Source organism: Saccostrea echinata, unplaced genomic scaffold, assembly GCF_033153115.1.
Source record: "Saccostrea echinata isolate AGI-Se365-2 ecotype Australia unplaced genomic scaffold, CSIRO_AGI_Sech_v1 ptg000047l, whole genome shotgun sequence".
Lineage (NCBI taxonomy): Eukaryota > Metazoa > Mollusca > Bivalvia > Ostreida > Ostreidae > Saccostrea > Saccostrea echinata.
The window spans coordinates 4,032,267-4,093,214 of NW_026889796.1; the positions used below are offsets into that span (position 1 = coordinate 4,032,267).

At 33.1% G+C, this 60,948-nt stretch overlaps 2 protein-coding genes and 1 long non-coding RNA gene across 8 annotated transcripts in view; 2 read left to right on the forward strand and 1 right to left on the reverse strand.

Annotated features, from left to right (window-relative positions):
• The window catches only part of LOC133202900 (BTB/POZ domain-containing protein 6-like), a 2,376-nt gene extending 1,688 nt beyond the window's left edge, over positions 1–688 (forward strand). Inside the window, exon 2 of the mRNA XM_061338764.1 lies at positions 1–688. This exon is cut by the window's left edge and continues 348 nt beyond it. Coding sequence (XP_061194748.1) covers positions 1–688 — 688 coding nt within the window.
• Positions 689–7,918: 7,230 nt separating this feature from the next.
• Positions 7,919–36,423, forward strand: LOC133202686 (uncharacterized). Of its 2 annotated transcripts, none has more exons than XR_009723276.1 (6): positions 7,919–8,045; positions 10,858–10,953; positions 17,822–17,926; positions 18,140–18,237; positions 32,133–32,205; positions 34,123–36,423. It is a non-coding gene; the product is annotated as an uncharacterized LOC133202686 (long non-coding RNA). The 2 variants fall into 2 exon arrangements; XR_009723277.1 differs by having other exon boundaries at positions 8,005–8,038.
• Positions 36,424–53,065: 16,642 nt separating this feature from the next.
• Positions 53,066–60,065, reverse strand: LOC133202630 (uncharacterized). 5 transcript variants are annotated; one of them, XR_009723270.1, is made up of 5 exons: positions 59,876–60,065; positions 58,977–59,105; positions 57,153–57,262; positions 54,889–54,999; positions 53,066–53,260 (listed from the first exon to the last, which is right to left on the reverse strand). XR_009723270.1 is itself a non-coding variant. In XM_061338481.1 (4 exons), exons 2-4 carry the CDS (start codon positions 59,020–59,022, stop codon positions 53,157–53,159), a joined length of 261 nt encoding a protein of 86 aa, XP_061194465.1. In that variant the 5' UTR covers positions 59,023–59,040; positions 59,920–60,065; the 3' UTR covers positions 53,066–53,156. The 5 variants fall into 5 exon arrangements, 4 of the variants coding, with proteins under 4 accessions (XP_061194465.1, XP_061194464.1, XP_061194462.1 ...); XM_061338481.1 differs by lacking the exon at positions 57,153–57,262 and having other exon boundaries at positions 58,977–59,040; positions 59,920–60,065; XM_061338480.1 differs by lacking the exon at positions 57,153–57,262 and having other exon boundaries at positions 59,920–60,065.
• Positions 60,066–60,948: the final 883 nt, after the last annotated feature.

Here is a 60,948-nt window from a genome sequence, read left to right on the forward strand (position 1 = left end):
GTCACATAGAAACTGTGAAAAGGAAGGGAGGGATGTGAATAATCCAGAAAATATTCGAAGCATGATGGGAGATCTTTTGTATCATGTAAGATTTCCTCTCATGTCATTGGAAACATTTTGGATGGTAGCTGGAGACAACATTCTAACATATCAAGAGAAAAATCAAATATCAAAATTTATTTTCGGTTTGTCTGTTGAAAATAAACTGCTTTTCCCAGCAAATCAACGGAGAAAGAACATCTCTATCTATAGAGGCACAGATTATCAGCCCTTCTGGAGGTTCTATGGTAAAATAGATGCACTCAAGTTCAGAGTTAACAAGTCGGTGTACATGCGTGGATTGATTTTGCTTGGTAGTTGTGAAAAAGTTCCGTACACATATACAATAGAAGTCAAAGTAATAAATAGTGATAATAAAACTGTATGTTGGTTTCTAGAGCAACCTGTTACCAACAGTGACAAAGAATTTCAAGTTATCTTTGATGAACACTGTTTACTTGAAGCAAATCAGGATTATATAATTTGGTTAAGGATGTTTGGGTCCAAAAGTTACCGGATGAAGCAGTGTCGCTCCTTAGTTATCGAAGATGACGTTCAAGTTACTTTTAGCAATAGCGAATTGTGTACTAATGGTACGAATGGATCTCGAGGACAAATTCCTGGATTTCTGTGTTCAATACCGTTATGAAAGTAATATTTGTGCTGAATATCGGCATCACTTATTAATTTGATCATGATATATAAAGGACATTTTAAAACCATCTCGTATTGTCTTCTGATTTGTTAAGTTCCTGTTTCCCCTTTCAGACACCTAGTATTGGGGTGTGGGGGTATTGGGGTCACACACTTTCTTCGGAGATTAATCTTTTATGTAATAAAGTAAAAAAAAAAATCATTAGAAGGGCCCTCTTTTTGTTGCAGTTTAGTCAAACCCATGTTAAGGAAAAAGCCTTTTCAAACGTTTTGAAAAAGAGAAAGTTGGAAGGATATGTAACTAAAAATTCTCTTGTCGAAAAGAGAAAGTGGAACATCCTGTCCCTTCTCCACTTGAATTAGCTATTCTTTTTTCAGGCATCTTATCCCTTTCCTTAGAAAGAATTCTAAGTTACAGTGTTCACATCTGTTCATAGTAACAACAGAGTATAATTAAAAAGACACATATCAAAGAAAATGCTGCTGGTTTGTAGATAACAAATAAGATTTTTTCTTGAAATTCTTATCAGTTTCAAAAATTTTAACTTGGTAAGGATCTAAAATATGAATAATCTCAAAAATGCTGTCAAAGTTATTTATTTTATCATTAATTTTTATATCGGGATTGTTTTATGTAATTGTTTGAGATCTATAATATCTTTTTTACAAGAGTACTACAGTACTGTGCCTGGCATAAAGACATTCGTTGTGAATATTTGCAATGACATGTAAATGCAGTGCATTAATTACAAAATGCGGAATATTAAAAAAAAATTTAGAATTCAATCTCTTCAATCATAAGTTCAGCTTGACCAATCGTGAGATTCAAAAAAGTCCCTCTGTTAGATATAACCTAAACATATACATGTATTATATAAAGTACGGACATTGAAATATAAAAAAAAGTTATCGAGACTTTACATTTATTCCAAAATGAATTGATCAATTTGAAAATGTTTAATGATTGTATGCCTCTTACGGAATCACAATTTAACGCTGTAAATAGGCATAAAATTTCAAAATCAGAACATGTGTCATTTATAGGTTGCAACAGATCAAGAATCCAATAAGCAAGAGCGAACTTATTACATTTGTTGATGCTCTGGCTCACACTTGACAAGATATCTCGCTAACACGATTTCAATAGAGTTGAGATTTCAGAGGTGGGTCATATTGACCTTCATTTTGGGTTTTCCAAAAGATGAATCATAAGGCTGTGCTTAATATTTTAAACATCACACATCTACTGTATATTAGGATTTTGGAGGGTTAATTTTGGTGCAAAATTATATGTCCGACTAATATGTGAGTTAATTCTTAGCAAATCGGTAGTAAATTTTCTGGAAGACAAAATATAGTGCTTTCTTAACAACTTTTCTCAAAAGCTGACGAGTGATATACCCTAAGCTGTCATGTCGGAATGTTACTATATATTAACTGTGTGTTCTTAGGGTTTTTTAAATATTTCTACAACCAACAATTCCCAAAAACCGTTGTAAATGCCCTTTCGGGCTTTTTGTATGCAAATATCTATATTTATAAATTAATAAATTTTGCAAATAAACTCTGAAACGGGTGCACCAGAGTTCTTACTTACTCCTCTATGAATACACTAGATACAAGATGATGTCCAAAAACTATATATTTAGATTTCACTCCCATAGTACGTATTCCGCACTCTTCTTCTAAACGCTTGCAGATATTGAGCTGATTTTTGGTATGTGAGTGTATCTTGATGTACTATGGGAGTGAAATCTAAATATAGTTTATGGACATCATCTTGTATCTAGTGTATTCATAGAGGAGTAAGTAAGAACTCTGGTGCACCCGTTTCGGAGTTTATTTGCAAAATCTACTTTCATTTTCTATAAACAACCATGAAATAGCAAAAATGTGAGTACGGTGGCAGTTCCGGTTGGCGGATCTAAGTTATTGGCAATTTTTAATGAAACTAACAACAAGAAATCGTTTATTTATTTCATAAAACGTCATCAATGAATTATTCAATTAAAACTTGATTTAAATGATATAAAAGAAATAAGTTGTGATAACCGGTTAAAAAGGGAAATGTGCAAATTATTTTCGTCATTCATCGATCTTAATATTGACGGAAACTTCTAAAACACCATATAATAGAGCCCGATGTTAAAAAGAAAAACGAGGCGATTACAGCTGCATGAACATAAAAAAGATTTTGTGTAAATATTCATTGAAATAATGGTAAATCATTGATAAAACTATAAGTTGTGAATATATTTATAAAACGAAAGACTAATAGTAGGTTTTCCTTATAAATTTATCGGTAAAATTTGTATATTCCCCAGTCACTAAGAGCATCGTGGCAACGAACCCGAAGTACAATTTGTTATTCGTAATAAACTAGCTTACATGAAAAGAGAAAATTCAAATGCAATTAAAGCTGTTAAAATTTTGTGCATTAATCAATACATTTCAGTTTTTTTTTTCCTGAATACAGTCTTTTGTATCAAATACTCGGCCTATTCATAGGGCGTTAAAAGCTAATGTTTACAAAAAAAATCAATTTATCATTAAAATGTGCATATCCGCTGCTTTTATCCTTGACGGAAATGAAATAAGAGCATTCGAAGTACAATATCCATAACATAGTATAACAGATTTCACAATATACGTCAATTAATGAAATTATTATTTTTCAAGTTTTTACAAAGGGGTTGGGGGTTGAGGAGGGGGGTACATCTACTTCTGCTCGAAAACTAAATGCGGGATTTTGAACAAAGTATTTCTTCCTGCTATAAGCCTTAAGGCTGTCAGTAGAAACTACAATATATATTGTTGGAATTTTTCTGTCGGTAGTGGTATAAATTCAATTCTCCGCGCTTGTGCGGGATTTCATCTAGTATCATTAATGTGAACAGTGTGGTTAAATTGCGTTTCATTCGGGATTATCTCGCTTTCAATATTTGTAGCTAGCTATCAGAAAAAATCTTATAGTTAATTTTACTTGAGCTATAATCTACGCATTAAACATGCATTTGGTTAAGGCATAATGGCCCTTTGCTCTAAATTTCGACAAAAAAAAATTATTAGATTGAAATGATTTTATTGAGAATAAGGTATAAACGCTGGTAAGACAAGTTATCGGACATCTCATGATTATTTTGATAGGAAGTTATATCTCTCATCAGGGGTTCATTCCAATTTAAGGATGACGTTTATTCAATGTTTTAATTAAAGAATTGGATTGCTATAAAGTACAATTTCTTTAATCTAAATGGACAAAATATCCATATTACACACGTAAATCATATTAATGTCAATATCGAAATTTAGTGTTTTACTTTTTGTAAAAAATATCTAAGAACAAATTATGGGATGCTGAAGAAATTCGGACAAAATTTTAATTAAATTTACATTATTTTAGTTTGGGGTTTTTTCATGCGATATTATTCTGATTGTGGGTCAATCGCTCGCACAGTCTTCTGAGAAATAAATTGATGATAAAAGGATATTAAAAGTCCCGTTTAGAGCTTTAAACGTCAGAAAAAATATTATGATGAAAACCTTAAACAAAGGACATACAATAATGGTGATTTCGTTTGAAGAAGGTATCCACCTTGGGCAAAATGTGAACTGCAGGACACATTGAACATTGACATATCATGTTGTAAATTTTGAATTTACTAGGGGGAGGTAAATGCAAAATTTACAACATGATAGACATCTTGAATGCAAACCGTCACGGTAGCTCAGTCGGTAGGCGCTTGCTCCGTGATCGGAAGGTCGTGTGTTCGAATCACGGCCGCGACTGACCTAAGCCGATAAAAAATAGGTAGCAACTGTTCCTTCGCGAAGCGCTCGGCACTTTGAAGTGAAGGATGTGGGTCCTTCGGATGAGACCTTAAAAACCGAGGCCCCGTGTCACGGTAGGCGTTGGCACGATAAAGAACCCTCACTGCTAAATGACCCTGAGTGCCGAGTAAAGGTCTAAATTTGAAGCCCTTCACCAGTATATGGTGACGTCTCTATATAAGCGAAAAATTCTCGAACGGGACGTAAAACAACATACAATCAGTCAATCAATCTTGAACGCAAATGGCAGCCTCGGGTAACTCCCAAGGCTACGATTGTCTGAGGGTCGGTGAGAGTTAACATTTCGATACAATTACCTTGTTATCAAATACATAGGGTGGGGCCACTATAAGTGTTACAAAGGGGGGGGGGGGGGTCTGGTAAAGAACAGCAGGGCCAAAGTAACTTAGGTGAGCGTTATGCCCCATGGGCCTCTTTTTTTTCCCTCAGTTTCCCCAATATTATCTGTAGAATTTTTTGTGATAACACAAAGGAATATATGTATCTATCGTAAAATCGAATGTTAACTGAGGTTTTTATACAAATTAATAGGTCATTATTTTCACACTAAATTGTCTATGGATTTTTCCGTTTGCCCGATCATGACAAGCAGCACACGGCGGGGGTGTCCGGTCGACAGGGGATGCCTACTTCTCCTTGACACCTGATCCCATTTCTGATGCTTTAGAGGTCCTTGTTTGCTCTGCTTCCAATTTGCATTGTTTCGGTGTACTTTTGAGCTTGAATACTGTTCGTTTTCTTTATATTTTTTTTCAATTTTTACAGAGTACTCAGTACTTTGTTTATCTTAATACCTCAATTAAGCATGTTTATACATGTTCCTCATTCAAAAAAAATATTGAATTTTTTCAGACAGGATGGCCTGTGACGGTACCTATTGTCGTTTTGTACATAGTGTCGTCGGCGACAATATGTACCTACCCTCAATATGATTATGATATTGTGATATTATTATTATGATTATCATATCGTCGTACATCGGTACATATTTTCGCCGGCTGAAAAGTTACACATGTACATATTGTTGCCGGCGACAGTATGTGCCTACCCTCACTGTACATATTGTCGCCCAACAGTTCGAGTTGCTAAGGGATTTTTTTGGTAGTTTTGTGAATTCTTATAAGTGTTTAAATCAGAAGTGTCTCAGGCTATTTCATGCAGCGCGATCATGACGGTCTTGTCGTCCTATACATATTATCACCGGCTACATTGTGTACCTCCCATAACTGCACATATTGTCGTCCGTTGGTATATATTGTCGCAGGATATGTACATATTGTTGCCGGCGACAAGGAAGCTAGGTTTTATATATATATATATATATATATATATATATATATATATATATATATATATATATATATATATATATATATATATATATATATGACATATGGCTTTAGGAGACCAAGGAGGATATATTTTCTGGCTTAGGGAGACCACTGGATTAAGGCGACCTTTTTCGGTCTCCCTATTATTTTGACCTCATCAGTATTGCAAATGTCTTTTTATAGATAAATAAACAGTCTGCCATTAAATATTATTAATCTTTAACTCTGTTATTTAACATTCAAAAGTTGTCTAATTCCTATCATCTTCCCTAAAAAAGAAAAGAATGTATAACCTACGTATAATTTCAAAGGATAATTTTTCTGCATTTTGGAGACCATGAAAAACATGCAATTAAACAAAAAATCTAGCATATATATTTTTTCCGCTTTTGATATGTTCAAATGAGTGTTTCTTTAACTTAGTTTTCCACTTTTTATGTTAAAAACCTAAAAAGGAAAAATATTGTAAATTTATGGACCATGTTTTGAATTCTTAGCAAGTGCTTTCCGTCATTTGTTCCGAATGCCATCGGAATGCCTCTTCAGTTTTCAGAAAATGACCTCTGAACACCATGAATGTTGAGAAATTTGGGTAAGTAACTAAAATGATACAGTAATAAGTTGTAATTAAGAATACGCAAGACAAACATTCGTGTTTTTTTTTTTTGTTTTTGTTTTGTTTTTTTTGCCTAGTAATTTAGCTTTTAAGAGAAAAAGTATGATTTTAAATAATCATTAGACTATAGTTCGGTATATAAAATCCTGAAGGAAATTCGAAATAAAGTTAAATGATAGGCCCCTATATTTTTAATTCTTTTATGCAAGTCCACAAACAAATTGCAGAAAATATTTAAAGATTAGGCCGAACGTAGAAAAAAATAGTCTCGCAAGTTGACGCAGCTATGTCGAGCTTAAAAATTTAAATTAAACTTTCTGTAAACATCATGCAGGACATGATCATCATGATATAGTATAAATGAAACAGACCCTGTAAGAAAAAAATAGCTGTAATTTAATAATTATTTATTAATATAATGTGGTCCTCTGCTGTTAAAATACATATGCAGTAAAAAAAGGGTGAAGCAGATTTGATACAATACATGGCTGAAGGAACGTACGAAATGAAATTTAGGTATACTATAGAAAACATTGCTCCTTTATGTTTGGACCCCCTCAATAATAACCTCTGATGATCTATTTTTTACTTTTGCTTTTGGCCCCCCTAAATAATAACCTCTGGTAATGTATTTTTCTTTTGCTTATTAAGAAATTTTTAGTTTGTAGCCTCCCCCAACCTGAAACTGAAAAATGTTGTTTGGTTGTGCTCACCCCCCCCCCCCCCTCTCCAACTAAATTACGTACGGGCCTATTCTCCATCCCTGAGGTTTTCTTTCACCAAAGAAAGATTAATTGGTAACAGTTCAGATATATAGCAATATTTACGGAAGGGAATATTCTCGTTTAATTATGAAGATGTGACAGTAACTAAATGTTACACAGTGAGTGTAACATTTATTTAATATTATTGTAACAGTTAATGTTTACAAATAGTGAAATACTGATACTATGAAATTTTAATGGATATATAGAAAATATACAAGTACAACCATTATTGTAAACCACATACACGAAAAGCTTTTTTTTTCCAAGCAATTGGAAATTCTTTACAAATCATTATCGCAGCCTAGTTCCCTTCATTATTTTCAGCAGTTCAGTGACGGAGATAAAATGATCATTTGGGGTTTATACCCCCCCCCCCCCCACCAAATGAAACTAAAAAATGTTTGGTTTTGGTCCCCTTCAACTGATATTGATTCCTACTTACCATGCTTACAGGCTTAACTATGAAGATGTGACAGGGAGTGTAAAAACAATAATTGTTCAGACGGATACATAAGCTGATATAAATATCAAATTTTAATGGATAGATAGAAATTAATATACAATTACAACCATTTATTATAAACTACATAAAGATAATTTTTCAAGCAATTTGAAATTCTTCATTTTTTAAGATAATATTGTATTTCGTATATATATGTTTATAGGTTTATTCGTATCAACAAATCTGTGTACGAGTTAATAACGCACCCTGGGTTCCCTGCATTTTCAGTGACAGAGAACCAGGTATAAGAATGCAGGGAAACAAGCCTTGTTACAAGGTTTGAGGTTTGTTTATTTTATATTTTAATTTACACTTTTTTAAAATTATTATGCAAAACTCTGTGTGCAGATGAATATTTACATTTTAATGTTATAAGTCGTTTTGTGGTTCATTTATTTGCGGTGACTGTCCCACGTGTGTTTACCTGTTTACATTCACCTACTGACAAAATATACCTTCTGTAATCATGACTGTTGTAATCTTGTTTTTATGTTAGTTTACCATATGTAACTTGACTGTTGTATAGATTTATAGCGATCACTGCAAGCTTTTAATATTTATGTGAAGAGAAATTTCAGACTATCAATCACAGGCACTTGTTTCATATACGGTGCACCCCTACTTATTTTTACCACAAGGTATCTAACTCAATTTTAGGCACCCTGCTTCAAGCTCGTATTTTGTTCATATATCAATCATTAACCTCCTTTAAAATGACATTGTTCGCTTCATGAGACTTTTTTCTTGTCAAATAGATCGTTTCAGACGTCTCTGGTCGAGACTCTTTATTGTAGAGCACTTATTTATTCCTCGAAAATTACCTCGATACATTGTTAAATTTAAGACTTTAGATGGGATACAACTTCCAGTTGGGGTAGAATAAAACCAGAGACTTCCAAGTATTCCATTCCGAGGTCTCTGGTTTTATCCTTCATTTATAACCCTAACCGCAAATTTGTTTTGAAAATTACCTTGATACATCTTAAGACTTTAGATGATACAAATTTCATTTTTTTCACAGGTCACAGGGTTTCAACTTAAAAAATAAAAATTCTCACCGTTAAGATATGTTGGAAATTTTAGCGTGATATGTTGATAATTTGCCAAATTATTATGTAATAAAAGGGACTTTATATGATCACCCGGCGCTGTCACTTTAGTTCAGTCTTCACAACAATTCTTTTTCAGCACATGCCCTTCGGGCATGTAGACCTATCATTTTTACCCAGCGCATTCAAATTTGTACATGCCCTACTCAAAATTCTTACATTTACCAGTATTGTGCTACAAAAAAAAAACATTAGGTATAAAGGTTTTATATTAATTTTTTCAGCATTGTATTTCTCCGTGACTGTACCACGTGTGTTTATTCACCGTGATTGCCATTTTCTAAAGCGTTTTTGTTCATTAATAACTTTTGAGTTGCATGCTGGTCATTTGTTGGCAGGTTTAGCTGAACTGAATTTCAGAAATGGGATCATGACTGTAGTGCCACAGTATGTGGCATCGATGAACGTCTCGTAATTTAGCAAGAAACTTCGAGAAAACAAATAGGTTAAACTAAACACTTCAATGATTAGATTGACAATCATTTGACAGGTCGTATCGAGAATGTAGACAGGCAATCCATCTAAGACATTACATATAGCAACGTTTACGGGAATAATGGGGGTAGGACAGAATAAATGGCAAGTAAAGATCGTACAATGAAAGAAGATTCACATATGCCCTCTTCGGACATGTAATTTGACAATTTTTACATGCCCAGCTGCAAATTTAACAGGTCCCTGGCATTGGACTCCCGGGTTATTTGGAAGACTGTTAGTTTAGTTTCATGAGGTCCGACAACATTGTTTCTCAATGTCTGCTCCCTCTACCCCATACACTTATCTTGATAAAATTATATAAATTATATTATTAATTACCCTGGTATATAAATTGTATAAACCGGTCTTGTTATAAATTATATAAACTGGTCTTGTTTATATAATTTTACAATGTCATAAACAGCTGCTTAAGTGCATATAATATTGTATTAAATGGATTTATATATAGGATTAGGGAAAGATCCTCACTTGATTATGCCAGCATATTTTGCTCGTAGGAGTTTATTATCTACCACACATGATCAATGTCACTTTTGGACGTGAATGACTTTTGACACCCTAACTTCAGTTCAAATCAACGTTAACTTTATGTGACGTCTTTCTGAATCTTTTTTGGCATGTAACTTGGGTAAAAACAATTAAAGTACTCTCGATGCATTTGATTTCTCTTAGCCCGTTTAAACATTTCCTAGGTCTATACCAGTTTTTGCAGGGGCGAAACTATATAGAAGTTGGAAAAGAAACCTATCCCCTTTTTGACGTATTTGGTTTTCAAGGGGTGAAAATTTTCAATGTTACACTCAACTACATGCAACATTTATTATATTATACTGAATGTTTTATACAAATACAAATAATAGTGAACCTTGAGCGCATAAATCTGCGCAGTCACTATTTTTTGGAATATCACCCGTCGTCAAGCAATGTTGACTGTTGCGACACTGGAGGGCGTGGCTTCATTATTCAGTGGGTAATAGTGCTTTTTAACAAATGTTTCTTGACGAATCAGATTGATTCATTTAATATACCTGAAAGTACAATATTAATTAATTGTCATCATTTTCCTATATTAGCTTTTTACTGGTAATGGTTTTGAAATGATAGGAACATGCACTGTTCAAAAAGTCTTAAAATGTTGTTTTGGCTCAATTTCTTTGTTAGATTACTGTGTTGAACTAAGGCAGGTCAATTAAAGTAACATGATCCAATAGATTCCATGTACATTTAGTACTGTAAAGTAGACAAATTTATTGTTTTCACAAATATTTCTCAAATATTGATTTAAGTTGGTCTCCTGAAGGATGTATTAATGCAATTGGTCTGCTTAAGGTATAATATAGACATGCATATTTTATTTTGAATTTGTATTATGTCAATCATTAGAAATATATGGATCTTAATTAAAAAACATTGTTTTTATTAGAATTTAAGATATGTATAATAGGCATATATTCTTCATGTTTTTCCATAGTTAAGTCCTTTTTTACAGGGTCTCTGCTAGAATCATGTGGACCCCAGTGTAACACATCTATGGAAAGAGAGAAAATCTCAGCTCAAGGGTCAACATGTCTTTATTCCAAGAAAGGTAAATTGATAATTTTTTTCTGCTAAAATACTCTTTTATAAATTATATTATTATACTTTCATGTTAAATACTAAAATCTGATTGGTTTAGACACATTTAACAATCCGTAATATTACCCTCAGCGTTAGCAACACACTTGACAACGGGTAACATTACGAAAATATCACATGCGTTCAAATCATGCGCGTACGGTTCACCGTAGAATTCTCAAAACGTCGGTTGTGCGTTTGAAAGAAACCGAGTAAACGACGTCAATAAAAGCTTGCGTCCGATGTGGCTTACTTGAAAAAGACAAATGACAGACGAAACATCCTTGCGAGTGCTAACTTTAGATGATAAAGGACTTTTTGAGTAGCAAACAAACAATAAAGAGGTTGGTAAATCTTTTCCGAAGCTTTTTTATTGAGAAAAATAGACGCGGGGAGTTTGAAAGCTTTCTAAGCGTGAACTTAACGACGATCTCCGAATTTTTTAATGACATCCGAAATCAATAAGACATTCAGTATAATAAAATAAATAGTGCACGTTTTTGAGGGTAACAGTTGAAATTGACACCCCTCGGAAAACCATTGTCAACCTCCGCTGACGCGTCGGTTGACAATGGTTTTCCTTGGGGTGTCAATTTCAACTGTTACCCTCAAAAACGTGCACTATTTATATAATATCAATGCAAAAGAATGAACAAACAACATACCTAACAACATTTTGAAAATGAAAGTGCAATAACAGTTAATAATTATGATCAATTGAATGAATGTTAGGCCAACTTTTTTTTATATTCTGTTTTACGGGAGCGCCGACCCTAATTTGGGCTAAAATGAAATAAAAATAAAAGTCCCCAATTCAAGTTTTATTTTTATTTCTCCCGCCGATAGTTTATTTATAGTCTCTGAAAAAATGAAAGAAATATAAATAACCTTTTTACAAGCCTTTCAAAATGCGATTTGTCATTGGCTGAGGTAAATAGATTCATCCAATCACAGTATTCGTTGCGTGAAGAGTCACTGCACAGCATAGCGCCAAAATGTCAGAATCGGAGGGTTTCACGTGTTTTTAAATAGTCAGTTTAAAAAGTGACGTGTCAATGTTATATATTAGAAAAAGTATAAATTTTAATGAAAGATTGAATGAAAAAGACGAATCAGTGATCTTGATCAAATGTCATGCGGAGGGCCACGTGGAAATCGAGGTTCTGTCAACCGCTTGTTTTGAAAGGTTCTGAGTACGTATTATCTTTGACAATTGCTTCAATACATTGAAATACGTCTTGAAGATTTTTTAAACTTAATTTTAAGACAGAAATGTTTTCTTTTACAAGTAACGACAGAACACTAGAACTATGTAGAACTGGTAGAAAGTGGCGTGACTGAGGAAATTCGAGTCACAACTTTCACTCGTTTTATGACAAATATTGGAATTCAGAATTACCTACGAAGATATATCAGTATATATGCTTGATGCTTGATTGATACAAGACATTATCTCCTTTTTTATTGCTTTATGGAATTTTGCGTGCTATGTAACAAATTAATGTACATTGATTGTTCAGCGTATTCATATCAGCTGATGTAGTGTATATGTATAGCTCTTGTTTAGTAAAACAACTTTTTTTTTACCACTAGGGAAAAGTATTGTTGTAAATGATACGCCCTTACAAATATTATTTCAATTCAAGACCTGGTTTCTTTTTTCATTCAACAGTTGTGGATTAGAACCATTTTCAACAATTAAATTTTTAAATTCTGCAGTAAACAGAATATTGTCATGTGTATTTTACATGTGTATACTATGGGAAAGATGTGTATTTTCTACAATTATATTGAAAGTTAGCATGCTCAGAAAGAAAACATAAGGATAAAAAGATATATATACTACAGATTGAGGAAGTTTGAATATGTTTTCAATAGAGATATTGTGGTACGTTTTTTCAACCTACGTATATATTAATTGGAAGTGCGTTGAAAAAAAAAATATTATTCAACTTTTCTTTTTTTCATGTCTCATGTGCACTTCTGTGAATTAATTTATTTTAGCTGATCCATTGAATGTCTCACTGTATTTTCTACATAACTTTGCCAGAACTAGTCCAAAATCCTCAGATCTTGTAATTTGCTGAATACCGAAAAATAAAAGATTCTGAAAAGTTTATGAGGGGTGTGACAGAAGTCCTATAGGTTTACTGTGGTGACAATATGATATTTGACATTTGAGAGAAGACTATAGATTTGTATGTTTGATTTGCATTAATGTTAGAAACTGCAAGCTTTATACTAGAAATGCACCCCTGCTCCAAATATCTAAGAGAAAGTTAAATTTAAAATAGTTCATTGATCCATTAACAGTACCAATTCTGTGTTTTGTGTACATAAGTTTTTCAAATAGCACTGTTTTTCTAACAAATTAAGGTCATACAAATAAAATTCCAACCTTAATTAAAAATAAAAAATTTTATTGCATTTTTTCATTTTATTTTTATTTTTCTGACCGACTGCTTAAATTCCGAGCTTTTATTTTTATTTCGACCCCCCGACTCAAATTTTTGAAAAAAATTCCCGTAAAACAGAAAATAAAAAAATGTTGGCCTTAATAATCCAATCAAAGTCCTTGTTGTATATCATTTTTGCTAGGGCTGTGTATTGAGCAAAAAAAAAGAAGAAGACATTTTTTAATGCGATATGCAATATATTGGATTCTTTAACAATTCTGTCAAAAAAGTCTTATAAATCATTATGCATGAATTTTATAAAAATAATAATTGTTTTGCAACTCATTTTTAATTTTTTGTCTCACTGTCTTTAAAAATTACACTTCAAATTCAAACTTTTCTTGACTGTAAAATCAACATGCTAAGTAAAGTTGTCTATGTATTTTTATGATTTTGTAATAATCATCTAAGATGTGCTACCTCCTTAATGATTATATCATTTTTGATCAGTTTTAATTCAAAACAGTTAAATATAATCTTTGGTGATTGAAATTCCCAACTTTTTCACAGAATTACATAAAAAAACTGCCTGCCCAAAATGTATTGGAATTAAGTTATTTTTTGGATACGATATATTCATTAATCTAGATATGTATCAATATATTTGGTGCAGCCCTAATTATTGCTGGTTCATAAATAACTAAAAAATAAACAAATGCCAAATGTTGGCATGGTTGGCATTGCAACTGTATCTTACACATTCAAATCAGGCCATTCTTACAAGTTTTGAAACATGTTGGATTCTTCACTAGTGCCGCTACTACAGAGAAGACAGCTTGTTTATAAACTGTGTCATTCAAAGTTTCAGTATATATATGAGAAACACAACAAATCTGAATGCTTAGCCATTACACTAAATGATGAATCTACTTTATTGTGTTATTTATTGACATTTGACAATCATGATTTATAAATCATTTTGAAATTTTTAAAAACAAATTAAAGCAATTCCCATCAATTCCTCCCTAGACAAATATATTAATGATAATTTTTACAGCAATACCTTGCTGTAAATTTCAATTCAAGTGATTTGATTTTTGATTTTTTTTTGTTTGTTTGTTTGTACATTTATGGTTAATTTATCCTTAGAAAAAAATTAATAAGAAAGTAATTTTATTAAAATTTTATAACTTAAATAATGTCTAGATTCATGTATTGAATCATAAAATTGTTTTGAGAGATGTATCGTATCATAATGTCTGTGTATTATCCAAACCCAATATACCTACATATCACGATGTATCATTTCAGCATTTATTTGTTAGTGTTGTTTGATTTGTTTTGTATATGCCCTTTCCTGCTCAGAAAGCAGAAAGCAGAAGTTCTTGCTTCATAATTGTCACTCAAGACCTGAAACTGTATTAGAAATCTGTATGACGTGTGAAATTTCATATCTGTTTTGACATAGTTGTTAATTTGTATAACAAAATGCAATAATACAACACAATTGATTTAATAGCATTAATTTTTGTATCAGCAAAAAAAAAAAAAAAAATATTTTCCCTACCTACTGACCCAAGTGTTTAAAGACTCAATCGGCAATGCCAAACCAACAATTTTTTAATTGTGGCCTTATCCACTGATATTTCTTTTGTTCTGATTCTTAGTTTCTTTTGTTCTGATTTTTTGTTCATTGAAAAAAATTGACGCCTTTTCTTTAATTCCTTAATTTTCAAGTTGAAGAGTGCATCCCGACAATCAGTTATGATGTTACAGTGTCCACTGTCCAATCCGACAACTGTGCAATCCAGCACACTGGACTTTCCGACCATTAAAACTTAAATATTTTATTCCCAAAAATTTCTTTATAATATATATAGAATAAAACACTGTATATTCCGACCACTGTACATTCCGAATTCTGGTGCTTTTTGTCGACAAGACTAGATAATTACCTTATGATTTTACCTGGGTAATTCGACATAATTATACATTTGTACCATAATTAGTCGCTAGTTCCATTTGGGCACAAGCTTGGTCTACTTAGTAGTTAATTACATGTATTAGTTTGATGGTGTTTATATAAACAATAAATGAACTGTGTTTGAATTTAAAAATTAGGCAATCAGTACTCTTCGTTGTTATCAATTTTATTCTAGCATTGACAAAATAGCATCCACGCGATAGAAAATAAAAAGGAGTACCTGATATTTAGATTGCCTTTACCTAACAGAATAAATAAGATTTTTTGCTTGAAATTGAAATCAAACATGCAGTCAGAGTCCTTTAAAGTCATGTCTCCCTAAAAAATGAGTACAGCAAACTACTGTATAACATGTAGACAACACACAATTTGAAGACAGCATCTCGTCTAATAGAAAATGTTTCATTTCCGGGTTAATATACACTGAATTAAGTGAGACTGTGCACATAAAAGATTTGCAGGAAGCAAAAAACTTCCACTTTAAGTAGACCCATTAAATTTTAAAATGTTAATGTTGTTTGATAAAAATTAAATCGCAATAACAATGTTTTAGAGGTACGTCCCATTTGTTTGAAAAGTCACGAGAGGGTATTAATAGCACAGTCTATCTTGAGAAGTTAACAATGCAGAAAAAATCGGAGAGAAATGTAGTGTAGAAAAAAAAATAAAACCACTGTTTACAGAAGGTAGACAAAATATTTAATATCTACTGTTAGTGAGTAAAATGCTAAAAATTAAATTGCAACAACTCGAAGTGATTGGCAGTTCCATCTGTTTTGCACGTTTAAAAGAAATTATCGTATATTACTACAGAGTTTACTAGTGCTGTAACAAATGATGTGTCTCAAAGAAATGTTAATCAGCCGAAGGTATATTTTATACAACAAAGAAACACACACACACACACACTTTGACAATTAAATACACATGTACTCTTAACCTAACGAAAAATGTTTTTTTTTTCTGTATGAAGTCACCTGACATTTATCATAATGCTCAGAAATATTCAACACTGGGTAATCCGACTCACTGTCTAATCTGACATTGATTTTATTCCCCTTCAACATGTTGGATAAGACAGGTTTCACAGTATATCAATGACGTAATGTATGCAATATATAAATAACTGTCCCACCTGCCTGCTAATGTGGAAACAAAACTTCCCTCCATAACAAAAGAGTGCACCAATGGAGATCATTCGGCAAACCTCGGCTGATTCCGTCACCTTCATCAAACGTTTGATGAGGTACGAATCGGCCGAGGTGTGCCGAGTGCAATGGAGATAATCTCGAAACTTGTGTAGTAAGATCAACTCCTAACAATGCACCACTTTTCAGCATTTATATTCATTGCTTAAGGGTTTATTCTTACTAATGAAATAAGTTGTGGTGATGCCTATATTTACTGTAAGACATTTGTAATAATGAAGCATTTGTGAGATGTACCCTTTATCAGTTATTTACAAACAAGGCATTTGAAGAGGATGAGCACAGTGCATTTTTTTATCTGAAGTTAAGGTGATTTTAAGCAAAAAAAATTTCTTGTCCATATTTAGAAAGCAAAATATTTTGACTTAGTTTAAAGTTTTATAAACCCATTAAACTTGTTAAAAAATTAAGTATGTAAACTAAATTTTGAATAAAGAGTTGGTCCTCTGTGTAAAACTTGCTCTGTGAGCAAGTTGGAATTACAATGCCTTTCACGATTCCTTCACAAAAAATGGGGTGATGACCCACAATATTAATAAATGTAGATTAAACATCCTATTTATGTCAGTTATTGTATTAAATGAGCTTTCAACCATTTTATGCTTTATGGTTTTAAATAATATTTTATATTTCATAAATTAGACAGTGAAATTTGCAACAACAAAAAAAAAATTATTGATTTTTAAACTGTTGTTACATTTAGGAATGTGGGTATATGTACATATCCTGTTCAAGTCTTTGTGTATCACATTATATCACGATATACTTCAGACAAATTAGTACACCCGTAGTTTTGAATACAATTCATACATTGATTTCATTTGCCGCAATGGTCTCTTTAATATTGCAATAATGCATTTGGTCTTCCTAATGCATGTATAATGCAGGTACTGTATATACTCTATGTCCAACTTATAGGTGAGTCATAAAAAGATTAGTATTTTGAAACCAGGTTAAAACATCAGAGCATTGATTTGAAATTGTCAATTGATTCTGGCAAAAAGTTGTATCGATTTATAAGCGGGTCAATAGCAAATCCCTCCAAAATAACCTCAAAAAATACAACTGATTTATAGGCAGACCACCTTATAGGCGAGCATATACAGTATAGTTTTTGTTGAATTTTGCTAACAGCAAAACACTATGAATAATGAATTTTGGAAAAAAAGATTATTAAGTTTAATGATGCATGTATGTAGTATAGAAATATTGTTCATATGCCTGTACATGGTACAAATATGCATTTTACAGAGTGTACATATGCCAGAATCATATGGACCGCAGACTGGCCCTGGTGATTCCGTTAAGAAAAAAGAGGAAAAATCAGTGCTTGTGCTCATTGGTCATTGGACAAAGGTAAATAGATTTATTTCATGAAACTAAACATGTAAATTACTAGGATATTAAAATATCACAATTAAAATACATGTACTGATTTATATATATATGGATATCAGTTGGTCTCCTTGATGCAGTTATATGCATTTGTTATCCCTTTTAAGTGGATCTTTTAAATATTATGCAGTTTATTTAGAAGCTCTTTATTATCTGCACTGTTCACTTTTACAGGGTGTATGCCAGAATTTTTTGAAGAACAGTCTGAATCTGACATGGAAAAAATGAAGAAAAACAGCCTTCCTGTTTATAAATCTACATTCTGACAAAGGGTAATTTTGTTTAGTTCAATTAGAAGTGCACATTTAATTTCAGTTGCTTTCCTTAATGATATATTATAGCATTTTTATTCCCTTATGAACAATATGTATACTTGTAAAGCATGTATCACAAAATCTTCTGCAAACAAAGTTTTGGGTGTATATTGCTTGTTGCTTAACGTCCCTCTTGAGAATTTTTCACTCATATGGAGACGCCACCACTTGCTGGTGGAGAGCTGCAAATTTTTGTCCTATACTCAGCACTTACGGCCATTGAGCATTGAGGGATCTTTATCGAGCCAGCACCTACTGTGACACGGGACCTCAGTTAATACGTCTGTCTCATCTGAAGAACGGGTCTCCACATTCCACAGTGGGATTCAAACTCGCTATGTAAGGATCAGCTTCTTTCTCCGCGACTCTAGAGTAGACGCTCTAACCACTGCATCTGCTCTACTTTGGCAACTTTGGGTGTATATAAGCATGGTTGTATATATGCATAGGAATCATCATGTCCATCTGTCTGTTCATGTGTTTGGCCACTTGTGTGACTAGCTTTTTTGTTCCAATTCTGGCTGAGATAAATTGATTTAGGTCATCTAAATACAAACAAATTAAGGGAAATTACTATGGTATTGGGATGAACATTTTGGAATACTGTCTCATTGTTCCATTGTAGTTGGTCTCTTTAATGTTGTAATAATGCATCTGGTCTTCCTAATGTATGGCATACACTGTATGCATGTATAATGTTGTTAAAGTTGGATGAATGTAAAACAGTTCTTGCGTGATGACAAAGGTAAATAGATTTAGTTCATGTAACTAAACATGTAAATTACTAGGGTATTAAAATCTCTCGTTTTGAATACTGATTTACATGTGGAGAGTAGTTGGTCTCCTTAATGCAGTAATAATACATTTGATCTTCCTTATGCATACTGCATATTTATTTTTATATAAATTTAATGGCTGACATGTATGAGGGTTGATCCAAAAGTTTGTTGAATTTCTTCATATTTTATTTATTTATTAGTGAAAGAGGTTGAATACTGATTTAGATGTGGATAGTAGTTGGTCTCCTTAATGCAGTAATAATACATTTGGTCTTCCTTATGCATACTGTATATTATATAAATTTAATGACTGACATGTACGAGGGTTGATCCAAAAGTTCGAGGAATTTCTTCATATTTTTAGGTCACCTGAGTAACTCAGGTGACCTATTGCTATCCGTTTTCGTCCGTCGTCGTGCGACGTACATTAACATTTGAACATTTTTAGCTTCTTCTCTGAAACCGCTCAACCAATTTCAACCAAATTTGGTATATAGCATCTTTGGGTGAAGGGAGAGGGCAAACAAACATTATTTTAAAGATTGCCTTAGCATGTTGTTTATTCTGTGCATTTATGGCAATTAATATTAAAATCGTCCAGACCTGTTAAAACCCATGGATGTCCACAAAAATGTTACTCAAATCAAATTTCATGTTAAAATTCGAAGTAAATATAAATACCTGTGTAATTGTATAATGGTGTAACAAATGTTTAAGAATGCCATATTTAAATTTCAAAAATTGCTCTAAATGTGCATGAGATAAATATCTAAATGCTGTGAAGAAGCACTGTGCTACAATTACCATATTAAAGAAGTGATTTTAATGAAATCTTGTTTCTAAAAAACCTGTAGAAAATTTAAAGAAAATTAGAAATCACGATTCTTACCCCAAAACCATCAGATGGTATGAAAGCCTTCAAACAATGTGTTTTACATAATTCGCATTTCCAAAAACTGTGATCATTAATTTGCCGACCTATTATTGTATGTTCTAATGAAGGAGAATTCATGTGCAAACTTCTACATGAGAAGAATAAAAGTATTGCCGTGTCCTGCAAGAAAACAAAATCACATTATATTATCAATTGCAGATGGTGTCTACGTCTTTCAACTAATTTTGCAACGGCAAGAGTATCTTCTATGTAGTAACTGTTTTGAACCAAGACATCCTACTGACAACTAAGTCCATGATACAGAGCTTTCTACTGCCTTGTTTAGAATTTTACATGTCGAGAAATTTATGGTCAGTGTAATGACCTTGTTTGCAAATCTAAATCTTCATTACGTCGAGTTTAGACTTGCATGTGAATTTCATGGTCCCTGTCCCCCTGGGGCCTGAGGGGCGGGGCTAAAACCACCAAAAATAATGCAATCTTTAAAAATCTTCTTCTTTACTCCTGGACATCAAGCAGTCAAACTGTTCACATCATTGTAATAAGCATTGAGCCCTCTACCAAAATTTTGAAATTCATGGCCCCAGTATCAGGGGTTCTGGTGCTAGGATGGGGCAATATAGATCATATAGTGAAAGTGCATTATTTCTTTGAAAATCTTATTCTCTGCTCCTGGGTATTAAATAAAGTAACTAAGTACATAGTTATGAAAAGCAAGACTGCCTCTTCCAAAATTGTGAATTTCATGGCCCCAGGGTCAGGGGTTCTGGTGTTAGGGCGGGGCTCTATTGATTATATAGTGAAAATGCATTAATTCTTTGAAAATCTTCTTCTCTGCTCCTGGGTATTAAATAAAGTAACTAAGTACATAGTTATGATGAGGAAGAGGGCCTCTTCCAAAATTGTGAATTTCATGGCCCCAGGGTCAGGGGTTCTGGTGTTAGGGCGGGGCTATATTGATTATATAGTGAAAATGCATTAATTCTTTGAAAATCTTCTTCTCTGCCCCTGGGTATTATTTAAACAAACTAAGTACATTGTTTTGATATTCAAGATTGCCTCTTCCAAAATTGTGAATTTCATAGCCCCAGGGTCAAGGGTTATGGTGAAAAAGGAGGAGGGGCTCTATTGATTATATAGTGAAAAAGCAAAATTTCTTTGAAAATACTCTTTTCTGCTTCTGGTTAAAAAGCAAAGAAGCTAAGCATATAGTTATGATGAGCATGATTGCTTCTTCCAGAGTAGTGAATTGCATGACCCCTGGGTCAGATGTGCTGGTGTAATGGTGGGGCTCTTGATGATATAGTGAAAATGCATTAATTCTGTTAAATAATCCTGTCTGCTCCTTAGTGTTAATCAGATAAACAAAGTGATTACTTACATGTATGATGAGCAAACTTCTGGTCCCAGGGTGAGAGGCTCTGGTGTTTCTAGGTGTGTGTGTGGGGGGGGGGGGGGGGGGCTCTATTGATAATATAGTGAATCTGTAGTAAAAAATGCATTATTTCTTTGAAAATCTTCTCTGCACCTGGGCATATCAGAGGCAAAACAAGTAAAAGTTTTCATAAAGATTTTTGAACATCTGGCTTCGGGGCCACCAACGTATAAAATCTCAGCTCAAATCTCAACCTCAAATCTTAGATTTCTGCCTCAGCTGAGATTTTCCTAAAACATCATGCCACCAACATCTCTGAGATTCGATCATCTCACGTAAGCTGAGATTTGAGAAAAATCTTGGACTTATTCTCGTTGTTATATACGACCTTTTTTTCTGAAAATGCATGAATTTGTTGAATCAATGATTGAATTTACCTTTTAGTCAGTTATTTATGCAATATTTTAGTGAATATCACGAAAAAACACATCCCACACTTCCTTCGTCTTTTATTTGTTGTTTCAAGTCATTCAACAAAGAGGATTCCATTTCGACATTTGCGACAATTTTCATTGAACCCCCCGTAAAAAATCCCTACAGAAGAATAACACAAAAACATATCTAAACTTTGTAGTCTTGGTTCGTCTGTCGACATAAACACACAAAAACATACACCGAGGCGTCACTTCCACCATTGTGACGTTACATGTAGCAGGTAGGCGGATCAAGACTATATTCCCCAGACTGATTAAAAGAAATCATTTTTCTTTGTTTGTTATATATGTTAGATATATCTGTATAATTCTTAATTCTCCATAGCAAAAAAAAAAAAAAAATATGAGTCATAGGGACTATTTAAATTTAGAATAAACCTGAGTGAATTTTTTTTCTAGCAGATCCACAAAAAAAAAATGCTCAGTAGGCCTATATCATGTAAATTTCTCACATGCTGTAATAAATTTCGCGAGTATACCATAATTGTGGAAAAACAGCAAACATATCCAGGAGCAGGTAACATACGCATGCTTAGTTTTACAGGATTTAATTTATCAAGGAAATTTCTCGAGGAACTGTTTAATTGTCGGTGAATTTCAGCTCATATCCCCCCAGAAGGAAGAAAAACCGGCTGAAATTTGAACTAAGGGCATGTATAGGGAAGCGGCAAACTAACACATCGCATTTTTCTATGATCCCCTGTGACAAAATGTCTCGGAAAGTCTTCTTTTTTTTTTTTTAGATAAATAATAAACAACGAATATAGCACCACTTGACAAATAATCATCGTTACATTGAAAACCCAAATCAATCTTGCATACGCTCATTGAGTAATGAGAAACTGATTAATTTCTAATTGTATCGTAAATAAAAGTTTCACTGCGTAATGATGTAATTTTTTAAAAAAAAAAAGAACCTACGGATCATACTTTTTTGCTTCAAAATGTAAGTTGTCGTACTAAAAAATACTGTTTGTTAAAAAAGAATCTATTCTTGCAAGTACTATAGCTAGCAAGTACATTTGAATAGATGCAGTCCTTCTTGTGATTTATACATGTATTTCAGAATGGTCATAAGTCAAGTTTATTCTTATAAATAATATAAATGGTCAAGGATTTAAGTACGCACAATACATTGTGAGTATAAAGTCGATCCAAATTCTCAATCAAGAATTTTATAGATTTAATTAAGAACCAAATTAGACAGACTGCTATCATCTGTAATAAATAAATGGCGATTTACATATTATTTCGAAAGAACAGAAGAATTTGTACATGAAATTCTAGACAGATTTCTTTTAATATTTCGTATAATATTTACCTTAATAAATAGTAAAATATAACTTCCTGGGAAAAAAAATACGGGACCGAGGAGTTTTGATATTTTATCTAATCATATTTCCTTTTCTGATATACATGAACATTGTGAATTACATGTAATAAAAATGTCTTGTCACAAATAGCTCATTTAAATATGAATTAAATTAATTATATTAATTCCTGTACGAATGAAGATATAAATGTTATGTACGAACGTGCCACTAGAATATTCTATTCTTTATTTTTTTCTTTATTTATTTTTTTCTTTTGGTAAAGTTTAAAGTGCTTGATTCCATGCGTGGACAATATTAATATAATAAGAATATTTACATGCGCGTAATTAACCCCCCCCCCCCTTCACAGGATAATCAAGTTTTGGGAGAAATTAACATCCTTTCTGTGCTTGTATGTTAATTTCGTGTATTTATTGATTAAAATGTGCACTGTCACAACATTTGCGATCATTGTACCATAAAAAAAAAATTGTGAGATTTTGTTTGAGACTGGTATACATCAATCTCAAGATTTTCTGAGAAATCTCAGAATTTTTTCTCAGCTGAGTCGGAAAAAACGTTGGTGGCACGCATGTTTGAGAAAAATCTCAGACGTGAGAATCACTGTAAATAATGTACTTGAAAGGTTAATAGTATAAGAGAATTATGCAAGGTTTTTTATCGTATAATACAAAAAGTACTTTCATAGTTTTAATGATCAGGTAGACTTGTAAGTAATAGATGAATAAAATTGAGACAAAAATAACTTGTCTTATTCAATGTTCATCAAAGACCAAAAGAGTCCAATGTAAGAGATTTTCAACAAGGAATTAAAATACCGGGTAGTACAGAAGCACTAATAGTTTGTTAATAACTGTATGGTGATAGTGATAAATGGGGAACAGATTAGAACCTAATTTATGAACTGTTCATGAACACTAGACTAATTATTTTGTTGATCCTGATCACCCTATTTTTCTTGCTTTTGGGCAACAAAGCTTCACCTTTCAGTTCATTTTATACTCTGTGGATCCTCTTAATTGTTGTATTATAATCAGATGACCGTTAAGGCCCTTGGGCCTCTTGTATTTATTTATTAGTGAAATTGGTTGAATACTGATTTACATGTGGAGAGTAGTTGGTCTCCTTAATGCAGTAATAATACATTTGGTCTTCCTTATGCATACTGCATATTATATAAATTTAATGACTGACATGTATGAGGGTTGATCCAAAAGTTTGTTGAATTTCTTCATATTTTATTTATTTATTAGTGAAAGTGGTTAAATACTGATTTACATGTGGATAGTAGTTGGTCTCCTTAATGCAGTAATAATACATTTGGTCTCCCTTATGCATACTGTATATTAATATAAATTTAATGACTGACATGTACGAGGGTTGATTCGAAAGTTCATGGAATTTCTTCATTTTTTATTTATTTATTAGTGTAAGTGGTTGAAAATTACAAATAAGAATTATATAGACACTTGTTGAATTTTTTTAATAAACAATATTTTAAATATTTATGATAGTAACTCTATGGCAGTTGCCATAGCAAAGGATGTTTGAAAATGCAGGGGAGACATTTACTCGTTCATTATCATTTTAATTCTTAATACGTGAAATAAGAAAAATCCTGCACTAAGTGGCAAATAAAACGAAAATTTTGTCATAATTACGATTGCTTGACCACTAATATACCTTTCTGTGAGAGTTTTACTGATTTAACTTGATATTTAGATTATTAGTTGATGATTTCTTGTTCATATTTTAATTGTTAGAGAACATCACATTTTGGTCAAGTTATAAGTTTTGTTAAAATCTTGGGAACACTCTGACTTAAAGGGGTATACTACTGATACAGGCTGGAGAAAAATGCATTAAGCAACTGATTTACCAGTGGCATTAGAAATTTAAGAAAAACAGAACTTCCATGGAGGTTGATTAAAGGTGTGGCCGCCTTTTGGAGGGTCTGTTTTTCTCATAGACAAATTTTAAAAGCGTTGATGGACGTTGACCGCTGACGTACTGTGCTTGACTTTGCTTCTGAAATTGGAACACCATATGCAAAGATGGGGAGTATTTTTGAAATATGAGTGTAATATTAAGATAAGTTGATCCGTGTGAGAGGATACCAAGGCTTTTCTTGAGAGAGAAAAGGAGAAAAAGGCAGAATATTCTGTAGAATTACTTAGTCGAATTGAACATGAGGGTGAGATGCTCCTATAACGCTCCTATAATGTGACATGACATACTTAACTTGACGTTACGTAGAAGTCTCCCCCTGATTTTACAACTATCAATGTTCAGAAAGCTCGTGTGACCTTATTGGTAATTGGAACATGGTGAAAATATCCAGTATTGTTGCATAAAGACTCCATATTATAAATATGCCTATTGTTTGCTTTCATCAAATCACAATAAAATTTTAGAGATAATTAAATTTCACAAACTTTTGGATCAACCGTCGTATTAGAAAAAAGATGGATCTATTAGATTGAACAGGTTATAATTCACCTGAGTCATTTAAATTACTTATTGCTATCTGTGTTTGTTCAGTCATCATGTTTCAAGTGTTGTCTGTAAACTATTGAACATTTTCAGCTTCTTTTCTGGAACCAGTTTCAACTAATTTCTCAGTTGAAGTATACAGACATAATATAGAAGTGATTTTATTGACTTTCTCAATCTATCCTGAATTTAAAAATGTAAATATAAGCATTTGATTGTAAATATTGAACATTTAGCATCTCATAACCAGAGTTGGAAATTACTGACTGCCCGAGGTAGTCTGTTTTTCAGGTAGGCAGGGACAAACTTTAGATTAACCTCGGTGGTCGAGGTCATTTAAACAGCTAGTTCCTGTTTTCCATTTTTTTTTTCAGGGTATAGTAAGTCTATAGAAAATAAGTAAAATATAGTATATCAAAGGAACACTTCTAGTTAAAAATTTGAGTTGACCTTAGGACCAATATTGGTTTCAGTCTTTAGAAAAAGCTTATCGATGTATGTTCCGATCACTGACTTTAGGCCACATGTGTGTAGTTTCTTGTTTCTCATGTATTGCTTTAGTTCTACGTTAATGGTAATCTAACAACCAAGCTTTATGACAAATGAGATGGCTTTAACTTTTCAATTGTCAACTTCCCTTACTTATTTAGCAATATACCTTCATCACCTGCATACAGGGTTTATATCTCTCAGTTGATTTGATACGAAAGAGCATCCTCTATGTTTGAAATTTTTTTAAAACGAGGTAAGTTATTGACAAATAAGTTGCTGAAACAAGAATATCAGCAGTCTTGTTTAAAGTTATCATTTTGTAAATTCTATGGTCGATACAATGACTTTGTCAGCAAATACAATTTATCATTAAGTCAAATGCTGAGTGACGTTTTTCATACTTATTGTTAGGCCATTATTTACACACTGAATTATCGATGGATTTTTCCATTGTTTCCCAGTTGTGACAAGGAGCACATGGCGTGTGTGACCGGTCTGCAGGGGATGCTTACTCCTCCATGGCACCTGATCCCACCTCTGATGTTTTGGAGGTCCGTGTTTGCTCTGCTCCTATTTTGTATTTTTTGATGGGCTTTTGAGCTTGAATACTGTTTGTTATCTCGATATATTTCATTCTAGTCAACTGTGTGTTCATATGATCCTACCTCAGTATTTACAGAATTATACATCCTTTGTATGAGGGTCATTCTTGATGTCTGACTGAGTAATGGCAATGGGACATAAAACCTTAACTGACCTTACCACATTCTTTTCTAATCTGAAAACCCTCATGCATTTTTAGCATAACATATCGCCAATGCACACATTTTTCCCAAGGAATGAACTGCATCTACTCTGCATAGAACAGTATCTCTCCCACTGGCACAACAGTACTATTACATGTCATTATGTTCTTGAAAGGAAAACACAGCAGTTATTGCTCAGCAAGATTCTTTTTCCTGACACCTGCAGTATCGAGTAACACAAAGTGAATGATTAGTGTCCTCGAACAAAGTGTGCTTACAATGAGGTATAGTTCCGGTTGATTGCATTTAGTTAAAGAGAATTTATGATCTGCATTTCTGTAGATGTCTTTTATATCAACACCAAACATGCATTTAAGGAAGAAAATATAAGTAAAATGCAAAAGCCTGTATAAAAAAATCAAAGTGCAAGGACAAGTGCACTTAAGGAATGCTTAATGGGCCCTTTTTCAGTGCTGTATTACTTTAGAATATATTACCAAATTGTTCTCTTTTAGTAATAGTTAAACACAAGTGGACATTTCTAATTAAAATCACGCTAAAACATCAATCAGCATGGATTTGAAACAAATGAAGTTTTTTAAATGCCTATAGATCCGGAAAGTCATATCAAACCCATTTTGAGTTTCAATCGTTTATTTAAATCAAGGGGAGGAGGCATTTAAATCTTAAATCAGACACTTGAACAATCTGATGGTGGATCATTGACAGGCACATTTGCCGAATGATACTTCTTGCGCTATTTTACCCGAGAAAAAAATTGAATGAAGTTGTATAGATGCCTGTATCCATAGTGATCAAACTATGAAATTGGTATGCTTGCATTTGAAATAATGCAATAAGTATTAACATTAGTTCCTTTATATTTTAAAATGAAAAAAGGTGTATTTGGGTGGCTTTCAATACTGGTACCATTGTCTTGCTTGAATGTTAAAAATGTTTGACACTTTTATTTATGATGACATTTTAACGACACTAAACTCTCTTAACCCTTCTGTGTTCCTAACCCTCCCGTTTTCCTAAAACCAAATACATGTACATACAAACTTCTCTATGCGGCATGACTTTGATATAATGATACAAAACGTGGCTATGCTTTACAGTGAGCATCTTTGAGGAATGTTTACCTGGGTAGAACTCACGTGACTACCAGTATTTTAAATAATTTATTCCATGGGTGGGTTCAACATAGCTAGATCATACAGGTAAATCTAAGCTCTTACTTGCTATAGGAAAAACATTGAACTTTTCATACATTTTTTTAATATTTTAAGTACAAGCCTAATCTTGTACAAATTTCCTACTTTCACACAAGTTTTATAAATGTATAATGCATTTTTTGTCAATCACACAAGTTTGTACAACGTTAGGCTGACAATAAACAAAAGCTTTGAAATGAATGACTGTCCTCAATTTACTATAGAAAATCACGAATGTTGGCTGACCCCTACCACATTGTATGGCTTTGCTCTTTGTATATTCATGAATTTCAGCAATAAAATTTGTTGAATTTAGGGTTTAGATATCAATTAACGATCTGAGATGGAAAATTAAGCTTAATTTGATTCTTCATTATTTCACATTTTACCGGGGCCCATAAGTGCACTCGTTCTTTAGTGTTTATACAGGTAAAAAGTTTGAAAAAATAAAAATGTGCCAACAAATGGATTCGAACCAGGACACTAAAAATGTTCATGGGTCAATGTATTAGGTCAAAAGTAAAATGGATAGAAGAAGGAGAAAAACCTTCAAAATATTTTACCAGTCTAGAGTCAAGAAACTATCAGAGTAAAGTTATACCTAAAATTGAAAAGGAGGATAGAACAATTATTTTTAACCAATTTGATATTTTGAATGAAGTTAAAATGTTCTATGAAAATCTTTTTAAAAGTAGGGAGAATGTGGATTCTGGAAGTATTCATGACAAATTAAAAATATATGATGTCCCAAAATTAAATAAAAAAGAATCAGAAAGTCTTGAAGGCCCATTGACCAATTCTGAAGTCCTTAATTATTTGAAAAATATGAATAATGAGAAAAGTCCCGGACCAGATGGTTTTACTTGTGAATTCTTCAAATTCTTTTGGCAGGATATAGGTGCCTTTATTACAAGAGCAATAAACAACTCATATGAATTATCACACTTTACTGAATCAAATAAGTTAGGTATAATAACTTGCCTACCAAAACCAGGAAAACAAAAACAATTCTTAAAAAACTGGCGCCCAATCAGTTTGTTGAATGTGATTTATAAAATAGCCTCAGGCTGTATTGCTGAACGATTGAAAACCGTATTGAATAAAATAATAAATAAGGACCAAACTGGCTTTTTAAAGGGAAGATTCATAGGTGAAAATATTAGACTGGTTTATGATTTAATGCATTACACAGAACAAAAGCAGGTTCCAGGCTTATTAATGTTAATTGATTTTGAAAAAGCTTTTGACACTATATCATGGAAGTTTATATACCAAACATTAGACTTTTTTAATTTTGGGAAGTCAATTAAAAATTGGATTCAAACTTTTTATAATGGAATTAAATCATGTGTAATACAGAATGGAATTTCTTCTGACTACCTGTTCCCTCAGAGGGGATGTAGACAGGGGGACCCAATTTCCCCATATCTTTTTCTAATTTGTGCTGAAGTTCTTGGGATTCTGATTCGAAATAATAAAGACATAAAAGGAATTATAATTGATGGGGAGGAATATAAACTTTCACAATATGCTGATGATACTTCAATTATATCTGATGGATCACCACAGTCTATGGATGGTATATTAAGAGAACTTGACTATTTTGCACTTATATCTGGTCTGAAAATTAATTTCACTAAAACTAAAATGGTTTGGATTGGCAGTAAAAAATTTTCCAAAGAAGTTTTTCATCACTCGAGATGGAAGTTAGATTGGAATAATTCTACTTTTGATCTTCTTGGTGTAAAATTTTCTATTAATTTAGATGAAATGGTTGATCTGAATTACCCCTCAAAATTAAATGAAATAAAGCAGTTGATAAAACAATGGCAGTTAAGAAAACTTACTCCAGTTGGTAGATTAGCAGTGATTAAATCCCTGATTATACCAAAAATGAACCATTTGATATTGACTATTCCGAACCCTTATAAGGAACTCCTAGACGAATTTGAGAAAGACCTGTACTACTTTTTATGGGGAAGTAAAATTCATAAGGTTAAGAAAAATGTTATGATTCAAGATTATAGAAATGGGGGGTTGAAAATGATTGAATATGTAGATTTTCTATGTGCATTAAAATCAACATGGATCTGAAGACTAATTAACTCAGATACAAAATGGCTAAAACTTCTTGAATCAGAATTAGGAATAAAAGTTGAATCTCTATGGGTAAGAGGTTTAGACTTTACTGTTAATATGTGTAATAAAATAAGTAACAAGTTTTGGAAAGAGGTTTTACTTAATTGGGTAAAGATCATTGACTCTGGTCAAAATAATATGCAAATTCTTCATGAACATATATGGTTTAATTCAAGAATTAAAATGAACAACTCATCCATATTTTTGAAAAGTTATTTTGATGCAGGCTTTGTTTTTGTAAGAGATCTGTTTGACTCTGAAGGAAAATTTGTAAGCCTTGAGTACCTCACAAATCTTAACGTAAAAACAAATTTTGTAGAATATGCAGGTTTAAAAGTAGCTGTTTTAAAAACATTGAAAAGTATTGATATTGAAAAAAGAGAAACTGGACCTTTTATCCCTAATTCACTTTATATTTTTTATAAAAGTACAAAAGGCTGTAAAGACATGTATAGTTTACTCATTAAGAAGAAAAAGGAAGCAATTAAGGCACTAGAAAAGTGGGAAAATAATGGAATATTTTTTGGCGATATAGACTGGAATAAAATATTTGAACTTCCTTTTAAAGTAACAAAAGAAGCAAAATTTCAGTGGATGCAATTTCAAATTCTGCATAGGATTATTGCAACAAATAAATACCTTTACAATCTCAAACTAATTGATTCACCTGTATGTTCCTTTTGTAAACAAGATGTCGAAAGGATTGAACACTTATTTTTTGAGTGTTTCTGCGTTAAAAAAATATGGTGTCACATTGAGGAATGGTTTATAAATAAGTTTCATTTTACCATTAATTTTGATAGAAAGGATATACTTTTTGGCAAATTCAACAACAAAAACATGTTTAGACTACACAATATATTAATACTTACTGTTAAGCAATTTATTTTTGCTAGTAGGTTTAAAAATGTACCTAAACTAAGCATCTCAATGCTAGAAAAAAATATTGTGGATAGAATATTAGTCGAAAAAGTTATACTTTTAAGAAACTAAATTTTCAGAATATGAAAAATATTGGAAAACTATTTGTGATATGATATAATGTATTTATTTTTCTCAAGTTTATATACAAATGTACAAGTATGTTAAAATACTTAATACTGTTCCCCCCACCTCACTTTTTTGCACCCTTTCACCCCCTTTTTCCTCTCTTTAATTTTATCTCTGTATATAAAGCTTTCACAGTGAATATTCATTAAAATGTACAATATGTCATATACAATTTTAATGTGATTTTGAAATGCAACATATATTTACTACAAAGAAATTATATTTAATATGAAGTATCAGGCAGTAGAAATGAAAGAATGTATTGAATGTTAACTAATATATTGTATAGTCTGTATATGTGAAAGCACAAATAAAATCTATGAATTAAAAAAAAAAAAAAAAAAAAAAAAAAAAAATGTTCATGGTGAGAGTCTGCGGTCTACCATTCTGGGCTATGCTGACTATGAGGACATTTGTAATAAATATAAACCAGTAAGATAGAAATAGGTTTTCACGTTTTTTGTAGTTTTTTTTTTTTATATAAATCTAAAGCAGGGGTACGTGCCCCTAAAAAAACCTTGTTTTAAATAATTGCTTAAATCAAAATCTATCAAAATTTCATAATTTAATTTAGGGGCAGGCAAAGGGTGATTATATTGCATCTATCGGGTATAAATTTTCTTATCAGAAAATTGTAGAGATATGCAAGGTTAATTAATGACAACATTTATTTTTCATTTTTGCCTAATACTTTTATGATTTTCACTAATAAATTGATGATTGAAAAAAGCCTTTAATATGACTGCTGATTTTATCTCCAGCTGTTAATTTTTAACACCTTTTCTCGTGATTATAGGAGATAGAGAACAGATTATGATTTCTAACATTTACTGTTACAGATCATTTCCTTGAGATAGGTGGAACCAACAGTCAAATCCAGACACCTTTAAGAAAAGTAAAAATCTGACTCAGGTAAAAAAAAAATCATTTACAGTTTTATCAATTAGTAATTTTTACCTTAATTAACTGGACAAATCTCATTTGACGATATACAGGTCAAGAATGAAGAGTTTAAAGCCTAGTAGGGATTTTGGTCAATCATAACAGGTAATCTGCAGCCCCTATTGGGAATTTTACACTCATATGGAGACGCCACCACTTGCCAGTGGAAAGCTGCAAATTCTGTCCTATACTCTGCACTCACAGCCATTGAGCAGTGAGGGTCCTTTTTCCTGCCAGCACCTACTGCGACATGGGACCTCAGTTTATAAGGTCTCATCCGAAGGACTGGTGTCCACATCCCACAGTGGGATTCAAACCTGTGATGTAAGGATCAATTCCTTACTTCGTGACTCTAGAGCAGACGCTTTAACCATGGCGCCACGCTTGTGACTAGCTCAGTTTTAAAGAAATCATTCAAGATATTTTTTATCAAACTTAATATGCTGTAAGATTAGTAAGACCTATTCAACTATTTCAAAAATTTTTGACCTTTCCTGTGACCTTGACCTCACTTTTCTTTAATTTGCATCTTGCATGGTTTTAAACCATTTAAGATATTGTTATCTAAGGCTATGCATCTATACATAATTTGGTGAGAACTTATCATCTATTCATTTTTTTTTAAATTTTTATTTCAATTTTAAAGAAACTTTTCAAGATATTCTCATCAAACTTCATATACTAACACAAAATTTCATGTTGCATTACTATACACTCGGCGGGGCATTCATGGCCTATGGACATATTTCTAGTGTAATTTGCTATTTCTGTTGTTTACTTTCGGTCAGTAAGTGCCCCCAAAGGGCAAGCCCCAGTCCTATTTTCTTTTCCAGGGTTGCAACAGCGCCCCCTAGAAAAACAAGTTGCACCATCCAATCAAATCTTGTTTTGTGCTGCTTTATGCCAATGAAATTAAGGCTGGACAGCATATGTATTATATTCTGACCAATGGGGTTGCCGTATTTTCAAATAATTAGGATAGACTTACCACTTCAGCATTCCTTTCATCACTGAAGTGATATGCATGCTCAAAAATTGACTAAGTTTCATTTTTGTGTCAACTGCAGAGCAGAACGACACTTAGAGATCACTTTACCTGGTGTCTGTCTGTCCGTCTGTCACACCTTATATCTCCAAAATTTTTAGAGGCAGGGTTTTGATAATTAGCATTTATATATGTTTTTGAGCTCATGATACTATACTTTGAAACTGTATGAAATTCAGTTACCACAAACTTATTTAAATACTATGAAAATACATTGGGATCAGTATTCTACAATGAATCGTGTTGACTGACAAAGTGACAAAGTAAAGACAGTCTGAAATCTCTTTCCTCCGGGGATTGTTGGAAGCACCTGCATGTGTATTAATAAAATGATAAATAGTTATTCATCATAATTTCAATTTAATTATTCATTTGAGGACTGGGGAACTATATTTTTTGATTGCCAGATTCTATCCCAGTCTTTTACTTTTGGATCCTTTTTTTTCCTTGCAGGCAAATGCATGAACCTCCATGCTAATATTAAATTAATAGCTGACCACTCTTAGATTTATTTACCTCTTTAATGAAGATACCTAGCAGGCGACAAATACATTCCTTGAAGCACTCTAGTTCCTATTTTATTTTCACTAATATAATGATTATTGAAAAAAGACTAAGGTGCTCTATAGTGATCAGTCTATTCATTCATCTGTCTGTCAAATACACATATCCCTTGTTCAGAATACAGGTGACTCTAAATACTTCAAACTTTATATTTTTTAATAAGGTACATGTAGCTGCTTTGGAACATCTGAAAGGTCTATTACATTATCGCTAGTTTTACTAGTTTTCTTCATGTAAGTTGAATATATTTCAAACTTTTAAATTTTTATTTTTGCCAGGTAAGAAAGAAATTCAGGAGTTCTTAAATTGCCCTCAGAGTTCTTGGATTGCATCAAACTGCTAAAAGACCTCAACAAAAACAGTGTCTTGAAAAAAAAATGAAAATATTCAGTGAAAAAAAAATTATGAGAGAAAAAGCCACTAAAAATCTTCAAGCCTTTGAGCTGAAATCTGGAAGTCAATCTGTGGACTTTACTGGTATGTCTTATTAATTAAGTCATCATTTGTGTATAATAAATACACTAAACTGTAAACACTTGTTAAAATGTATATAATTTTTAGATATAATTTGTAGCTCACAGACATCAATAGTTTCATGTAATTTAAGTGATAATGAAAATTTCCTGTTGTCTGGCTAGATTAGAAACTATATATTATTGTCCAATTTTGGATATTGTGAAATAATTCATTTAGTAAAATTGGGTATGCATACATGTGTGTACACTTACATGTAAATTAATTGTTATAGCAAATTTAATCTATCATTAAGTTGAATGTTGACTAATGTTTTTCATCAAAATTGTTTACACTGAATTGTTTGTGGATTTTTCCATTTGCCCAATCATGTCAAGGAGCACATGGCAGAAAATGCTTTCTCCTCCATAGCACTTGGTGTTTTTAGAGGTCTGTGTTTGCTCTGCTCCAATTTTGTATTGTTTCAATGGACTTTAAAGCTTGATCACTTTTGGTAATCTTCATATTTTATATACTATTAGAGTACTTGAAGAGAACTGTAAAGATTTAACATACAGTATAATGCATGTATATTGCACTTTAAGTAGAGTGTATGTGGTTTAGAAATGTAATTCATCTCATAGTGCATTGAATTTGTTGAAAATTAGAAACTTTGTTGAAATTGTTTTAGAATAATGTTAGATTGCAGATTTTTTTAAATCATGCAAGTAAGATATTGCTAAATATTCTTAAGCTTTTCTGGACAGTCTAGATGAGTTCTTGCTATATACCTAGCATTGTCATCCCAGTTAAAATTTAAGGAGCAAGGTTTATTCCTAAGCTCTAACTGGACAAACTTGCATGGATTAAAGCACATTAACAGATTTACTTCAGATGCTTGACCTGATCAACATTTTCTTCATGTGTTTTTTGTTTTTGTTTGTTTGTTGTTTAACATCCCTCTCAAGAATTTTTCATCCATATGGAGATGCCACTACTTACTGGTGGAGAGCTGCAAAATTTGACCTATACTTAGCACTCAGGGTCATTGAGCAATAAGGGATCTTTTTTGTGCCCACATCAACTGCGAGGTGGGACCTCGGTTTATACGGTCGAATCTGAAGGACTGGTCCCCACATCCCCAGTGGATCTGAACCTGAGACTTAAGGATTAAATCCTTACTTGCGACTCTAGATTACACACTCTAGCCTTTGCGCCACATGGGGGACTCCACAAGAGTAAGTGTTTTGAGCAGTCCTATTCTCATGTAATTATAAACTGTATGTTGAACAAACCTGCAAAGATGATGTATGTTAATGTTTCAGGGTACCAATCCTTGATTTGACTTAGATTTTCTGGATTAATGACCAGTTTTTTAGAGGAGGTTCATTCAAAGTAACAATATACTCTTTGGTGATCAGTAAACATAGATGATGCATCCTGCTTCTGATGCTGGATGTAACATACATTTTCAGGGTTATTGAGCAGTTAAATCTAACCCAGAACAACTTGCATAGATTTTGGATTCAGGTGATATACATTACCAGAGTGTTTGTTGAGTGAGACTTTGCCTTACTAGTGGATAACATTTATAGAAGTGAGCTTTGTATTCTTTGATTATACCATCAGTGCCAACTACAATACATTTTATATAATAGATGTAGCTGTTGTTCAACTGAATATGATAAAACTGTGGATGAAAATAATTTGATTTTTGTACCTTTGAATGTATTGAATTAATTTGTAAAAGCTGTTATGATACAAAGTTTGATATTTTATCAAAGTTTTTAGCATATGCAATCAATAAATGTATCAACATTTTTATTTTATTATACTTTTTACCCTGCAAACTTCTTAAAAACAGAATAGTAATGATCCATTCAACTGATACTAGGTTAGTGTCACACTGTACTTGTATATCATGTATATTGAACTGTAAATGAGAAACATCTAAATATGTCAAATCACAGCATGAATCATTGGATTATGTAAGAAGTGCACTATCTTCTGCTTTGGTATGGTATTAATAATAAATGTTAAACTATCATTTTTTTTTCAAATTAACAAAGGATATGCTTGAGTGACTGTATTTTGACTAGCAGTAAAAATAAAATGATTTTGAAGCATTTGAATTATTTTGATTCATGGTCTCTGCAAGTTTAATGATAGCAAATATGTATATTGAACATGGCATCTACATATTGCTATACTGGATCTTAATCACAACATTGAAATTTTATGTAGTACATGTACTCTTGGTTTCAACTGGTCAAACATATTCTTAAATCACAAAGAATTTAAACAAATATAGGTATGATTCAGAACTTCATCAATTAGTTGGAAAGTGAATGCACTCAATGACTATATGGTTTAAAAGAAGCTGGGTATAAATAGCAGGAAAAACTACTTGATTTCCACTGTGAACTTTGTGTCCTCAACAAAACAATATGGAGTATACTATACTTGGTCTAAAGAATAAGTCTAATCTATGTCTGCATGTCTATGTCTGCATTCACTTTCAGGTTAAACTGTATTGGACATTGAGAGTTTGTTTGTTGTTTAACGTCCCTCTCGAGAATTTTTCACTCATATGGAGACGCCATCACTTGCCGGTGGAGAGCTGCAAATGACCTATGCTCGGCACACAGGGCCAATGAGCAGTGAAGGATCTTTTTCATGCCAGTATCTACTGTGACACTGGACCTTGGTTTGTACGAAGGACCGGTCTCCACGTCCCACAGTGGGATTCAAACATGTGACATAAGGATCAACTCCTAACACGGCAACTCTAGAGCATAGGCTCTTACCACTGCAACATGTGGGCGACAGCATTGAGAGTTAATTGTGGATATCAGAACAAGCTACTCTGGGCTTATACTCTCTATATATTGATTGATTGATTGATTGTATGTTGTTTAGCGTCCCTCTCGGGATTTTTTCACTCATATAGAGACGCCACCACATGCCAGTGGAAAGCTGCAAATTTTGTCCTATACTCAGCACTTACAGCCATTGAGCAGTGAAGGGATTTTTTCGTGCCAGCACCTACTGTGACACGGGACCTCGATTTATGCGGTCTCATCCGAAGGATCGGTCTCCCCAGCCAACTGTGGGATTTGAACCTGCGATGTAAGGATCAACTCCTTACTTCTCTACTCTAGAGCAGACGCTCTAACCACTGCGCCAGGGGGGCAACTACTCTCTATATAAGTCACTTGTGCAATGACTTTAGTTTTATATCCAAGATTTTGTACTGATCATGTTGAGTCACATTAACACAAATATCTTTCTGCTGAGCTTGACCAATGACCATCCGCAACTATTCTGGTTGGAAACAATATGTTAATTAATCCATAATCAGTGAAATTACTATGAAAGAAAAATGGTCTACTTAAACCACAAGTTATATGTATAAAAGTATACACTGGTCTCCTTAAGTCATATGAGAGAAACATAAAATATTAGGGAGACCATTTTTTTCATATATTTTTAGGAGGCATTTATAATGAAAAAATAAAGCAAGAGTCGACTAAATGGTGTTCTATAGAACATTGATCTGGTATTTCTTTTTAGAAAAAAGCAAATTTAAAAAATCTGTATATTGTCTCCTTAAGCCATATATAATGTTCTGGTCTCCCTAGTCCTTAAATCAGAGTTATATATATATATATATATATATATATATATCTTTTATTTGATTTTTTTTTTTCAAATTGCATTCTTATATTAATTTAACTCTAAAAAATACACTGATATACAGTGCACTAAAAGTTCAAACTAATTTCATATAACTTCTTTAGAAGCAGATTTAATGAGAATACTTTTAAACAAGACTTTAATATGATTTCTCCTGGCTTTGTTGTTCTTAGAAGAGGGGTTTTAAAGATTTTTCAATATGTAGCCCCTATTGTGACCCATCCTACCCCCGAGGATCAAGATCTGCATGAACAATTTACAACCTAGACAACCTCAATAAGTTTCCAAATTTCATCTTTTCTGATCCAGTTGTTCTTGAAAAGAAGATTTTTATTTTTAAAAAGGTTTCTTATATACTGTATTTCAATGTAAAAATTTGATTCCCTACTGTACCCCACCCGACCCCGGCGGCCATGATTTGTACAATTTAAAATTTACACTATCTAAGGTAGCTTCCACATAAGTTTCAGCTTTTCTAGCCCAGTGGTCCTAGAGGAAGAGATTTTTTAATGAATCTACCCTATTTTATATTTTTGCCTTTCTTGATTATCTCCCCTGGGAAGGAGGCTTGGCCCTTCCTTTCTACAATTTAAGATTCTCTTTACCCTGTTATGATTTATGCCAACTTTCGTTAAAATCTGCCCAGTGGTACCTAAGAAGAAGTTGAAAACGTGAAAAGTTTACAGATGGACGGACAGACAGAGGACGCCGGACAACGGGTGAGCTAAAATGTAAACCTCCATCCACAATTATATCGGTACGTGTATCAGAAAAATACAAAAAATTATCTCCATAATTATTAGTACTGAAGACAAAAAGTAACACACACACACACACACACCCTCTCTCTCACACCCACACACACACCCTTACGTGTATGGACTCCGATCTGGGGACTCTGTCATAAAAACTTAAAATGGGGACTAAGCGATTTCATGACATATTTGGTATTGTTTAACTCATTTTACTTCGTAGGTATCCTGGTTTAAGTAGATGGAGTGAGTCTTTGAGATTGAATGATATTTCCATGAATTTAGAAAATGGGGACCCGGAAGTGCCAATCTGAGGACTCTGTGTAAAATTAGGGGACCCATCTTCTCATAAGCAAACAGAATTGGGGACCTAAACTCAGTCCCTCATACACAAACAGAGAAAAATGGGGACCCTAATTTATAAATTAAAATTTGGGTTGGGTAGACTTATCACCGGGGAAAATAAGTGTAAAACTTTCCGGCAACAATGAAACATAAAAATGCTAACGATGGAATAGCACTTTATTATAACTTAGGTCGGTAGGGTGAATTCTGGAAATCCAAAAATTGCACCCGAATAATCCGAAGCCTAGGACTTGACTGATTATCAATGTTGCATGTAACATATAAATAATAAAATATAACAATGACAATTAGCACAATTCTGAACATGAGTGACAGATGGCTTAGATAGAATAACTCATGACATGTTGAGTAAATTGATTAAATTGGCGCGTTTTGAGTAACATAGTAATTAGCATAATTAAAGTTTTTCGTGATATTTAAAGTAATTACAGATAATTAAAAGTATATTTCAAAGTCAGGTAAAACATGTCACTAAAATTGTTTTTATCAAAATTTACACTGTGATAATTCCCTCTCGCTTATTGTGACCGTGTAGATTTGGACGGCACTTAGGAATTCGTCTGGAACTGCATCCGTTGTCTGCAGAACGAACGGGGTGAGGAAATGTTGGCATAGAGGCTACAAGGTATAGGTAGAGGCGCTGTGTGGCCGTGAGGTAAAAACAAAGTATAGGTGTGCCGTATTCCCGAAGATCCACCAATATGCAATTCCAGAGATAAAACAAATGATGAAGGATTCCGTATTTATTAGATGAGTCTCAACGATGGCAACAGTTTACATGAATCAACAAACAGACATATTATAAATGATCGAGTCGGATCTGGCCGAAGTGGCCCCGGACTCAGAGTCCTGACGAGTCGGACGTGGCCGAGACTGGCCTTCGTATATTCCAGACTAATGATTGAAATTATACATGACTATTTATAAGAATGTACATAATGAGAAAATAAATGACAGGTGTTGACATTTAGTAAAATGAGTGAAAGATTCACAGGTATGGATTAATTAAATAAACTCAATGACGCTTTGATGTTTGGACATAAAAAAAACAGATAATTACACAGTGTTGTTTTCAGAGATTAACAGTTCTTGAGACATAGCACTCTGTCTCTTTGTAACAACAGATCAAGAGTCCGAAAAGTGTCACTGGTCAATTAAACAATTAGATTCGCGAAACATATCGTGAGAAATAAAATATGACACAACTTAAAAATTGAAAAGTAAAGTCCAAAATAAAGTTCTTTCTTGAACAGTGAATTTTTCACTGTGATAGACTTATGAAACGCACGGTGTTTATTTATTTGGTGTCTTTTTTCGTGCCATATATGGCCATAGATATACATGTTTTTGTTATACACTGAATTTCTGTAATTTGGTTGACTTGTACATACAGGCCTTTTATAACTCCAAATTCGCATCTTGTGGCATAGCTTGGGGTCGATCAATGTGGAAGCATAAAATGACGGGGAGGGTGGGGGAGCATAAGGCCCCGATGGGACAAAACCGAAGTCCAGGGGACTCTGGGTACGAAGCCCCTGGAAGCTGGTGCATTTTGGATAAGTGACGATAGACTTAAAAAGATTTATAACATTTTAAACCATAAAATGTTAAATGCTAATCAATACTTTTTTTCTAAATACCTTTTGTAGTTATTATTAATGATATATATTGTCATAAATGCGTTTTCAGCGAGAAAAAAAAATCTTGGTTCTCCCTGATATCCTTATTATTAGACTGCATGTTATAGGCCTATATGCATTTTACATGTATTCAATATTATACAGTTTACACTAAGTATGTATTATCCTTTATATACATGTAATGCTTTTGAAATTTCAATCATACATGCATGTTTTCATGAACTCGAGTCTTATAAATTGTATATAGAAATGATATTCATAAATTAATATAAATTGAAAAATTAAAACATTAAACAAATAATGCAAAATTTTACTACAGTTCAGTGTTCAGTATTTTCTTCGGAGAGTGTTTTAAATTTATTTTTGAAAAGCATTTTAACTTTTTATGAATTCATTTTTCCCACCGAACAATGTGGAAGCACGTGCTTCCGTGCTACAATGGAAGCTACGACCTGTTAGTATTTAGCACGTTTTCTCTCTTGAACTTCTTCAGAGTTTTGCAATTTCAAACTGAAGGTCGTGGTCACAAAGTAGTAAATATACCTTAAACTTATTAAGGATGATATTTGGCAGGAATCTGGGCGTATTTGAAAGTCAAAATTTCAGCATTCTTTTTATGTATTGAGTTCTTCTGAAAAAGGAAAAGGAAATATTTTCCAAATATTGTTGTTCTGATTTGCTGAAGAATAACTTGAAAATTGGCTAAATGAGTCATGTGGTTCAAAATGTTACCTTTTAAACTGATTTATGAAAGTTCTAAAATACATGTAGATAAATATGTATAAGTTCAGTAGCACTGAAAGCGAAACCAATTTGAAACTTTCATATACATGCACATGTAGATGAAAATACATTTGACTATACCCTATTATCTTACTGGTGTTATTATGTATTTGCAGTGTTAGAATGTTATCGTAATTAGAGGTATTTTAATGAAAATGCAACTTTTTCCTTATCGTCTCGAGCAACGGTCCGGAGTCGTAGAACTACTGGCCTGGAAGGATTTTCTACGGTCGAAAAATGACCCTTCTTGTCGTAGAATATTGACCTGGGTCATTTTTCTACGTAGAAAAATGACACCCTGGTCAATACTCTACGGGGGTCACTTTTCGTTGTTACACCGGAGTCCGCATTTTGCTCTCTTCTGAAAATGGGAGAGGATTGTAAATTTTGGCTGTGCATTGTTTGCGCCAATGCTTTTTCCTATGTGTGTAACTCTGTAAAGCCTGTCCAGGTGTGGTCAGCCGACCAAATTATGGATATTTTAATTAATTATTTAATTGTTTCATAAACACGATTCCTGTGCATCACATGTCAAATACGCCCACATATAGCACTGTGACGACGAATATTGACCTCTGAGGAAAGATGACTGGGTGTCAATTTCACCAATCGATATTTCTTGCCTCCTCATAAATGTTTCAAAAGAGCTATATGTCCGTGTGATATAATGAGATCACATACTTTTGACTGTGTATCCGTAGTTTTGGTATAAAAAGATATGTTGTTGAACTAAAAAGAGAGAATGTTGACAGTGAAATCTCCAAAGTAACGAGGAATGTGGTTTTCGAATTTATTAACAAGTCCCAGCGATGGCAATGATTAACATAAAACAACAAGTAACCAGTCGGATGCGGCCATTGTCTCCAAATTGTTCTGTAGAAATGGTAAGAGCGTAAAGGGGAACGAGGGACAGTAAAATGCGACAAGGCTACTACATATTTAAGAAGAACTGAACAGATTTAAAAATGGCATATGGTAATAATGAGTAAAAGTGTTACAGGTAAAGTTATAAAATGTTTTGATGGCATGGACATAAAAAACACAGAAAAATAATGATACTTTTTTGGGGAAAAGTTCTTTTAAAAAGCACTGTCTTTGGACATTATCACTCTGCTCCTTTGTTGTCCGACCAGTGCCACTCAGGAATTAAATGAGGAATAAGTGATTTAACATGAGAAGATTTTCAATACGGAATAATTTCTGAATATTGAATTTCAAATTAAAACAAAAAATAAATAAATAGATAAATAAACACGGCATTTAAACCTCTGAACGAATTAAAAGTAAATCAGTCAATTTCTTGCGGTGATATATCTGTCAAATCTCTCTTAAACACATTCCTTGTTGTACCGGTATGTCCCCCCTCCCCCCCCCCCCTAAAAAAACAAAGGGGAGGTGGGTTAGATGGGGCATATATGTAGTTTTTTTATTATAAATTTTACAACTTCACTACCAAAACAGGTAAAAAAAAAAGATCAAAAATAAGTTTTGGATATTTTTCTATGTCATGTTAAAGCAAATACTCATCTTGATCAACAATATTAATTACAAACTGATATGAATGAAATTTAAAAAAAAAAACAAAAAACTGAGCTCACTAAAACAATGTTCTGAGTCCAAAAAAGTTATATTTATAAATCCAGACGGCAAAAGTGTATTCAAATCCTCCCTGTTAAGGAGCGTTTGACACGGATTATCTTATCGTTATCTATCGGTGTTTGTAAAGAACGAGGGCGCTTTTGATTGGCATTCGGCAGGAACCTGGGCGCACTTGAAAATTGAAAATTTCCTTGACCCGTCACATGAAATTTTAGCATTGTTTTGATGTATCAAGTTCCTGTGAAATAGGAAAGGGAAATATTTACCCGATATTGTATTTTGATTTGCCAAAAACTAACTTGAAAATTGACTAGAAGAGTCATTTGGTACAAAATGTTACAGTTTTAAACACGGTTTTCTAAAAATTTTCTATCTCTGGGTCATCTCTCCATGACTTTGAAAAGATATTTGTGTGCATTTTAATTCAATGTAACTAATCCTTCATAGTTGTAGAAAGATTGTAACTAATTAGTAATGCAGTCGCCTTAATTAGTACTTAAATCGTTCAAACGTCGTATTTTGTCGAACAGACATCGTAGACTTGGCATTCTTGCAGGAAAAAAAAAATCGTGAGTTAAAGTAGAATTAATCGTTAAAGTATGGCCTATATGTAAAGGCAAAGACTCGCATCAAGTGAATTTTCTGAATTTCTGATATGTATAGCTCTATGTATATCAGTATATCTAGTGTGCATATACCAACATATAGCGAGGAAGTTTGGTACGAGTGATTTGTATTTCTTAGGAATAAACCCGCTAAAAACTTTGACAATTTCAATCGCCTAGAAAATGTACGTCAGATCATCCTTGTAGGTCAGAAGTTGCATTCGAAGAATGTCTGGTGGTGTGCAACCCGTTTCCTCTCATAGCTAGGATACATTGCAATAATAAAATTGTAAATGTATTGTACAAAATGCTTAATATAAACTGTATTATGGAACGCCATAGCTGCCTGAAGGTCATTTTCATATTATATGAGGTGGGATAACCTTTATGTGAAGTGGTGAAGTCATTATATATAGTGGTAAAATCATTATATTCAATGAAAACTTTATTATATGCAGTCGTTTTATCATTATATACAGTGATAAAATCATTATATTCATTGAAAACTTTATTATATGCAGTGGTTTTATCATTATATACAGTGATAAAATCCTTATTTTCTTTGATAACTTTATTGTATGCAGTGGTTTTATCTTTATATTCAGTGGCAATGTCATTATATGTAGTGGTTAAATAATGTAATGAAGTGATAATATCGATATATTATGTTGTAAAATCATTATATGCAGTGGTTTTTCCATTATATACATTACTGAAATCTTTCTGTGATGTGATGAATTCAATATATACAGTACAAACATAATTTGTGTGATAAAGCAATCATTACATTGTATGAAGCCCGCTGCATGTGGAGTGCCAAGTTAATTTCATTCAGTGCGACACCTTTACATGAAGTGAAAAATCTATTATGTGTAGTACTAACATCATTATATTATATAGTAAAATTATTATATATATTCCTTAAATCATGCTTTGCAGTGGTAACATCTTTATATGAGGTGGTTAATTAATTATATGATGTTGTTAATTTGTTATATGATGTGGTCAAATCTTTATATGCATTAGTCGTTTCATGTTATGCAGTGGTAACTTCTTTATCATCATCTAAACTGGTCCTTTTATTTAAAAAAAAATGCGCGGAGTTCCAGTTTAAAGAGTGTTTGAAAATAGGAAACCCAGGCCGTGGCAAATTAAAAGCCGGGGCTAATTCGAGATTTTTCTAATTTCTGATTCTATTATACAGCTTCCTGATTTTATCAACTGTGCTGAAATTTTAATAACTCATTTTTATAGGTTAATGTGTATTCGCTGTAAAAATTGCAGTTAATTTTAAAATACTTAGTAATTTAGATTTTCTTGGCGATTGTTGATTTCCAAGTTCAGTGGTGGATCCAGGAATCTTGAAAAGGGGGGCACGACAAGTTTTTGGTCGGGGTAGGTAGCCCACAGCCAAACAAAAAAACAATTGATTTATTAAATCTTTTGTATATTTTGGACACAAGGGGGGGGGGGGTCCCATAGGCCCTCTCTGAATCCGCCCGCGAGGTTTGTAAATCGGTTAGGCAATCAAGTAGACATTTTACGTGTTTTGTTTGTTTGTTGTTTTTTTGTTTGTTTGTTTGTTTGTTTTTTATTTTTATTTTTTTATTTATTTATTTTTTTTTTTTGCCATATTTGACAGAAAGCTAATAAACTTTTAAATTATTCTGATGTTAAAAATTATTCATTCTTTGAAAGGCATTTTTTGAGTGAAATGACACGTTTAAGAAAAACCGGTTCACATAGGCGTCGGAACCGGGGGGGGGGGGGGGGGGCTATTACCCCCTTTTTTTTTTACAAAGGTAGACATAATATAGGCATTGAAAATCGGGCGTAGGTCTAGCCCCCGCCCCCTCCCCACTTTCATTGTAGTGAAAGAAGGGTAATTGGTAGTGTTTAAACGAATTTGGTACTGAAAGATGTTCGACCAACCCCCCCCCAACCCCCCACCCACACCCCCGAAATAGGATTTTCGGGTTTGGAGAAAGAACAATTTTCCTCTTTTTTTTTTTGCTTGTCAAGTTTTTTTTTTTTTTTTCAGGTTTGATTTTTTTTTTCTATTTCAATTAGCCACCCCACTATCAATTTCTTTCCGACGCCAATGGTTCATTAAAATCGGATTTGATCTCCCTGAAGTCAAACATAAAAAATCCGAAATACTTGTTCATTATCTTCATGTCATTTGATAAAATATAAATTAATTAAAGTATTATCACATATACATGTAATTATAGGACTATTAATGCAAAGCCTTGTGGCAAACTTTAATCACACGTAAGTTGCTTGGTTTAAGGATATCCGATCCTCAGCTTTGGAGGATAACTCTTAATTTTATCATTTTATTCAAAAAGGCTAAAATGATTTTAATTTGGTTGTTTGTTTGCTGTTTAACGTCCCTCTCGAGAATTTTTCACTCATATGGAGACGCCACAATTTGCCAGTGGAGAGCTGCAAATTTTGTCCTATACTTGGCACTTACGGCCATTGAGCAGTGAGGGATTTTTTTCGTTCCAACACCTACTGTGGCACGGGACCCCGGTTTATGGCTTTATGCGGTCTCTTACGAAGGATCGGTCTCAACGTCCCACTGTCGGAATCGAACCCGTGATGTAAGGATTGACTCCTTCTTCCGCGTCTCTTAGAGCAGACACTCTGATCACCGTGCCACGTTGGCGACGGCAAAGATGAAACTTGAAAATGAAATGTTTTCATGCAGAAATTTTTATTTTAAGCATTTCAATGTGATTTAAGGTTTTCTGAAGTCTTAGAAACAGTCTTATAAATAGTTGATATTAGTAATTTAACACCCCCCCCCCCGAAAAAAGTATTAAACAAATTACATATTTAACGTAATCCAGTTTCCTTCCATCTACTAGCATATAGATACATGTACCAGTGCACATTTGCATATTATGAAATTAGAAATGATTTATGGTGTTTTGCACCAGGTTCTTCCCGGATGATCGGATCTGGTTTAATAATCCTTTTTTTAATATTATATATTTAATAAAGAAATAACTATCAAAAATAAATAGTTTTTTTTTAGTTAAAATACAGTGTTTAACATCGGAATAATTTTTAAGTTTATTAGATTTTTATCAAATATGTCAAAACACACACACACACATAAAATATCGCCAACCCAGTCTACCCATTTTACCAACATGGAAATCAACAATCGCCAAAAAAAAAAAATCTAAAATACTAAGTACTTATAGCACAATAGATAAAATATTAAATCAGAAAATTGAAACTGCCTACCAATTTTACTTGAAACCAAAAATCGTCAAGAAAATCTAAAATACCAAGTATTTAAATACAATTTTTACAGCGAAAACACATTAGCCTAAAAAAAGAGTCTGAAAATTTTAAATCAGAAATTTGAAAAATCTCGAATAGTCCCGGCTTTTAATTTGCCACGGCCTGGGTTTCCTATTTTCAAACACTCTTTAAACTGGAACTCCGCGCATTTTTTAAAAATGTTTTTGCAAGAGGACCAGTTTAGATGATGATAAAGAAGTTACCACTGCATAACATGAAACGACTAATGCATATAAAGATTTGACCACATCATATAACAAATTAACAACATCATATAATTAATTAACCACCTCATATAAAGATGTTACCACTGCAAAGTATGATTTTAGGAATATATATAATAATTTTACTATATAATATAATGATGTTAGTACTGCACATAATAGATTTTTCACTTCATGTAAAGGTGTCGCACTGAATGAAATTAACTTGGCACTCCACATGCAGTGGGTTTCATACAATGTAATGATTGCTTTATCACACAAATTATGTTTGTACTGTATATATTGAATTCATCACATCACAGAAAGATTTCAGTAATGTATATAATGGACAAACCACTGCATATAATGATTTTACAACATAATATATCGATATTATCACTTCATTACATTATTTAACCACTACATATAATGACATTGCCACTGAATATTATGATAAAACCACTGCATATAATAAAGTTATCAATGAATATAATGATTTTATCACTGTATATAATGATTTTATCACTGTATATAAAGATAAAACCATTACATATAATAAAGTTTTCATTGAATATAATGATTTTACCACTATATATAATGACTTAACCACTTCACATAAAGGTTATACCACCTCATATAAAATGAAAATGACCTTCAGGCAGCTATGGCGTTCCATACTGTATAGTGATGAAAAATTATTAAACCCGTGGTTAGAATTGCATATTTTACAGAAAATCTGTAAATGTGTGTGCTGTCAGACACGTAGTATCGTTTCTGAAAGTTGAGCCTGAAAGGGGTGGGGGTGGGATGACAACCTACCTGAAAAAAAAATAATGTGACAAGAAAAAAAAACATAAATTGTCCACACTCTTAAATCCTATGTCGTTGGAAAGGGGGATCACAGTCAAACGTTATCAATACATTACCCATGATTTAAATATACTGGAACAAAAGTGGGGTAACAATCTTTTCTAGGAACATTTTCAACAGTGAAAAGTTAAGTTTGGAAAAAATTGAGGGGCCAACCCCCCCCCTCCCCCCCGATACTACATGCCGAGATGTATCAAATATAAACAAGGTGTCAATATGAATTCTTAATGAAGGATACAACATGTAATCTTCATTATAATGCAAATGTTACATCAAATTATTCAAAAGTTGTTCAGTGATAACTCCTGTAAAACAAGTTTATAGACTCTTTAAGCAAAGCATAGGATCTGAAAATTACATTGGTAACTTTTCTTTCATTTAGAAAAATACTTTTAATATTTCATAAATAAAATCGTCGTCTACCAGTAGAAGCCAGACGATAGCATGATATACCACATAGGGAAAAAAACCCTGTACAGCCTGTATTATTGCCCAAGTTGCTGGTGATATCACTATATTCTTGAATGTAAAGCTTTTAATATAAGAAAAAATACACGAATAATATTTATTATTAAATTTATTTTAAAAAGTAGTGTCGACTATAGATGTACATCCAGCCGGAATTCGCGTTGGAGTAAGGAGCAAAAGTGGCGAGGTTACATATCGAGGTCACAGGCACTTGTTTCTGTAATAAATTTTAACCCATATTATAATAATCATTATGCAAAAGGTTAAAAATTTATTGCAGAAACAAGTGCATGTGCTACATTGCCTCTTTCATTAGTCAGCGGCTTATGTACGTACAGGTTGATTAAAAGTACAAAATAATGCATATACATACATTAGCTGCAGAACTGAAGCTCTCCGGAAAAAAAAAAATTGACAGACCGGAGAGCTACAGTGCCACCCATTGAAAAAAGTGGATATTTATTGCGCACAAAAAAGTGCGCTGTTTTATACATGCATAAGACTAGCTGCAGATCTGTAGCTCGCTGGTCAGAAAAAATTGGGATGGATGACCAGAGAGCTACAGTGTCAGGCGAAAAACAAGAAATATTTAAGGCATTTCAGACCTGTTTGCGTTTGAATTTAGTAACACATGGACAATTAGTCTTGGTGATTTCTTTTAAAATAAATCACAATGTATTTTGATCATGAACAACCGTCTTCTTTCGATGTATCAGGCTGAGGACCTTAAGGACCTTATACACAAGGTTAAAGTTTGGGAACTTACACAAGATAAGGGTATTTATAGAAACTGATGACCTTAAATACATACAGTAAAAGTTTGGGGACTTACACAAGATAAAGGATATTTATAGAAACTGAGGACCTTATACACAAGGTAAAAGTTTGGGGACTTACACAAGATAAGGTATATATAGAAACTGAGGACCTCTTACACATGGTAAAAGTTTGGGGACTTACACAAGATAATGGTATTTATAGAAACTGAGGACCTTATACACACAGTAAAAGTTTGGGGACTTACACAAGATAAGGGTATTTATAGAAACTGAGGACCTTATACACATGGTAAAAGTTTGGGGACTTACACAAGATAAAGGGTATTTAAAGAAACTGAGGACCTTATACACATGGTAGAAGTTTGGGGACTTACACAAGACAAGGGTATTTATAGAAACTGAGGACTTTATACACATGCAAAGTTTTTGGACTTACACAAGTTAAGGGTATTTATAGACACTGAGGACCTTATACACATGATAAAAGTTTAGGGACTTACACAAGATAAGGGTATTTATAGAAACTGAGGACCTTATACACATGGTAAAAGTTTGGGGACTTACACAAGATAAGGGTATATATAGAAACTGAGGACCTTATACACATGATAAAAGTTTGGGGACTTACACAAGATAAAGGGTATTTAAAGAAACTGAGGACCTCTTACACATGGTAAAAGTTTGGGGACTTACACAAGATAAGGGTATTAAAAGAAACTGAGGATCTTATACACACAGTAAAAGTTTGAGGACTTACACAAGATAAAGGGTATTTAAAGAAACTGAGGACATTATACACACAGTAAAAGTTTGGGGACTTACACAAAATAAAGGGTATTTAAAGAAAGTGAGGACCTTAAACATAAGGTAAAAGTTTTGGGACTTACACAAGATAAGGTTATTTATAGAAACTGAGGGCCTTATAAGCATGGTAAAAGTTTGGGGACTTACACAAGATATGGGTATTTATAGAAACTGAGGACTTACACAAGATAATGGTATTTATAGAAATTGAGGACCTTATACACATGATAAAAGTTAAGGGACTTAAATAACATAAGGGTATTTATAGAAACTGGGTACTAACACAAGATACAGGTATTAATAGAAACTGAGTACTTTATACACATAGTTAAAGTGATGCATAATAAATGTATAGAAACCGATCACCTTATACACATAATAAAAGTTTGGGAACTTACACATAATGGAAGTATAGAAACTAAGGACCTTACACACATTGTAAAAGTTTAGGGACTTACGCAAGACAAGGGTATTTATAGAAACTGAGGACTTTATACACATGCAAAGTTTTGGGATTTACACAAGATAAGGGTATTTATAGACACTGAGGACCTTATACACTTGATAAAAGTTTAGGGACTTACACAAGATAAGGGTATTTATAGAAACTGAGGACCTTATACAAATGGTAAAAGTTTGGGGACTTACACATAATGAAAGTATAGAAACTGAGGACCTTATACACATGGTAAAAAATTGGGGACTTACACAAGATAAGGGTATTTAAAGAAACTGATGACCTGATACACATGGTAGAAGTTTGGGGACTTACACAAAATAAGGGTATGTATAGAAACTGAGGACCTTTTACTCATGATAAAAGTTTGGGGGCTTACACAAGATAAGGGTATTTATAGAAACTGAGGACCTTATACACAATAGTAAAAGTTTGGGGACTTACACAAGATAAGGGTATTAATAGAAACTGGGGAACTGATACACATGGTAAAAGTTTGGTGACTTACACAAGACAAGGGTATTTATAGAAACTGAGAACTTTATACACATGCAAAGTTTGGGGACTTACACAAGATAGAGGTATTTATAGACACTGAGGACCTTATACACATGATAAAAGTTTAGGGACTTACACAAGATAAGGGTTTTTATAGAAACTGAGGACTTTATACACATGGTAAAAGTTTGGGGACTTACACATAATGAAAGTATAGAAACTGAGGACCTTATACACATGGTAAAAGTTTGGGGACTTACACAAGATAAAGGGTATTTAAAGAAACTGAGGACCTTATACATATGGTAAAAGTTTGGGGACTTACACAAGATAAGGGTATGTATAGAAACTGAGGACCTTATACACATGATAAAAATTTGGGGGCTTACACAAGATAAGGGTATGTATAGAAGCCGAGGACCTTATACACAATCGTAAAACTTTGGGGACTTACGCAAGATAAGGGTATTAATAGAAACTGAGGAACTGATACACATGGTAAAAGTTTGGGGGCTTACACAAGATAAGGGTATGTATAGAAGCCGAGGACCTTATACACATGGTAAAACTTTGGGGGCTTACACAAGATAAGGGTATTAATAGAAACTGAGGAACTGATACACATGGTAAAAATTTGAGGACTTACACAAGATAAGGGTATGTATAGAAACTGAGGACCTTATACACATGGTAAAAGTTTGGGGGCTTACACAAGATAAGGGTATTTATAGAAACCGAGGACCTTATACACAATGGTAAAACTCTGGGGACTTACACAAGATAATGGTATTTTTAGAAACTAAGGACCTGATACATATGGTAAAAGTTTGTAGACATAAACATTATAAAAAAGCAAGGTTAACTTAGGGTTTTTATGGCCCTTTGAATTGTGAGAAATCAAAACTACTCAGTTTTGGTATCATGTGCATTTACTTATCTTTTGGGCCTTTGGTGACTGTATCTATTAAAAATGATGTAAAGAGCTGGGTTCACTTTATCCATAAAATGGCCCTTCATACATACCAATTAACTGACAAAGTCCCAGGGTCCTATTTCAAACATCAATATAAAGGAAAGATTTTCCCCATATCCTGAAAATTCCTTCAACAACGGACAAAAGTTATAGCATTTTTCAAAAATATTTCATATAGAGTGCAATCTCTAATCCATGCAGAGGATATTAAATATATAAGGATCTGTTTCTGAAAAACATGTTTTTATATTTTGGGTTGAGGAGTAAGCTTGTATTTAGTTTTCTTTCAAATAAGCCTGTTTTCTGCAAAAGTTCAAGAACTTTGCAATTTTACAAAGCTTGTTTAATTTCCAATCTCAGGACTCTTTAAGAAACTTTGTTAAAGGAATGAAAGGCACTCTCAGCTTTATTTGGATGTTAGAAATGGGACAGAGGGTGATGGACAATTAACTGATATAAGGACAGGGCTATCTTATGCATAAAGTGAACCCAACTCTTTATATTCAATTCAACTCACTTAAAAATACATTTCACTGTAGATTTCATAAACAATACCATAGCGGATAAATAAAAAAAGAATTTCTGCATATAACTTTATTTGGAGACTTGATCAAACTTAATTGGGACATGCACATTTTTTTTCACTTTCAGAAAGGTCATGCGATACTTGAAAACATGTTCATGAAAAAAAAGGAAAAAATTTCCTTCTGCACAGAATATTAAATACATGTACTTCAAAATCATTTGCTACACACATCATGCAGTTTCTTCTGCACTCTTCAGTCATGCAAGTATCATGGTCCATGCAGGTTTCATAATGATAAAACTGCTGCAAACAATTTAACCCCCAATACTGCTAATTGTGGCTCCAAAACACAGTGTTTATCATTTTTCTCAAAAATATATCAATTGAAATTAGTGTGTAAATCAAGATTTTCTCTGTTTTTTTTTTTTTTTTAAACTAGATAATATACTTGGTCTTTAACACTTATCTAAGTTCTTATTACATTTTTGTAATCTTTTCTGAAATGTTTTTTGATTAAAATCATTTCACATGATGTCCATGGGATTTTTTGTATCTTCTGTCACTTGCATGCAGAATCTTCCATTTCTGTTGTGGATCTGTGATCAGAAAGTGGCTTCCTTTTCCTTAAAATCAAATTTTCAGAATATAATTTTTCTTCTGTTTATACTTTTGTCTGTACAAAAATAAAGCAAATAGCTCTGAAAGTGGCTTATCATGACTGGCTAAGTATTTTGTGAAAAGTGAAGAACTTTTCGGCATCTGAAATACAATTTGGTAGGAGAATGATTGTTCACTAATATATATGTATTAAATAGGTACATTCATTATTTGAATGATCTGTGAACTTGCGTGCTTGGCTACTTAAATTTACATTCAGTTTTAGATCAATATTTTGTTCTATTTGGAATTTAATCTCACTCTTCCATCTCCATTCAGAAGACATCTGTGTGAAATGCGATGACTCTAATATTGGTAAAGTTCCACCAACGCAAATAACTTATTTCAGAATATACCTTGGTCTACCCTTGAATATATAACCACTCTTTTTGTCACTTATACTGAAGCTCTTCTGTTCATACTCAATATCCAGTATTGAGAACTACACATTTTTCATGCATGTAGACCACGCAGCACTGTTAAGGCATACTGTGAAGAAATCAATGGAAAATAGGCATGTACAAATAGATAACTTTTTAATGCTGATTTATTTCTGTAAAGCTATTATATTCCCAGAGGACTTAAAAATTAATAAAAATAATATTGTAGGCCTATACCCCACTCTATATTGAATCTAGTTTGGTAACCTTATTTGGAAGTCACGTGATAACTACATATAATGTGTACAACATGTAGGTCATACACAAATTTCAATATCGCAAGGGAATATCCTAGTTCCATTATAAAATCTAAGTTATAAATTATTTCTATATACCTTGTACTTTCTGAAAAGTTCTGCTGCTTTAGAATTTGCATTTTATAAGGAAAAATTCATGTTAAGTAGCTCAAGTTGAAATATGTGTGACCTTTACAAAGTGTTTTATGCATTTATTAAATAATGCTCTTGATTTCGGGAAAGCAGCAGCACTTTTCAAGTTAAGGAAAATATCCTTTATTTACATTCGAAAAACGGTTAAGATCTATTAAGTGTATGCCCTTGCGAAAAAATGATTTAATAAGGCACCTCGATGTTAAACATAGGTCCGGAACCTTGTACATAAAAACACGGAAGAATTTATTAAATACATTTTCTGTATAATTATTGAATAATCGCACTAAACAAAGGTTTTACATTTGTATCACTTGCCTGTCTGAAATCTGTAAATAATATTCTGTTCAATAATAAAATACATTTTTCACTGTAAAAAAAATCTTCGTTCTGTCTCTCACAGCACATGAAATATGTCATTTTTACCAAAATGATGTCATGTCGACAAGTTCACTGCAATCAGTAATTTGTTAATAACCTGCTCTGTGGGATTTAACTAGCAACAAAAACTAATGCATTGGTAGTTTTCATGTTGTTTATTATGTTAAGGTAGTTTAAAATTGCAAATTATTTCATTTTCTGGTATTATGAGGAATAACTTTTTTTGTGTGATGTCATAGTAAACTTTTCCCATAAAAATTAGGCCCCACCCCCTTTATGCAGCCTTAACAATGCTACGCATTCAGGGCTTCTGCTTATAATATCAAGAAAAGGAAGTTATTGCTTAAAGATGGGTAATGCAGTAATGTAGTGTGTATACAGTACCTGGAGTTAAAGTGTGGAAATCATGATTGTCTTGACTGTCATCCATTTCCTCCTCACTCTGATTCTCATCACCAACACAAGAAACATCACCATCGATTTCCTTTACTGCCTCTGAAAAAAATGCAACTTAATTGTAACAAGCATTCTGAGAGTATTGCATTAGCAATACTAGTCCCCTACCGGCAAGTGTAATCTGGTTTCCGTTAAAATTTGAAAATGCCATAATTTCGTCAAAAATCAATGAAGTGGAACGAAATGCATACTTGATCTATAACTCATCAAGGTAAAGTCACATACCAAAAATCAGCTCAATATCTGCAAGCGTTTAGAAGAAAATTGTGGAAAACCCTTAGAAATTGAAGAGGTCGTAATTCCGTCAAAAATCAATGAAGCAGAACAAAATGCAAACTTGACCTGTAACTCATCAAGATACACTCAATACCAAAAATCAGCTCAATATCTGCAAGCGTTTAGGAAAAAAGTGCGGAAAACCAAGTGTGACTGACTGACAGACAGACAGACGGACAGACAGACTCAGAGGAAACCTATAGTCCCCTCCGGTTTCACTGGTAGGGGACTAAAAACACAAACATTTCAACCAGAACAAGCATTCTGAGAGTTTTGCCATTGCAATGCTAGTCCCCTACCAGCAAGTGTAATCTGGTTCCCATTTAAAATTGAAATGCCATAATTCCGTCAAAAAATCATAATGCAAACTTAATCTATAATTCATCAAGTTAGACTCACATACCAAAAAACATCTCAATATCTGCAAGCGTTTAGAAAAAAAGTGTGGTAAACCAAGTGGGACAGACTGATAGACATACATATGGACAGACAGAGATATGTACAGAGAGACACACAGACACGGTGAAACCTATTGTCACCTCTGGTTTCACAGGTGGGGGACTAATAATAATTCTAATAGTTTTTGCAAAGATTAAAAAATGCTGTGGACATAATTCTACATTAAATCACAGTTATCAAAAGCATAAAAGGTATACAATTCATATTAAAATTTGAACTGGTGGAATAAATACTTGTACAGTTAGTCAGAAAAACAAGCCTATATCAAAGTGCTAGGGACAGACAATTTTGCTTTGTTAAAAACTTAAGGTAAATCATTATTCATGTATACATTGAGTTGTACAGTGTAATATGTTTAAAAAAAAAAAAAAGAGAATAAAAATCACTTTGCTATTAGCTTGAATTCATTATAAGCTAAAGCGTGTTTTACTGTATATGTATAAGAAAATAATGATACCATATCACTTCTGCTGCCAGTCTAAACACTGTGTACTACCTTCTTTTGTTCATCATGACCTCATGTAGACAGAATATTATAACAGAACCCCCCAGCATAACTTGTAAATAAAATGTCATCTTAAAAAATTATCAACAGTGTGTCTTTGTTAAAGCTACAATTTATGTGTTTGTGAAACACTGATGCCCCCGTAGGGCGAGGGTTGAAGTTTCTCAAATACATGTCAAACTCTAAGGTCAAGGTGAAAAGGTCAAACTGTTGGTATCCAAAGGAAGGTGTTGTCACAAGGAATACACCTGTGAAATATGAAAGCCCTTGTGCTAACCGTTGAAAATTATAGCCGAGGTTAAAGTTTTCAAAAAGTGGGTCAAACTCTAAGGTCAAGGTCAAAAGGTCAAAAATATTTATGCCCATTAAAAGGTCTTACCACAATGAATATACAAGTGAAGGATGAAAGCCCTAGCACAACCGTTCAAATGTTATTGCAAAGGTTAAAATTTGGTAATTTTTTGTGTAAGTGGGTCAAATTCCAAGGTCAAGAGGTCAAATTAAGTGATACCCAAAGAAAGGTATTGTCACAAGTGACCTGTGAAATATGAATGTCATAGTTCCATCTACTAAAAAAGTTATGGGCAAGGTTAAATTTTTGCAGACAAACAAGATCAATAAGCAGGGCAAAAACTATATACCCCTAATACTGACTAAGGGGTTAATTAATTCTTAAAAAGAAGATTCTATGACAGAAGCAATACCTGATGCCACTTTATTCCTAACCAACATTTTTCACTCCTAGAACCTTGAGCAGAGCAGATGCTTGACTGGGACCTACATGTAGGATATCAGTGTTATAGGCACCTGGGAAACCAGCATGATAACACTTTCATCAATGAGACTTTCAGGCTTCTCAAGAGATGTGATCGTGAACCAACCAAATTCATTTCCTAGTGAATTTTTAACACTAGCTGTTATTTATTTCTTAAATTCCTAAAAAATTTTTTACCTGTAACACACTAATGATGAGGCTTTCTGACATTCTCCTAGCCATGGAACCTGGTACATTTCCATCATTAGGTCTTGCATTAACTCATTCTCTAGCATTATTTGCTGAATCTGTTGATAAACAAACAATATTTACTGTTAACTTTTAACTTAAAAAATATGACACATAACAGGTGAATCTTGATGATTTCTACACAACCATTCTTAATGTAAATATTGAACAAACAAGAGGCCCATGGGCCATAATGCTCACCTGATTAACTATGGCCCTTCTGTTCTCCGTCAGCAGATTCTTTCTTCTATTTATTCTTGTGTAAAACTGATCACATATTATAGCCCCACCCTACCACAGGGGGTCATGATTTGAATACATGTAACCTTCAATCTACTCTACCTGAGAATGCTTCCATATAAATATGACTTCATATAAATTTTCCTCTTCTTAAGAAGAAGATTTTTAAAGACATTTTCCATATGTATTCCATTATAAAACTTTTACTGCCTATTGTGGTCCCACCTTAACCACCCCCCTCTCCCAAGGCATGATTTTAGCAAATTTGTGTCTACAATACCTTTAAAGTTTCTAAAAAAATATGAAATTATGGCTTTGTTGTTCTTGAGAAGAAGATTTAAAAAAAATATTTTCTATATATTCCAATGCATTACCCTGATCCCCTGTTGTGGCCCCATGCTAGTCCCGGAGGTTATGATTTAAACAAATATGAATCTTCACTACCTGAGGATGCCTCTGTATAAAAAACGACTAATAATGGCTTTGCTGTTTTTAGGAGGAAGATTTTTGAGGATAATTCTACATATTCCTATGTAATTCTCTGATCCCTTCTTATGATCCCATCCTACCCCTGGGAGTCATGATTTGAACAAACTTTTAATAGAAGCTTTCACATAAATTTCATCGTTTCTGGTCAAGTGGTTATTGAGCAGAAAATTTTTAAAATTCAAATTTTCATGAGTTCCTTATTATCTCCCCTTAAGAGGGGGCATGGCACTTCCTCTAAACAATCTTAAATTCCTTTCACCCAAGAATGCTTTGAGGTAAGTTTGGTTGAAATTGGCCCAGTGGTTCTGAAGAAGAAGTTGAAAATGTAAAAATTAAGTTTACAGACAACATGACAGAAAGCTGCTGATCTGTAACTTGCTGGTTTGAAAAAATTGGGATAGACAACCAGAGAGCTACAGTGCCACCCATAGAAAAAAAGTGTATATTTATTGCACACAAAAAGTTGCGCTCGGTTCTGAATTAATTTCTCTAAATTTTTACCTCAACTGCACAAAACCTGGATTTCAAAATTTTCCTTAGACCTCTATCAGCTACTCTTGTAGTTGACATCTGCAAGAAGTGCGTTGGACCGAATTACCTTGCCACCCAAGATGGCAGAATAAATAGACAAAATTTTCAATGGTTTCAATTTCAGGCCCAGGAGGGCTATTGATATGATTAACAATGGTTGTAAAGAATGTTTTGTTGTGGAAAAAGTGCAAAAATATGTTAGAAACACAGGGTTAATAGTATTTTTAGATTGCAGTTGATAACAGAGAAATAAATCGAGATTCTGCTTACTTTTTTTTTGGTGCAGTAAATATACACATTTTTTAATGGGTGGCACTGTAGCTCTCCAGTCTGACAATATACTTTTTTTTTTGGAGAGATACAGTTCTGCAGCAACATGACAGACAGATGGACAGGTTAACGGACAGCTAGATAGGCAGACATCGGACACTTTTTGATCAGAAAAGCTCACTTGAGTCTTCTGCTTGAGTGAGATAAAATCTCTTTTGGAAGATTGAATTATTTTATTATTACCTGGAAGGCTGTAAACAAATTTCCTTGCATCTTTTTTACTCATCATGGTTTGACAGCTTTGTAACTGTATTAAAAGATAATTCTCTAATTAAAAGCTGTTCTTTATTTCTTCAAGGGATCTCTGTATACCTAAATTGGAAAAGAAAAACTTCATAAAAGTCATAATTAAGCTTTGGCAATCAAGTATGAAAAGAAGAGGATGAAAATGATATTTTTACCCCGGAAGGTTTGACTACAACTTCTGAAGGTACTTTGGCAACACTATGCACTTGAATTCTTATGTTGCATCGTTAACCACCGAATTGTATAATATAGAGTATATCAATTGACATGTCTAATCTCTACGGTTCAGAGGAGGAAATACAGAAATCTTTTTAAAGTGTAGGCTATTAAAATTAGCATAAATTACTTTTCATTTTTTAATTTCTTTTCGTTTCTTTGAAAACAATATGCTTTAAAAGCTTATAACTACTACACCAAAAGAACGTTCACGGTAGCTCAGTTGGTAGAGCGCTCACTCTGTGATCAGGAGGTTGTGAGTTCGAATCTCAGCCGCGACTGACCTAAGTCGATAAAAAATGGGTAGCAACTGTTTCTTCGACATGCACTCGGCACTTTGAAGTGAAAGTTGCGGGTTCTTCGGATGAGACCTTAAAAACCGAGGCCCCGTGTCACGGCAGGCGTTGGCACGATAAAGATCCCTCACTGTTCAATGGCCCCGAGTGCCGAGTAAAGGTCAAAATTGAAGCCCTTCACCGGTATATGGTGACATCTCTATATGAGTGAAAAATTCTCGAACGGGACGTAGAACAACATACATACATACTACACCAAAAAAAGCAATACAGGACATTAAATGTTGAATGATACAACAAATTCAGTTTGAAATATTTCATTACCTTAAAAATAAGCAAATATTTATGGTTGAGTTTAAATGTAGCACCTAATAATCCAGCTTTGATAATGCATGTAACTGTACTGTCTCCATGTTCAGGGGGGATTCCATGCATCTTCTGTTTGCCTCAAACATTCTAACAAAAAAATTTCATAAATTTAATTCTGAATTTATTTATTCATAGATTTGCTAACATTTTTGACCAATCAAAGTGCATGTTTTTAAAACATGTCGTTTTAAATGTTAACATGCTAGATGCAGAGACACTAAGCTAATTTCTTAGTAAATAGTTGAGTATCTGTTGTTTAATATTTTTTTTCCACTTTTAAACATTTGTTAAGCTGATCAATTACAATTATAATGTGTTAAGTTACACTATGCATTATATCATGAGTGTTTATATTTGCTGGAGACAAGAACTAAAGTGTCAAAAATGTAGTAAATTCCAGATCTTTTGATAAAACGGCTCTTGATTTTGAATAGCTTTCGGTCTCATTTAACTAATACCTGACCAGGTCTGTATAGTAATGAGTAGACCTCATCAAAAGTCAATAATTGTACATGAATTCAATAATATTTATCTGGAAGATAACATGCAGGTGAATACTGTAAATGTATTCTATTTAGCGTGTACATGTACGATATTTGAGGGAAATTAACTTTTGAGCAAGTTAGCTTAGATTTGATTTAGCACATTTCTTAATGTTCTTAATCATGAATAATTATGTGCTGCAAGACATTTAGCATTGTACTTGAATTAACAGAAGATTCTTTCAGCCAAAGGCACTAAAAAAAATACACATCCAAATGTAATACGTCTACAGTATAACATTTTTTGATTTCTAAAATGTTGGCTATCAGACAATCAAAAACCTGAGAATTATTCAATCATAAAATGTTAATCATGCGACCGTTAGGGCAAGCGCAGATACTTTTTCAGTGTACTGTTTATCATTGTATTTAGGCCTGTCTCTATAAACCGCACGTGACATTTGGTGCGTGTAGACTCTGACGGCACATGATGTGGTATGTAAGTTTCGTTACCATTAAACTGAAGAAAGAACAGTGCTTATTTTA

What these genes read in the sequence shown, in the direction of transcription:
- LOC133202630 (XM_061338478.1), bottom strand. Translation starts at nt 59,986, where the DNA reads ATGCATGGAATCCCCCCTGAACATGGAGACAGTACAGTTACATGCATT. An exon ending in ATTTGTTTACAGCCTTCCAG is followed by an intron (nt 55,000 to 58,976) that starts GTAATAATAAAA and finishes CATTTTTTTCAG; the next exon opens with AGGCAGTAAAGGAAATCGAT. An exon ending in TTTCCACACTTTAACTCCAG is followed by an intron (nt 53,261 to 54,888) that starts GTACTGTATACA and finishes TTTGATTTTAAG; the next exon opens with GAAAAGGAAGCCACTTTCTG.